Genomic DNA, 72,089 nt, shown 5'->3' with positions numbered 1-72,089 from the left:
CCCTCTAAAGGGGAGTGGCTGCATCATGGAGTGTCCGTACAAGTTATTCACGTCCGTGTGCATGATGTAGCTGGACGGTTGTGAGGGGTCGTAGCCAGTAGCCATGTGATGGTTGTTGGCGCGCGCGTACCGTTGCGACACCTGGACCATGCCACCCCGGATGCCGCGTTCCACAAACAGCACCATGTCATAATCGGAAAGAAGCTCCAGCTCGATCTTCGTCACCAGAAACATGGCTGACCACGCCAGTCCGGGGAGACTATAGTAGTAGGCGGGGTCCAGCTGGTAGATCTTCATTGCGGTCGCACGGAACGTCTGGAACACGTCGGCGAGGAGCGTCACATCAAGTCTGAGGTAGGCGTCGTGGTAGTCCCCGAGAGTTCGACAACCCAGCTCGCGCCACATGGACTGGGCATGGTGATATTCTTCGTCGGTGATGTTCGAGCCTCGTAGCTGACTGTAGAACTTCGCCTGGGGAGGTAGCGACGTCTCCGCGAACTTGGTAGGGTCTGTGATGTATTCGTAGGGATAGACCCCCTTACGCTTGAAGAGGCCGGCGTCCAAGTTCGGAAAGTTTGCTGAGGTGATGAGCATTTGCTCGTCGCTAAGCTTCCCCACGAGAGCATCGAGGCTTGCCGGGAGGAACCTCAGGGAGTCGAGGAAGCGAAGCTCGACGGTAGAGCGTGATCCCGGGATCGACACTCGTTTGCTCACACTGATGTAACGCTCCTCGTTCTGGGCGAGAACGTTGATTCCCTTGTTGTCGTATCCAAGATGCTTGATCAGGTGGTGGAAGTCGTACCCCGAGCCGTTGTGGAAAAAGATCGGGATAAATCGAGAGTCCCGGGCCATGAGGTTGCATCCGTTGCACCATGGACCAACGTACCTACCGTTAAACTGATCGTGGTGTTGGACTTTACGGTTGTTGGCGGTGTACTTCTTGACGCAGACAGGGCAAGCGATGGCCTCGTCGTGTCTACGTTGATCGTCGGGGGACAGTGGGAGCATAGACTTGGGGGCCAACAGTACCTTTCCTATCTCGTTGGCCTCGACAACCATCCTCTCGAGGAAGTGTTTGGCTGCGTCGGGGCCACGGTACACGTAGGGCTCGGGGGCGATGTGCTGGTCACGTCGCACCACAACGTATGCGAAACTGGATGCCTCGTGGAGTTGGTAAGGGGTGGTGGAGGAAACTTCGGGATCTGGATCGCAAGTGGACAGGGGTTTGAGGAAGGCCTCGAAATCCGCGATGATGATAGCGGGATGCTCCACCATGGCACCGTGCATGCGGAAACGCTCCACGGTGCCAGGTTTGGGCAAGACTGCCACCCCAGGCTCGTTGGCATCGCAATAAAGTTTGTGGCGAGCGAGCTTCTCTGCAGCGATGTTGGGACCTCTGATGCGCTGGTAATCTTGCTGTTCTCGATTATCAAAAGTTGACATGCACCTGCGACACACCTCGACGTGGTGACTCTCACTGCTCCGTTGACTCGAAACAAGTCTAGAGAGGGAGCGAATGAGGGTGTAGTGGTGATGAGTTTCATCCTTGATTAGCAGAAGGTGAATTTCCCGCACACCATCGTCGTCTACGTCGCTCACCCGGATAGGGTACACCACATTTTTGTCAGTGAGGCCGTAAACGTTGATGGCCAACCGAGGGTGTAGTGGTGATGAGTTGTGTGTACGGGCCTCGAACTTGCGAATGTCCCGGACCTCCACCGGGTAGTCGATCCCAACCATAGCAACTTCCAGCTCTGACTCGTAGGGTAGGTAGTGGTTAACTCGGCGTGGTTGGTTTTTCCAGTGGACAGGGTGCAACGCTGCCAGAACACACCATACGAAGCACTTGGCGTCACCGTTTTGAATGTTCAGGACAGCCTTCTTTGCCGCGATGGAAGGTGGTAAGGGGACGTAGCTGGAGGCGGAGAGAGGCGTAAACTTGCAAAGTTTGACGCACAGTTCGTGAGGCCCGCCACACAGCGAACCCCCCCGAGCCCTCAGCTTCATGTTCTTCTTGTTTTGCCACCAGCTCCTCGGCAAACTGGTTGTAGATGACCTCGATCGACATCCGCCAGATGCAGCGTCTTCGCCTTGGTGTTGTGGCAGAAGCTGTAAATTTCATCGGACGGCTTCTTGTACTGGCAACGTAGCGATGCGTAGAATTTGGTGGAGTGCGTTGCAAGCGCATCACCGAGGATGGAAATTATCTCTGCTCGCTTCTCCTCTAAAAAGCTACGCACGTCGCATGAGCCCTCCGAAGTGAGGACAAAGTCCTCTAACAACCGCTCGAAAGCAGTCCGGTTCGCTTTCGCCACAGGCTTGACACGTTTGGCGGATGGTGCATTGATGAGTAGGTGAAACCCAACGTTCTGGAGCGGTCCCTCCCCTCTCTCCCCTCCCCTCTCTCCCCTCCCCCTCTTTCTCACCTTAATGGATTTCTCGCGTAAGGCACGAGCAGTGTTGCCAACTCCTCACTTGAAAAATCACCAAGGTTTTTGTTTTACGCACTAAACTAACCTACAATGAGAGAAAAAATGGACAGAAAAAAGCTCTGGCATCATTTTTTAAGCTATTTTTTATGCTAACTTGTTTTTTGACCCACATTTGAAATGACTTACGACATTTTACTATAAGGCTGTCTCCCCTTACGATATTTTTCTGTAAGGCTAGACCGGTCCTTTGACCTACTTTTTGCCTTACGACATTTTACTATAAGGCTGTCTCCCCTTACGATATTTTTCTGTAAGGCTAGACCGGTTCTTTGACCTACTTTTCGCCTTACGACATTTTACTATAAGGCTGTCTCCCCTTACGATATTTTTCTGTAAGGCTAGACCGGTCCTTTGACCTACTTTTCGCCTTACGACATTTTACTATAAGGCTGTCTCCCCTTACGATATTTTTCTGTAAGCTCAGTTCTAGAGCGGTTTTTTGACCTACTTTTCGTGTAGACCCAAATGGAGAATTCAACGCCCGAAAATGGAGCTCGCCTTAATGGTTTGCTCTTGTAAGGCATGAGCTCCATTTTCTCGCAGTGTTACCAACTCCTCACACGAAAAAATCACCAGGGTTTTTGTTTTTGGGTATAACCTAACCTAAAGCAAGGAGGTGGCAACCTTGCTTGAGGTATTTTCTCGCAGTGTTGCCAACTCCTCACTCGAAAAAAATCACCAAGGTTTTTTTTCTTGGTCTAACGTAACCTAAAGCAAGGAGGTGGCAATTTTGCTTGAGGCTTGCCTTACAGTGCATAAAGCAAGGTTGCCAACCCACTGGTACTTTTGCCATAGCCTTTTACAAGAAAAAAAAAGAGAAAGGGAAGAGTTAAACAACCGACAGCTTACCCACAGCCTTTTTTGCTCTAACCTAACCTAAAGCAAGGAGCTGGCAACTTTGCTTGTGCAATCAACCCGGTCGATCGCCCTCAAGTGGAGATAAGCGTTGCCAACTCCTCACTCGAAAAAAAAATCACCAAGGTTTTTTTGGTCTAACCTAACCTAAAGCAAGGAGGTGGCAATTTTGCTTGTGCAATCAACCCGGTTGATCGCCCTCAAGTAAAGATCAGCGTTGCCAACCTACATATACTAAACAAGGAGAGCCGGCACTGCCGTAAAAGAGAGAGAGAGATGGGTGGATGGTAATATAGTATGTGTGTGCGTGTGTGCGTATAATATGTAGCATTATTAACTAGAGAGTGTTGGCAAATCGCCTACAACTAAAAAAATAGAGATGCCAACGTTGCTGTAAGATAAAGAGAGAGAGACCTATAGCTGGCAACAGTAACAAGCGAATGCACCTTATCGTAATTTTCCAAGTCCCCGGGGGGGGGGGGGACCAAATGTTTATATATTGTGATCTTTGTAAACCTCTCTCGGGGGAATGATGTGCCACATGCGTGCGTGCCTCTTATTATTTCTGTATTGTGACGCAAACAAACAAATAATAATTGTTGTTTTTTAGGATACCTGGCCTCTATAACCTTGCCAGGAGTGCGTGGTGGGGTGGGTGAAGTCAGATTCAAAGAGAATGCCAAGTGATTATTTTGATTCAATAGCTCCGTCTAGTTCGCTGCATTTTTTGACTGCACTCACGCGTCTAGTTGGTTACACAGTGCAACCTACCTTGTTGATTTGGTGTCATGTAGTGTATTTGGTGTCTGCACCACGTCTTGGAGAGGTGTAATATGTGGTGTGGTGTATGACCACGTGGTGAGTGGTTAACTAATCAAATGAATGTTTAAAGCAGCAGACAGGTATTTGTTGAATCTTCTGAACTTGAACACTGCTATTCGTCTACTTGGTTGAACGTTATTTTTTTTCACCAGCCTGACACCGGGATACACCTGCACTGCATCTAGTGTCAAAGAAGTGCAGCGTACTAGACGAGGATATTAAATTGCTCTGTTGTAAATGAGATGCATGTTGTTAATATGAATTGATGTTACTGTGAAGAAACTGAAGGTAGAATAACGCCAACGCTATCTGGACTCGCTTAGTTAATTCAAGATAGTCGCGACAAACGTAAACGGGCTGTGCAGGACTTGGAAAATTTTTTCGATTGATGAAAATTTGGTTCTATGATGATGACCTATACTAAATTTTTGGTATGGGAGGACGGAGGATACCGAGACTCGACCAACACACTAAACCCCAGACCTCTCTATGGCTACATGTTCGGAAGTTACGAGTGATTAAAAGTTTTGGGAGGGTGTGTGCAAACATCCCTTACCCTTGAACTCAGGACCACCAAACTTTGGCATACATTGGTCAACCATGATAACCTATGTTTATTTTGTTAGGAGCCAATGCTAGCGCATGTCTCTACGATGATCCTATCGAAAAGAAATTGACAATTGGCCCACCCTTGACCTCCAAATTTCGTACACGTACTCTACATCACCAAAATCGACAAGGGGGTCGACCCTATCTTCTGCACAACTCTGACGTGAACGTACGTCCTGTTTCGCGAAGAGACGACAACCTTCCACAGCTGTTTGTATTATATTACATCAGATATTATATTGCATGAGTGAGTTGGCTGTGTGTATAAAGACTAGTTTCAGACATGGACGCGAATATAATGCCATGATAATTAGCTGCTGTCCAAAGTTATTGCATAACTTAAAATATTTATATATAAAAAAAAGGATATTTATTGTACTGTGCTTTCTAGCGAAGGTATTATTGTAAACGATATTGTTTGTAAATGTGGAAAGTTAGAAGCTCAGTCCCCGGCCTATTAATGATAAAAAATTTCATCACGGACAACAACCAAAAAAAAAAGGGTGTGCACGTCACAAAAGCATTGTCATATGGACTGACGATTATTATTTTTTAAAAAAAAAAAAAAAAAAAAACAGACCTAGTTACGATGGGTTATAATCTGTGCTGTCTTGCAATTGTTTTTGCTTATTTCAATGTCAGCGAGCGTGATATGAAACATGCATGCGAAGAAGGGAGGGAGATCATAACAAAATAATTCACACTTCGATTTCAATACTTTCGCCAGTCATGTTTCACCTCCTATCTAGAAGGATACTGGACGCTATTTTATTTGAAGATGGCTAAAAGCGGTGGAAGGAGAGAAATGTTATTTTTTACTTTTTTGCCTGTGTGTGACGAAAATAGTTTTACATGCATACGGCTGTATCGTGATCTGCTTGAATCATCATCACGTCTGTGAGTTTTCAGTATTGCTGAATATATTTACATATCAACCAACGGTTATGAATTGTGCAGAAATTGGCTTTGTTAACGGTCCAGTGGCGAAGTTGGAAACAGAGAGCGGCCACATCAGACAGGTGCTCCTGCTATCTAAAGAATGCCCCCTCTTACAGAAAAAAAATGGAGTGTTAGAAAGGAAAGATGTTATACCCGAATGAACGGGGAGTCTCGAGCATCTTCCAATCCTCATCTTCGTATTCAGCTAACGAGGAAAAAAAAGAAACTTTACATATGGGGGACTCAACAGCTGCTGTACGGTATTGTCCATGGATGTTAAAACTTTTGTTTTTTTTTCTGAATAGACGGACATATCAGTGTTGCAATCTCCAGATGAGACCGGAGCTTATTATTATTATTATTTTGGACAAGGGGGATCAGATCAATGTATGGACTAAAACTTTTTTTTACATCAAAATAAAACAGAGGATTTTTTACTCCATCGCCTACTTATTATTGTAAAGAATGAGGTGCTGCGTCTTATTGTATAGTCTTCCAACAGCATACCTCGGGGGCGTAAATTTCTGCTTCTTCATGTATGCAAAATGCACTTAACTTCTGTTGTGAAGCGAATGGAGAGTTTTGTTTTGCTGCTGTGATTAAATACTAAACCAAAATCTTATTACATAACTTTGAAGTATATTTGTTAATACGATCTATATTATATGTCCTCCTCCGTAGTCGAGCGGGTTAAGGCGTTTACTCGTCTTGAGATCGTTTGCTGCGGGACGGCGTAGGTTCGAATCCGGCTCTGGTCGGAATTTATTCGGCCTACGTATAGGGCCGGTGGCAACCCACCATCGTGAGGAAATTGGGAAGCTCCGAGTGAGTGAGCGTAACCTGGTCAAGAAGACCTACAATAACGGCTGGGGGTTCGTCGGGCTGATCACTCGTCACCCCAACACTGGTCTGAGACCTCCATGCTATAACAGGTGACGGCGGAACAGTGTGGGAGGGAGACCAGCAGTCGGTAGGTAAGCCAAGGCTCGCCATGGTGCTGTAGAGCTGTAGGGTTATGTTATCTATATTATATCATCGCTATAGGTGGTCCATGTTATGCGCAGGAGAATTTTTAAAAAATGTCTTGTTTCTCGAACCTGTGGCCTGTAGATTTGCTTTGTTGGCAACAGAAACAGAAAATGGCACTATGTTATTCTATACTGATACAGGTGTACTGTAATCATAACAATTTTCTAGTAACAAAACAACAACTATGTCGGAAAGAAATGGTGGGGGGCTTGTCTGTGTGGGGTCTTATTAACTACTTCACATCTGTACCCGCACAACTCATCGACTACAAAGCAACAATGTTAGGAAGTGTGTGCATGGTCCCAAAAATACAAATTTAAAATCACCAATGAGACATGAACTCTTTTTACTGGTGTGTATTTGAATATGCGAAAATAAAATACTTTGAATAACCACAAAAAAGCTTGCAACGGTATAGAGAAGGGTCACAACTTCAAACTTTAGACGATTTTTTGTTAATCTGCAAAGGGGTCAGGGCGTACGGTAAATTGATTTTATTGAAAAGTATGCAGAAGCAGTGTTGGAAGCAGTTTGAAGACTGAAACGGCTATGGAAGGATACTTATTATAATGTTAATATTTCAGTATAATGTTTTCAGAATTGCTTTTCGATAATGTTCGGTACTTAATTTAATCAATTGTTAGACAAAACATACATTCGAATTCAAGGACGGAAAATATGAACAGCGAATGAATGCTTTAGAGTAGATGTGATATTTAAAGGAGGTGATTATTTTTTTTATTTTCTCAATTCAAAACAAAAATTCATGAATATTATTATCATTGAATGGTTGGTTAGGTGCTCGGTTTATCTTGTCTCTCCGAACGAGAGATAGAATGTATACAAGCCTGTACCTCCTAAGTTTATCGCGGCTATGAGGATAAATCGCGAAATAAAACGAACTGGAAATTTTCAATATATATATATTTTTATAACATACTTCACTAAGGAGGTCAAATGACAAGTTGGATTGCTATTTTTTTTATAATTTGTTAAATTTTATTACGAACGAGGAAAGAATGCATGGCACTTAATGCTGTAATGTTATTGATTAGATCATTGTTTATCTTGTTCGCATCGATTAATCTTCTTATGTTTTTTTTTTTTGTTTTTTCGTCGCGTCCATTTCTTCTGTTATCACAATCGAGACTTCTAGATTATTATTTTTTCCCCCTGCAATTTTAGAAATGTAATTTTTCACGATCATCCAGCGAACGCCTGAGACATTTCAGCAAAATGTCGATTATTCAATGCGTGTCATTCTAAAGAATGAAGAGATCTGAACCAGTTAATGGATGGGGTGATGTAAACTACTCATTATTCATCCTCTTGATGAGACCACTCGTCATTGACATGACGAGTTATTGCTTGGCATGCGAAAGGTGCAAATTACACAAAGGAATTAAACTACTGAAAAGACAATGGACACTCGTTGTGTTTTGTGAACCGTTGAACCTGTATCATGGCTGGGTGTAGGATAATTACCTGTCTAACTGAAGTCTCTTAGCTGAATGAAAATAGCGAAGTCCTCTGTAAGCTTCTCTCTTATCCTGACCAAAGCGTGCTTCCACTATCGACCTCCTGCCTTGCTGACCACCTTCCTCTACCAACTCAATTCCCAAAGTCCGGTCTCTTCCCAGCTTGTCTCACCTCTATATTCACTGGCCATCGAGCTCTTCCTCGATGCCGAATCGCCGAATCGTGTTTATTATAATTGCTACCATGCAAACCGCTGACACCATAACCAGAAGTGTTACCTGTTCCTGAAAGCTCAGGAAGTTTGCATGGCACAACACAACGCATTGTAAACATGCCTAAGAGGCTTGAGACAGCTGAGAAAAACAAGTGAATGCCCTGGTCAACATGAAGCGTTCAGAGAGACTTAATAAAATAAACATACAATCTTAGGGATTGATACGAATGGATGTTGTAAGGTTCCATGTTTTTTTTTTTTTCACTATCTCTTGTTTGGTCGATTTTGAATTTGGGAGTTATTTTTTTTATTTTGCTTTTCGCGACATGTTCGACTAATCGTGACAATACGTTTCAACCTTTCTGCATAAACGTTGAAACGTTTCAACGAACGAACGAACGACGGAAAATACAGAAACAAAATCAACGACTTTCTAAACGTTGTAACGTTGTGAGAAACGACGTATATAAATAAACGTTCAAGGGTAAGGGATGTTTGCACACACCCTCCCAAAACTTTTAATCACTCGTAACTTCCGAACATGTAGCCATAGAGAGGTCTGGGGTTTAGTGTGTTGGTCGAGTCTCGGTATCCTCCGTCCTCCCATACCAAAAATTTAGTATAGGTCATCATCATAGAACCAAATTTTCATCAATCGAAAAAATTTTCCAAGTCCTGCACAGCCCGTTTACGTTTGTCGCGACTATCTTGAATTAACTAAGCGAGTCCAGATAGCGTTGGCGTTATTCTACCTTCAGTTTCTTCACAGTAACATCAATTCATATTAACAACATGCATCTCATTTACAACAGAGCAATTTAATATCCTCGTCTAGTACGCTGCACTTCTTTGACACTAGATGCAGTGCAGGTGTATCCCGGTGTCAGGCTGGTGAAAAAAAATAACGTTCAACCAAGTAGACGAATAGCAGTGTTCAAGTTCAGAAGATTCAACAAATACCTGTCTGCTGCTTTAAACATTCATTTGATTAGTTAACCACTCACCACGTGGTCATACACCACACCACATATTACACCTCTCCAAGACGTGGTGCAGACACCAAATACACTACATGACACCAAATCAACAAGGTAGGTTGCACCGTGTAACCAACTAGACGCGTGAGTGCAGTCAAAAAATGCAGCGAACTAGACGGAGCTATTGAATCAAAATAATCACTTGGCATTCTCTTTGAATCTGACTTCACCCACCCCACCACGCACTCCTGGCAAGGTTATAGAGGCCAGGTATCCTAAAAAACAACAATTATTATTTGTTTGTTTGCGTCACAATACAGAAATAATAAGAGGCACGCACGCATGTGGCACATCATTCCCCCGAGAGAGGTTTACAAAGATCACAATATATACACGAAAAGTAGGTCAAAAAACCGCTCTAGAACTGAGCTTACAGAAAAATATCGTAAGGGGGGACAGCCTTATAGTAAAATGTCGTAAGGCGAAAAGTAGGTCAAAGGACCGGTCTAGCCTTACAGAAAAATATCGTAAGGGGAGACAGCCTTATAGTAAAATGTCGTAAGGCGAAAAGTAGGTCAAAGAACCGGTCTAGCCTTACAGAAAAATATCGTAAGGGGAGACAGCCTTATAGTAAAATGTCGTAAGTCATTTCAAATGTGGGTCAAAAAACAAGTTAGCATAAAAAATAGCTTAAAAAATGATGCCAGAGCTTTTTTCTGTCCATTTTTTCTCTCATTGTAGGTTAGTTTAGTGCGTAAAACAAAAACCTTGGTGATTTTTCAAGTGAGGAGTTGGCGACACTGCTCGTGCCTTACGCGAGAAATCCATTAAGGTGAGAAAGAGGGGGAGGGGAGAGAGGGGAGGGGAGAGAGGGGAGGGACCGCTCCAGAACGTTGGGTTTCACCTACTTTGATGGAGGCTGCTTCTGCCTTCCTCTTGGTGGAGGTCGAAGGCTGAGCCCCAGATGTACTTTCGCTTAGACAAGTAAGCTTATGCTTCTTGGCATACGCAATTGTGAAGCGTATATTGCATCCGGAACACAGTTCGGTGGCAGCCAAATGCTTGCCTGGCACGCAGGTGCGACAATGTCTTGCAAAATTTTTGCTTGATATGTTTGTTTTTTTGCACACATGGCAACTTTTCATGGAGCGCATTTTTTTGGGGGGTATGTTTATTTATGTGAGATCTGTTGGTGGTAGAGTGTTAAAAAAAAAATATCTTATAAGAAAAATTTTGTAAGCTAATTCTAATTAGCGTTAGTTTGGGGGGTTTATTTATATATGGGTGGTGCTTATTTTTGCTACAAGTAAGTGTAAGTGGCAAGTAAGCTGGTGTCGCTTGAAGTTGGCAATAGAAATATTTTTCCCACACTTTAGAGCACAGTTTGGTCGCATATATTTGTTTTCCCGGCACACAAGTACGACAGTGTCTTTGAAAATGTTTACTTGACACAGCAGTTTGGTACGTAGGGCAATTTTTTACAGAACGTATAATGCAGAGATTTTTTGTTGGTATGTTATTTAATATCCAATGCTGTGCAATGCAAAATATAATTGTTCACTTTTTTTTTAACTATTCTCTATGACCTTAGTTGGTTTTTTTTTGGTTTTTTTTTTCGCCAAATTATATGCTTCTAGTCTCCTATACAATACAATATACGTACAATATTGTCAACAGTATCATATTTGAGCAGGTCGCTTGTCACCTAAACACTACAGCTCACAGGTCGGTAAAATCTGACATGAAAGCAGATAATACGCTTATGTCTTATTTATATATAATTTTCACGGGCGTACAATATTGTCAACAGTATCATATTTGAGCAGGTCGCTTGTCACCTAAACACTACAGCTCACAGGTCGGGAAAATCTGACATGAAAGCAGATAATACGCTTATGTCTTATTTATATATAATTTTCACGGGCGTACAATATTGTCAACAGTATCATATTTGAGCAGGTCGCTTGTCACCTAAACACTACAGCTCACAGGTCGGTAAAATCTGACATGAAAGCAGATAATACGCTTATGTCTTATTTATATATAATTTTCACGGGCGTACAATATTGTCAACAGTATCATATTTGAGCAGGTCGCTTGTCACTTAAACACTACAGCTCACAGGTCGGTAAAATCTGACATGAAAGCAGATAATACGCTTATGTCTTATTTATATATAATTTTCACGGGCGTACAATATTGTCAACAGTATCATATTTGAGCAGGTCGCTTGTCACCTAAACACTACAGCTCACAGGTCGGTAAAATCTGACATGAAAGCAGATAATACGCTTATGTCTTATTTATATATAATTTTCACGGGCGTACAATATTGTCAACAGTATCATATTTGAGCAGGTCGCTTGTCACCTAAACACTACAGCTCACAGGTCGGTAAAATCTGACATGAAAGCAGATAATACGCTTAAGTCTTATTTATATATAATTTTCACGGGCGTACAATATTGTCAACAGTATCATATTTGAGCAGGTCGCTTGTCACCTAAACACTACAGCTCACAGGTCGGTAAAATCTGACATGAAAGCAGATAATACGCTTATGTCTTATTTATATATAATTTTCACGGGCGTACAATATTGTCAACAGTATCATATTTAAGCAGGTCGCTTGTCACCTAAACACTACAGCTCACAGGTCGACAAAATCTGACATGAAAGCAGATAATACGCTTAAGTCTTATTTATATATAATTTTCACGGGCGTACAATATTGTTAAGAGCGTCAGTTTCCGTAGAGCTCTCTTTTCCATCTTCCCTCTATACAGTGAAGCTGTAGAAGACACAATTAGCTAACCTAGCATACAACATACTTTCCTAATTAATATGGATATTGTCACACATTCCTCTTATTTTATACTGTTGTAAATGGAAAAGATTATGTACGGTAAATATTTTGTACATTATAGGGAAAAATGCAAAATATCCCCCAACTTTAATTCGATCCACCTCTGAATCGAATTTTTACATATTTTCACGCCGGCACATATGTTCTATTTTGCTTCTTTTACTTGCCTTGCTTAATTAACTCTCGCTAATTAGCATTTTTTTGGAAGAAGTCAACTAGAACAACATATGGCGGTATGAGAAATATGCAAATCAAAGAATATTTTAGTAATATAAGGGCCCTAGCAATTAGCTTCGTCGACTAAGAGTACTCTTTTAAACATCTTCAGCTATCGTATTACTACGTGAAGACGTTTAAAATGTTTGGGTGTTGAAAAAGTTTGACCCGACTTTTTATTTCTATTGTTTGCTAATAGATGGCGCTGATAGTACCTCCTCTCTCTCTCCCCCCTCTTCTCCTCTCCCCCTCTTTCCCCTCCTCCTGTGGGTAGGCAACACCGACGAGCATCAAATAATAATTTCGAGCCTCAAATAATAATTCGAGCCTCGTCAGTGTTGCCAATTCCTATTTGTAAACCTTTACTTTTTTTTTTTTGGTTGGGCACCACGCACTCCTGGCGGGGTTATGGAGGCCACAAATCCTAAAAACAACAATTATTATTATTTTGTTTGTTTGTTTGTGTTATAATATAAGTGTGTGTGCGCGCGCGCATGTGTGTGTGTGTGCGTGTGTGTGTGGCACATCGTTCCCCCGAGAGAGGTTTACAAAAATCACGATATACGGAGTTGGAAAATTACGATATGGCGCATTCGCTTATTACTGTTGCCAGCCATAAATCTCTCTCTCTCTCTTCATCTTACAGCAACGTTGGCATCTCTATTTTTTTAGTTGGAAGTAAATTGCCAACACACTCTAGTTAATAATGCTACATATTATACACGCACGCGCACGCGCGCGCGCGCGCTTGTGTTGCCATCCACCCACCTCTCTCTCTTTTACGGCAGTACCAACTCTCCTTGTTTAGTATATGTAGGTTGGCAAAAATTGCTTTATGTACTGTAAGCCAAGCCTCAAGCAAAATTGCCAGCTCCTTGCTTTAGGTTAGGTTAGGTTAGGTTGGGTTGGGTTGGGTTGGGTTGGGTTGGGTTAGGGTGGGTTAGGTTAGGTTAGGTTAGGTTAGGTTAGGTTAGGTTAGGGTGGGTGTTGGCAGCTGTCGGTTGTTTATCTCTTCCCTCTCTTTCTCTCCACTCTCTTTTTTTTTGTAAAAAGCTATGGCAAAACCACCAGGTTGCCAACCTTGCTTTATGCCCCCCCCTGTAAACCAAGCCTCAAGCAAAATTGCCAGCTCCTTGCTTTAGGTGGTTAGACCGAAAAAAAACCTTGGTGATTTTTTCAGGTAAGATGTTGGCCACACTGCGAGAAAATAAGGCTTATGCCTTACGAGAGCAAACCATTAAAGCGAGCCTCAAGCAAAATTGCCAGCTCCTTGCTTGAGGCTAGGTTAGACCCAAAAAAAAACCTTGGTGATTTTTTTCGAGTAAAATATTAGCAACACTGCAAGAAAATAGAGTTTATGCCTTACAAAAACAAACCATTAAGGCAAGCCTCAAGCAAGATTGCCAGCTCCTTGCTTTAGGCTAGGTTAAACCCAAAAAAAAATCTTGGTGATTTTTTTCGAGTGAGGAGTTGGCAACACTGCGAAAAAATGAGGCTCATGCCTTACGAGAGAAATCCATTAAGGCGAGCCTCACCGAGCCTCATTTTCGGTTTGTCAACCGGTCCGCTACCACTACTGAAAATCGTGGGGTAACATGGTTAAATACATGTTAGATAGATATGTAACGTCATTAGGTAGGAATGAATTGCTCCAAGAAGTCGTACTTTGTAAAAAAAAGGAAGATGAGGACGCACTTCAATTTTTGAAGGCCATTTTTTGCTGCCCAACTGTCAATTGGAGTGAGCCGGAATTTGTTAGATTGTGGACAGATTTGTTACTAACATTACTGAAAAATTCTTGTTTACTGAAATTCCAGATTCGTTGAGTAAACTTAAGTTGACATTAGAAAAGTTGCAATGTGAACCAGTATGCGAAACGTGATTTTTTTGGACAAGAAAAACAGAAGAAAGTACAAAATGTTCAGTTTCCCAGTTCAGTGTTCTTTGGTACGACACCAGTTTCGTCAAGATTTAATAAACCCAAGAAAGCAAATGTTTGGCGTAATTACAATAAATCGTCGAATTCAGCATTACCAGTTGTGAAAAGAACTGATGATAATAATCAAGATGTAATTGCAGTATTTGCTGATAGTGAAATCAATAATAAGCGTGTCAGTGCATGTTTAGATAAAGGAAGTACTTACAATTTGATTAACAAACGTTTGTATAATGAACTGCGACAAGGCTGTCATGTAAAAGAGAGATTTCAAGAAGTGACAATAACATTGGGTGCAGGACGTAGCTTAAAATTGAACAATGTAGTTGACTTGAGTTTGAAACTGTGTAACATGTCATGGCCCATTAGTGCATTTGTGTGTGAAGACTTACCTATTGATTTGAATTTAAAATTTTGGGAGCGTCAGCACTTAGGCTAATTTGCTCCCGTCACATTATACGGGGTCCAGCCCCTTACCATTACAAATTACAACTCAAACGTTGCATAACTAAAAACTTTAAAACCTTAAAATGTTCTGACTTGTTAAAAGCTGAGGCTGTAAACGCGCACTCAGCACACACAAGGACATAAAACAGGACAACACACACAAAATTATACTGGCAATAGCGCCAGTCGCCAGAGCCTCGTTAGTCTCTTGTCCAGGGTGCACTACGTGGAAGTGAGGTTGACTTTTGGGTGCACTACGTGGAAGCAGCACCCCTTACACCCCGACTTACCTATTGACTTTATCATAGGAGTCCAGTTCATTAAGGTGCAAATGAAGTGGATTTCGGACAGTTTTATTAATACGAGCCATTCATTTCAGGAAACACGTAAATTTAAAGTAAGTAATGCTTGTGATGTTTCAAGTTCAAGGTCGCATTGTCAATCGAGAACTCCGCAAAGCTGGTCTGGTGGCAGGAACAAAGTTCCGCAAGGAAATAACACCCGAAGACAACCTTGGAATTCTAGAGTAACAGCTGGTACCTACAACATGCTTGCGGCAGAAGATATGTCGATGCCTGACAATCCGTCTGTCTGTCTACATGAATGAGAACAGCAGCAATGTCCAGGAACATCGCATGAATACACGGAAGAACTAGTTAAATAGGTATGCTATTAAATTCATATCCTGAAGTATAAGGTATGCCCAAATGAAAAGGAGACTACGGTTATATATAAAGAATATTATATTATAGAATATTTGCATTACACAATATCTGAAGTAGAATTAATGTGTAACATGATAAATACACATAATTGACTAGAAATTGATGCACTGATCCCAGTGCGTAAATAATAGGACTATTAAATTAACTTAGGGAGTCCGAAGAATAAATTTCGTTGGACTGAATTTCACGAAAATGCCTTCCAAGAAATAAAAGGTAAATTTCTTGAGCATGTATTTCTAGCTCTCCCTTTTTTTTAAAAAAAGAAAATCGTTTTTGAATGTCGATTGATTTAAAATTTCTGGGTGCGTCAGCACTTAAGGCCATGTTGCACCTTCCATGTATACGGGGAATGAAACCTTAAAAAGGGGTGTAAATAGCCCCTTGGAAAAATAACAAAGTGCAACGTTGTAGAAAGACCTGCTGCACGAGACAAACACAACACATTAAAAAGTCAGAACAAACAAACTAAAAACCTCCTTACAGACGGTGGAAGAGTCCAGCTCTTCGTAAAAAACTAAAAACATTTGATAAAATACTGCTGTCATCACCCACGAGGGATGACAAACAGCCGGAAAGGTTAAAAGTCTGCCGGAGGTAAGCAAGATCGGCACATTCAACGAGAATGTATCAAATGCTTAGAACAACATTACAAACACGACACAACGGAGGGTCCAGACCTTACAGCAAGTGACCATGCGTTAGACGGCTGTGTCCTAGACGCATGCGGGTAAGAATAACTTCCTCTCTGCGAGAGGGGCAAGACGATAAACGCCAAGCACCTATGGTGAGCTTAATGGCGTGAAGCTTGTTCCCCGTTTCGGTATTCCACTCGGCCTTCCAAGTATCAAGAATGCAACAACGGAACACATTCTGCAGGTCGCTAGCTGGCAAAAGGTGGACGAGAACGTCGCCATCTGCATCAGCAGACTTGGTGGCAGCATCTGCTGCATCGTTCCCCTGAATGTCCACGTGGCTTGGGATTCAACAGAATTGTACATCGGCACTGCCAGATAAGGACACAAGCCGTCTGAATATGCGTTGCGCTACCGAATGCCGGGAATACGGTGAATCCAGAGTCTCCAACACGCTGGTCGATTCACAGCACACAGCACACGATTCTTCAGACCATTGACGTCTGCAAAGTCCAGTGCTTTTAGAATGGGGTACAACTCTGCCATATAGATGGAACAGGCAGGATGTAGCGAGTAACTGGAACTTTTAGAGTCTAGGACGAAGGCGCAACCTACTGAATCGACTGACTTGGATCCATCCGTGTAAAACACATTAAAATTGAGTTGCTACGCACGAAGTTCTAAAAACCGTTGCTGGTATATTTTGATTTTGATTTTGAATTTAAAATTTTGGGAGCGTCAGCACTTAGGCTATTTTGCTCCCGTCACATTATACGGGGGCCAGCCCCTTACCATTACAAAGAACAACTCGAACGTTGCATAATTAAAAATCTTAAAATGTTCTGACTTCTGTTAAAAGCTGAGGCTGTATACGGGCACTCAACACACATAAGGACAAAAACAGGACAACACACACAAAATTATACTGGCCATAGTGCCAGTCGCCAGAGCCTCGTTAGTCTTCGGTCCAGGGTGCACTAACGTGGAAGTGAGGTTGACATTTGGGTGTACTACGTGGAAGGTCACCCCTTACACCCCCGTTGCTGGTATACAACCATTGGTGTTTCTGCCTTTGGAAGGGCAGTCAGATAAAAATCGATAGAAGGTGCAGGAAACTCCCAGGTCGGGAGAGGCGGAATGAGTGGAGAGACGCCAGGAAAATCACTGTCAACACCAAGTGCTGACAGGATGTCTAGTTGCTCTAGGGTGGAGCCGATACTTTCCAGCCTACTCTCATCTGAGACGGTATGATAAGATGAATGTGAGGCCATCGAGCGAAGATGGAGGAAGTAGTTCACTACCAGCCGCTGTCCTCCCAGAGACAGCGACGGCTCAGATGCCTCGACATACAAACTGGCGATAGGACTGGTGCGGAAAGCACCAGAGCACACACGAATACCAGCATGGTGAACGGTGTCTAGGGTGTGAAGCCTAGATAGGCTGGCAGACGAATACACAACACATCCGTAGACGAGCTTTGACCTCATGAGTGAGGGGTATCGGTGGAGCAGTGCCGTCCTATCAGCACCCCAAGAAGTATGAGATAAAACGCGTGAAAGGCAAACAGAGTCACACTAAGTACGCTGCCTTGCGGGACACCGTTCTCTTGTTCATGAAGATCCGAAATGGGGTTTCCAACACGTACGCGGAAAAAACGATCTAAAAGAATGATTAGAAATCTGAAACAAGCTTTAAGATATTTTTGTTCCACCAACCAATCGACGTGGTCAAAATATTTGTATTATTTACAGTATTGTTTCAATAACACTTACCATCAATCAATAAATTGTACCACTACAAAACTCTTCTTAGGAAGGAAACTTTTTGATCCATTGTTGCAAAATTGGCAATTGACTGATAATGAAATGTGAGATTTGACCCAATATATTCAAATAAAATGGTCTCGTGCATTAAAAAAATAAAGAGCGAATGGCATAAACGTGAAAGAAGTTACAAGAAAAAATACAGTAATGTGACGTATTAAATTAATAATAAAGTAGTTGTAAGGATTTATTCTAGAGAATCATTGCTGGATGGTATTATAAAGCCATTAAGTATGTTTAATGGGTAATCAAGAAGTTTTTAACCCGTTTCTGTATTTTTACACAAGATTGAAAATCCATCTATTGAAAAACTTTGTCATATTGATCAGATAAAACTGTATGGAGTGTCCAGAAAGTGAGTCAGTTTTAAACAATAGTGCTATTTCATCCTCCTCATCATATATATATACGTATATATATTTGAAAATGTGGTAAAATGTGAGTTGAGATATTGTTGCTTGTTTTGTATTAACATGTATTCCTCAATGGTACAGAAATGTCGACAATACACATCTAATGAAAAAGGAATGCTAGGAAAATTGATGGATACTTGTGAGAAGAAACTATAGTATCTGTGTTATTTTCCATATTGTAAGTGGTCTATATTGTAGGTATATATACTAATGTCCAAAATTAAAGCAACAAACGGAAATTCTTTCCCAGTGCCCATTTGACCACATAATACGTACGATCAGGTGATAGTAATATTTATGTTATAGACAAATGGTTTAAGATAGAAAATAAACTAACCTTAATGTGCCAGGATTCAGGGGTGCCCATCCCCCAAAATTTAATGGCGCACCCCCCCAAAATAATGTCATGAGTTTCCCCCAAATCATATTATTCGCGCCCTTAAACCATATCGTAATCCCCACAAAATATTTAATTACGACAGCGTGTCTACCGAAAGTAACTTATTTCTTAGCTTTACTGAACATTATAAATGATCTGCCCCCTTCTCCCTAAACAGGGGTGCCATCACTCAAGACCCCCTAAAATCTTTCATCATAATCGAGAATATCGCGTGGATCCCACTTTAAACTGTAGGTTCAGTCCCGATTAGCCGATCTTCGTTGTCCGTACAGAATGATGAACATGGTGCCTTGAAGTGCTGATGATGTGTTACGGAAGAAAGCAACGATGGATTGATTCATTGATGGAATTTAAATTTTGGGTGTATCAGCAATTAAGATCATTTCGAACCTGTCACATGATACGGGGTTCAGCCCCTTAGCTGATATAAAATATAACTAATATAACAACACAACATAATGTCGGAGACTAAAATATTCTGACTTCAGTTAAAAGCTGAGGCTGTAAAGGGGCACTCAGCACAAACAAGAACAAGACACAGGACAACACACGCACAGTCTTAGTAAAGACTATTCTGGCCATTCGTGACAAGCCAGAGCCTCGTCTTGTCCTGACACCGCACCATCTGGGACAAAAAGCTGGTAGGCTGTGTACAATGTAAAATGGACGTATACGATCGAGGGGTAAGAAATCAACGGAACATATTCAGAAAAGCGAAGCAGTCCGAAAAAGTGACTACATGATTTTGTATTATTGCTATATTTTATTTTTCAAATAGTAGAACTTCAGTTGCATATGTAATTCTTTCATTTACCCAACGCGCACAAACTAAACACTCTGCGTTTGTTGTCGCCTGTATAACCATTAACTGATTTAGCAGGAGGGTCAAGGAGGACTACGACCTCTACTGAAATTTGTTTGAATACTAAACTAAAATTTTAGGTGCGGCAGCACTTAGGCCATTTTGCAACCGTCACTTTATACGGGGTCCAGCCCCTTACCTGAACTAAAATAACATAACTGTAACGTCGTGTTGTAACTAAAATATTTTGACTTCGGTTAAAAGCTGAGGTTGTGAAGAGGCACTCAGGACACACAAGAACAAAACACAGAACAGAAAAATTATACTGGCCATGGGGCCAGTCGCCAGAGCCTCGTTAGTCTGAAAAATGCAGTCCAGGGTGTACTACGTGGAAGTGAGGTTGACAATTGGGTGTACTACGTGGAAGTGAGGTTGACAATTGGGTGTACTACGTGGAAGGTCACCCCTTACACCCTCTCCTGGAAAATGGATTAATATAAAATTAGACATTTTACAGTCATTTATGTTAATTATTACAATAGCTTTGCAAAAACATAACTTCAAAATTAAGGTTTTCTTTTTTTTAAAAAAAAAAAGAGAGAAAGAGAGAGAGCAACACTATATTAGGGGAAAATTTGCCTCGTTTTCCCTCTTACCCCGTGAAAAAATCTTGCTTGCCTCTCGATGAAAAAAGGACATCCAAGTTTAGGAGCTGGAATCTCGGCTTGGGCATGGTTTAGTGGCACATCAATTTCTTCTAATCAGCGTTCATTCTCGTCGTTGCAACTTGACAAAGGTGTCAGAAGAGCGACAGAAAGTAAAGTAAATACAAATGTAAGCAAAGAATGGCTGGGAATAGAGAAAGAGAATATGGACAGTGAAGTGGCTTCATGTACGACTTCCCTTGATTATCAACCGATTAAGAGAAAAAGGCAAGAGAATGCTGCATCTGATACTGTTCCTTGAAAACATTCAATCTACACTCAATAATGCGTCACAACGCTAATAGCTTTCTAATTGCCTCTTGGGATGTCATGTCAGAGATAATGTCTAAAGGACACCAGATACCGCCAACAGCAACATTGTTCAGCCTATTTCTGATCTACTACACCTCTGCCAGCTTCCACTGGGTCCACATATGTAAGAACAATTGAGTTCTTGGATCTTTCTTCAACTATTTGTCGAGAAGGTAAGTTGTATGTTGTTTTTTTATTATTATTTTAACGCGACACATTAATGCTCTACAAGAGACAGTTCTCAAGTTAGAACCGTAGGAAAGGCATGGATGTATCCTTGTTGGTTTGCTTTATTTCACTTAGCTTTTTTGTCAGTTTTGGCTAATCGCGAAGATGAGGATGAAAGGTGATGAATTGGGTGAAAGGACAAACACAAACGCACATGGAGATGACACAGCACAAACCGCACAGAGGATTATACTGCCTGTGAGTCCAGACGCCGGAGCCTAGTTCGTCTGCAAGAATGCGGTCCAGGTATACTACGTGGAACGTAGGTTGACATTCATTAGTTCCTTCTTAATAAGTTTGTCAGCAGCCCCGTAGCGACGGTTATGCTACGAGAGCTAAAGCTTAGTGCGCCATTCGAAACTTTTTTTTAAAGACAAAGTCAGACATGCAAAGTCAGAATTTTTAAATATAACCTATATTACTTAGAATGAGCTTTCCTTCGTTTCATCATTTCAAAATTTGTAGGTTGTAAATATGACAAACCATGGTGTAAGAAGAAAATACTGAAAGAAACATAAAATGTTGGTGCTTGGTAGTGCGGGGTGAAGACGCCAAACCACAATCCTGCATCGGGTGCTAAAATATATATCAGTCTGTCTATCAGTAAATCTTGGATCATTATGTAAAATCTTATGCAAATCGTATATCATAGAAAATATCTAAGTATTACAAGACACATCCGATAATACTCTGGACTAAACACACGTTTTACTGAATACATATCCCTCACTTCAAAAGCAAATAAGTAGAAGAAATTAAATGAACATTTTGCTTTTAAACAAACTACACAGTTTGCATTACGATGAAGTGAATGATCAAAAACATACTAATTTCATTTCGGCCAGGGATACGTTAGTGCTGGAGGATATTATAGCATATTAATTTTCATTCGTTTTAGAGCCAATCAGAGAACTTAGGCTAGAAATTGTGAAATACGTAAATATTATTATTTTCGATACTTTCTTCAATTAAACCGTGATTCCTAATTGCAGGATACTGGAGAAGAAAATGAGGTTTATCCAAGTCTGCTACTTCATTGTGACGTTTGCATTAGCAACACTTGGTAAGTATTTTTTGTTAAAATGCACTGTAAGATTGAAACGTAATTTTGCAAAATAACACCGAGATTTTCCACATACTATATTTCTACCTTGAACTATTTGTCAAACTTGTTATCTCCCCACCAATATTTATCACCTGTTTATTGTATCTTTAATATGTTTCTAGGTGGAGCTTTTTATCTTTCCCATTTCCAAACGTGATCATTACAGAATATTTGTTGGGAACATCTAGTGGCGAGGTGCAATTAGGAAGGCCAAAACGAAGATGGATTTAGATTGGTTGATTTGATCATTTTACGTTTCTTATCTTCCACTTTTGACTAATCGCGAAGATGAGACTGAACACTGAATAGATGTTTCTTCTTTTAATTGATTTGCCGCTATAAGTTCACTATATGCACAGATAGGCTAGGAATAGACCTAAAGTTTAAGTTGGATCTGAACCATTCTATCTCTCCACTGGGCATCGAACCTGGAACCCCTTGATTACAATGGAGGACGATACCCATACGTCATCGGGGGTGTAGATAAAATTACAAAAGGACAATCACAAACACGCATGAATACAGGGTGTGCTCATTCGTATGCGCGGTCATCCGTGGATGGATTACGTCATCGTGGAGAAGCTCGGCAAGAAGCAACGAGCAAACAATTTGATTGTGTTTTATAGCATGGGCACGGCACATCAGCGCATAGGCTATTTTTGCCTGTTACGCAATAAGCAGACAAGCGCCTTAAACAACAGCTGAGGACAGGTCCGATTGATTGATTGATTTAGTTTATTTTACTTCGCGTTTTGTGCCTCTTGGCTAATTTGCGAAGATGGGGATGAGTGATGAAATTGATGAATGGACATTCACAACCAACCAAACCCGAGCGGGATTCGAACCCGGGACCCTTGGCGTCGTAGCGCGATGTGCTAACCACTCGGCCACAGTGTCCGGCAGAGACAGGTCCGGAGAAGAAAATAAAAAGATGTCTGCTAAAATCTTTTGAATTTGAATTTAAAATTTTGGGAGCGTGAGCACCTAGGCTATTTTGCTCCCGTCACATTATACGGGGGCCAGCTCCTTACCATTACAAATAACAACTCTAACGTTGCATAACTAAAATCTTAAACTATTCTGCCTTGTTAAAAGCTGATGCTGTAAACGGGCACTCAGCATACACAAGGACAAAAAAACAAAACACACACAAAATTATACTGGCCATGGGGCCAGACGCCAGAGCCTCGTTAGTCTTTAGTCCAGGGTGCACTACGTGGAAGTGAGGTTGACTTTTGGGCGCCTACGTGGAAGGTACCCCTTACACCCCTGCTAAAATCTTCCTATCTTATTGAGAAAATAAACGAAACAACTTCAACTTACGTCTAATAGAATGGGAGTTTTCAACTTTTCCGACAACAAATAAAATCTTCACTCTGCCCTCCTTCCGTTCAAGTGTTTTTCTACGGCATCGGAAATTTGATATATCCAAGGGAACAAGTAAAATAATACTCCCACAAGCGTAATATTAGGTTCTCTACCCACTCTACAACCATCCAGTGCACATACCTCTCTATCTCCAGCTCGCCGCAGGGAAAGGTCGGTGGGAAATGGGCGGCTTAGGGTCTTTCCACTGAAACTGTTCGTCCTGGCCTTAACAACGACAATACTGGTTTCATGACAATAGTTATGTATTTAATCCTATTTATTGGAAGATTCTCCCCGCCAGGTAATCTGCGGGAGCTCCCCGAAGGTCAGCGCTTTGGGAAATACATTTTCTACAAGGATCTAGTCACGTGGGACGAGGCATGCGCCATCTGCGCCACCCAGGGGAGCCACCTGGCAGTCATCAACTCCAAGGCAGAGGAGGCGGCCCTTTCCAACATGCTCAAGCTATTCGGGATTACGCCAGGGAGTTCATATCCTGCCACGATGGTTGGTTTCCATGACAGGCTGAAGGACGACATATTTCAAACAGTACTAGGTAAGTCATACTTTTGCATCTACTTGTAGGTTCGTAAAAGGCAAGGTGGTGATTATTCATATTCTCATCATTAGACTGGAATGCTTAAGTATTACCAAGCAAATTGTCCATCACCATGTTAATTCTCTTTGTTTTTACGCAGTGAGAGATTAGTTAATACAAATCATCATGAAGTTAATCTACGAATGCATTTTAACGTCACCCTATTGAATTCAAGAATTGAAATAAAATGCCAAACAAGCTACTGACAACATCAGCACCAGCATATGTAAAAGAGGAAAATAAATAGCCATGAACAATTTGACGACTTATATTTATGCACCACTACAATGTTAGTATGGCTCTTCATGGATATTAAACAAACATGAACATCAATTAATGTATACTACAACATAGACAACTCACACTACACTGTGCGTATATCAAATATATTTAAAGCTTAGTTCACAAGGTAAGCAAAGACACATTTGATTGATTTGTTTCATTCTACTTTGCATTTCTACCACTTTTGGCACCACGTTTTATCACCGATCACGATAGTTTTCAGGAAAGTGGAAACAGTGTCCGCAGTCCTCATCACGTCTAGGTAATGTTGAACACCTTTGGTTTTTCTTGTCATTTCCGACATAGTGACCTAGGGTGGTGTCGCATATGTTACTGTAACTTTTAAGAGGATCCTTCCCCATTGTTCAAATTTACACTCAAGAGAAAGAAAACATCAGGGTAATTGAATAAGGGATGTTTCCAAAAGCACGCAATATATAAATGCACTACGACATCAGTCCGGAAAATTATGGAACACACTGTGTATTAGAATTTGAATTTGATTTTAAAATTGTGGGAGCGTCAGCACTTAGGATATTTTGCTCCGTCACATTATACGGGGGCCAGCCCCTTATCATTACAAAGAACAACTCTCCCGTTGCATAATTAAAAATCTTAAAATGTTCTGACTTCTGTTAAAAGCTGAGGCTGTAAACGGGCACTCAGCACACATAAGGACAACAGGACAATACAAACAAAATTATACTGGCTATGGGGCCAGTCGCCAGAGCCTCGTTAGTCTTCAGTCCAGGGTGTACTAACGTGGAAGTGAGGTTGACATTTGGGTGTACTACGTGGAAGGTCACCGCTACACACTGTGTATAATGGATAATATATGCACGAAGATAAAAAAGGAAATAAGGTTATAAAGATGGACACTATACTAGTGTAAAATATCTTGCAACGCTGTTAATATCTTCATGCTTGCTCTCTCTAAAGGTGATGACCTGTATGCTATCTACAATTCCTTCGCTGCTGGGCAACCTGATAACTATGGCAACAGGGAGTCGTGTGGTGCCATGGGTCTGAATGGAAAGCTGCACGACATAGGGTGTTCCGAGAAATATTCGTTCATTTGCGAAAGATACAATTACGATTCTTAGTGTATTGTTTGAAATCATTTCCAAAATAAATAAATTTAGCAAATCTGGGCACGGCACTTCAACCTCTGTGTTATTATTTCTTGCCCGCACAGAATGATGAATATGGCGGCATAAAGTGTTTATGGAAATTATGATGTGTTATGGAACTGGAAGATAGAAATGGAGTTGGCAAAAAAAAAAAAAAAGCATGAAATATTACATTTAAACATAAGTAGCAAGCCAAGATTATAGTAAAAGGTATGACCTGAGCACAAATTCAAACCTGCGACGTAAATTATGAATATCTTATATGCACGTTAAACAGGCTTGTTTAATGCATACAAACCTTTAGAAAGTTGCGAGTTTATTCATATTCACATAATGTGCAAGCACCATTAGTCTACATAAAGAAAGATTTTCGATGTTAAACTCGATGAAATAAACAATTTTCGTGTCGTACCACTTGTGCCAGTTGGATGGATATTAATTGAACTAAATAATTAATAATGATGAACTAAATCTATTCCTTTACAGTCAAGTCAATTCTCCACGTAGTTTAACGGACGAGAAAGATGAACAAAATATAATTTGGGTGTGTGAGTGCCAATTCGAAACTTAAAGTACTTTTCCTTCTCCTCCCATGTCGTGGTTTCTCGGACACCTTCCTAAGGTGTCTGTCTAGAGGAAAAACTACTTCCTCTCCCTGGGCCAGAATCCAAAATGCGCTGCCTGAAGGGCTGCGAGTTCACACCAAGGCTTCCTTGTTACGTCATTGCATAACCGATTCTATTGCCCTCTGGTGGCAAAATGAAGAATGATTCCATCCATCTGGCACACAAATAAATAAAATGACGGCTCCGCGCGCAGTACGGTCCATACTTAGTTAAATCATTAATCTACAACGTAAATATTATACAAGGTTTGTCTATTAATATCCAGGACTGACGTCACAGCACGAAACCGATCACTCACCCGAGAGGGGCGCTGCTGGTATCCGGTAGGTAGTACATCTGCACATGCACCCCGAAGCGCACGCCAGTTGGAGACAAGAGCTTGGCTGGGAAAGACGCGTCGAAACGTATCTGGTGAAGTGTTGTTGTCCAAGTGGTAAAGTGGTGTTGTGGAAGTGCAGAAATGGAGCAAAGGGTGAACATCAAATTCTGCCTCAAACTGGGCAAAAGTGCGACAAAAACACATGCAATTATTTATTTATTTCCCTTCAACAGAGACAAATCTCCAATTACAGAAAGGTAATATAAAATATTACATTTTCATTTACAAGTTGTATGTACACACGTACACATTCTCCCTCCTTCCTCCTTTACACACACACACACATATTCACAAACATAGACAGATAATACATAATATATATATATATATATATATATATATATATATAGACATCTTGGTGACAGATCAGGTTTACTGCTTAACTGTGACAACAGAAATTATCATATATTTACACATTTCATCTGAATTACACAAAACAAGTATCACAAACACTGGTACAATATATCATTACAACAAACTTCAATATGACAAATCCAATTCTCATAATAAATGCATTATTAAGAGAGATACCCCTTTAACATATTCATAAATTTGGTCCGTGTCATGCCGAAATCCAAGTCCACCAAATGATTTGAGATCTTGTTATATTGAAGTATCATTTTTTGTATTGGCGAACCTTTATACATTTCTGTTCTTGGGATTTTGTATGAGAGTAAACGTCTATTACGTAAATGACCCTGTCTTACATTAAACCATATTCTCTCTAGTATAGAACTACTATCAATATGTCCATTTATTATTTTATACAGAAACATTTGTTGAGAAATTTCACGTCTATTTGACAGGCTTACAAAATCAAATTCATTTAATAAATCATTGTATGGTATTTTAAGAATTATTGGCGATATTCGATACTTCTTATAATATAAAAATCTGAGAAATTTCTTCTGTATACGTTCAATCATATTTTTCTGGGACTCACAGTTTGGCGCCCATACGGAACAAGCATATTCTAATTTGCTTCTAACTAAACATTTGTAGAGCATACACAAAGAGCATATATCATTTAAACTTTTAGCATTTCTTATTAGAAATCCAAGATTCCTGTAGGCATTCTGGGTAATGCAAGAAATATGCTCAGTAAAAGTCATATTATGGATAATAATTACTCCTAGGTCTTTAATTGAATACACTCTTTTTACAAATTCGCCGTTAATAACATACTTATCATTTCGCACATTATTTCGTGCTCTAGTAAATATCATGTATGAACATTTCTTAATATTAAACTTGATATCATTCTCTACACTCCACCTATGAACCATGTTTATATCAGTCTGTAATTTCCTAGTATCCGTAATATCCCTAATTTCTCTATATATTTTAACATCATCTGCGTACACTAAACACTTTGAAAATTTGATTGTACCTGGTAAATCATTAATATAAATTGCAAAGAATAGAGGACCCAGATTTGAACCTTGTGGAACCCCAGATTTAACATCATAAACAAAAGACTTCGCTTGTTTATAAGTTACATATTGTTTTCGATTAATAATGTAAGATTTGAAAAGATTTACATATTGTGTTGAGAACCCAAAACTTGCAAGTTTTCTTAAAAGAATATTATGATTAATTCTGTCAAAAGCTTTTGCGAAATCTATATATATTGCATGTACACTAAGTCTCTCGTGGAACGCATCATGTATATCTTGGACAAAATTTATCAGATTTGTTTGTGTTGATCTACTTGGAAAGAAACCATGTTGATTGTCACTTAAGAAACATTTTACATGATTAAATATGCGATTGTATAGGATAGACTCGAATACTTTCGCCGGTGCACAGAGAATCGATATGGGCCTGTAATTTTCTATTTTTGAACTTTCACCAGATTTTAAGATGGGGCATACACGCGTTTCCTTCCAGATATCAGGGAACATTTGTGTTTTCATTATTAAGTTGTAAATTCTAAGTAGAGGATACATCAATACCCCAGAGCATCCTTTCAAAATGTAAGGTGGTATTTCATCTGGGCCGCTAGATCGTTTGCCTTTTAACTGTTTTGTAGCACTTTCATATTCTTTCTGACTAACTGGCGAAATTGCTAATGTGTATGATATAATGGACTCAGTGCGTTCGTCTATTATACATGGTTCAGATGTTTCAGCATATACGGACCTAAAATATTTAGCAAAACCATCAGAAATATCTTTTGCAGATTTGAGAGAATTTTCTTCAAAATTCATTGTGCTGTTACAAGCACCATTATTACTTTTCTTATTTCTAATAAAACTCCAAAACTCTTTAGTATTTGATTTCAAATTGCTTTCCAATTCCTTTATGTAGTTGTAATAGGCACTACTTATCATTGTTTTTACCTGCTTTCTAGTTTGCCGAAACAATGACTTATATCCTATTCTAAATTTTATATTTTTTCTGTAATACTCTTTTAACTTTATCAATTTAATGATATCATTATTAAACCAACATGGGTATTTATTTGTTGTCTTTCGTCTTCTTTTTGGGACTGTGGCAAGAAATACTTCATGAACTCTATTACAAAAAAAATTAACCGCCTGATTTACATCAGTCATATTATCTAATGCAGACCAATCTACCACTCCAAGCAAATGATACATCTGCATGAAATTGGCTTTTTTAAAATTGTAAGAATAATAAGCTTCATTTGTTATTACATCAGTAGATTCCCTTATAGTTAGGTGTACAGTCAATGCAGGATGATGGTTATCTTCTTTTACAAGTGGCATTTCTTCCCTACATATGTTCACATTCTTTGGAATGTTAGTAAGAATAAGATCCAAAGTTCTATCGAGGCAATTTTTAATATTGTTTACAGAATGAAGGTTATAAAAATTCAAAAAATTTAACAAAGCTCTACAAGAGGGTCCACCATTCTGTAACTCATAACCTGAACTGGTAATCATGGGTAAATTGAAATCTCCAATTATAAATATATTCGAGCCATGAAATTCCACGAAAGAATCAAACATATTATAAAATGTCAAATATTTTTCTATACCGCATGCAGGCGTAAAATACGCTGTGGTAATGTAATAAATCTTATTACGTGTACTTATTTTAACAACCAATGTATCTACCTCACAATTCAAATTTATTACTTCCGATTTCAGTGATTCCTTTATTGCTATCATAACTCCCCCTCCCCTCTTATTTCCAGGTCTATCGCGACGGTACACTTTGTAATTGCCATTAAATAATTCATTACTATTTACACTCTCATGCAGCCAGGTTTCAGTAACAATTATAATATCAAAATTATTACTCAAAACATTAATATAAAATTCCATAATCTTAGTATTTAGACCACGGGCATTTTGATAATAAATACATATTTCATTTATACGACCCTCGAAAGTTACATTAATTGGGTGACGTCTTCAAGTGATTTTAATAATATGATGTTAAGCCCCGCGACAGGTTAACTTTGCAGCAGGTTTTACGTATCAATCCACTCTAGAGAGGCACTCAGCATCCCCGTGCCAGTCTCACCTTAACCGCTGAGCTGTTCATATCACAGACAGTGAGAAAATCCGCAGTATTGCAGCGGAACTATTTTCTGCGCGCACGCTTGGGTCTATATATGCGAAATGTTGCTGCAAGGTTAACCTGTCACGGGGCTTAGTATCATCCCTTTTTTTCCTTAACTTAATTAATCCCGCATGGTCTACCCATAAATAAGCATAGTTTTTCTCGTATTTCATCTTCCTAGCCTGACTAAGAATGCGCTTTCGGTAAGGTGTGAGACTTTGGTTAATATAAATGATTTCATTTTTGGTATAACCGAGATGTACAGCATTTAAGTTCCTTTTCACTTTCCTCTTCTGTATAAAGGCATCCTTGTCCACTCGCCTGACAAATTTCACAATGATTCCACTTGAAGATTGATTAGAGGGTTTGCGCAACCTGTGACAACAGTCTATCATCTCATCCTTGATTTCTATGTCCAATGCTCGCCCAATAGTTTTTACTACATCCGTCGTATTTTCATTCGGCTCTTCAGGAACACCGTATATTTCTAACGTATTGCGGCGACCATACTGATCTAATTCATCTAGTTGCTCCTGATTATCCTTCAGTTGTTTTTTTAGAGTTACATTTTCTCCTTTCAACTGCTCAATTTGTACCATACAAGTATTTATTGACTCTGCCTGCTTTTTGATCAATGATGCATTTTCATCCAGCTTTTGATGAGCTAACTCAAGTGATTTACTTAGTTCGCGTTCACAGTTTATATTTGCTTTCTTCAAATTTTCCATTTCATGCTTTACAACTTGAAGTAGTTTATACATATCAACAATAGTTGGCACTTCCGTTTCACTTACACTTTCGTCCTGTAAACTACTACGTCTAATCTTCGCACATTCTTTGCATCTCCAAATTTGTCCCGCACTCCGCATATATTCTGCATCTTCCTCTTTCAAACGTGCACATTTCAAATGACATAGCTTCAAACAATCTGAACACTGTAGTTTTGAGGAAATGTCCTTCCGAGCCACAGGTTCGTGACATTCGATGCAACTACTCATCTTATTAGATATATCGAACAATTCTATAATGACAGTTCAACTGTACTCCGCGGTTTTTTTAACACTGAGGTGGCAACACTGTTTGTTTACATACGGGAAGTAGAAATGACAGTGACAGTATTTAACGTATTTATCGTTTCATTTACCAGATATTGAACTATTTGTTACACAAAAGTAATCTTTAGTACTTACTGCACATTCCTGCAATATCGTTTTCACCACCTCGCATCAGAAATACATAAAATAAGACAAAAAACACGGAGCACATTCACACTGTTGTCCTACAGATCCATGTGACGTGATATCCAGATATCCAATGCTACCAATACGACCCTGAAACCAAGAGACAGAGTGAGGAATGGCGTTCTCCCAGCTCCTCTAAACAGAAAAAGTTTCGATTTCAAAAATCAAAGGTCAAAGTCATGTTAATCGCTTTCTTCGATAGTGAAGGACTGATTCAACATGAATTTGTTCCACCTGGCACGACTGTTACAGGACAGTATTACGCAGAAGTTCTTGCCCGACTCCGACAAAGAATTCGCAGAGTACGTCCCCGTTTTCGACAGAATGGGAGTTTGTGTCTGTTGCACGACAACGCCCGCCCCCACATTGCGTTGCCAGTGAAGCGGTTTTTGGCCAAGCATGAAGTCGTAGAACTGCATCATCCGCGATACTCTCCTTACTTGGCCCCCGCAGACTTCTTTTTGTTCCCAAAACTCAAAACTGTGCTGAAAGGAACACGGTTTGTGGATGTTGAAGACATCAAGAAGTACGTGACGTCGACATTGAAGAGGCTTCCAAAAGAGGACTTTAAAAGTTGTTTCCGCAACTTATACAGCCGAGCACAGAAGTGTATTACGGCAGGTGGGGATTACTTCGAAACATATTAAAAGGGTATGTTTTTCACATCATCTGTTCTGGTGTTATTAGAGCAGTCCTGGAAATTAATAGCCACACCTTGTAATTAACAAAGATAACACTCTTGTCATATCATGACTTGTGCATCTTTAAATGTACATACATTATGAACAGATTCTTCTTTGTGGCTGATCAGTGGTAATTCATTCATTTCTAGTTTTGGACTTTTAACCACTGTGTTATACCAACGTTTCGGAGCCAGATTCTGCCTCCGTCTTCAGGGTAGTGTGTAATCTACTAAATCATATTTCAATCCCTGAACACATGATATGTTTGGGGACCATGAAAAACTAAATATGCTGACCAAGGCAGTAATTTATTTTATTAAAAAACATAAACTAACGTAACGTTTCAACCTTCTAGCAAGGTCTTCTTCAGACTCTGTATCAAGTACAAAAGTAACCAGATACAACAAGAAGGGTAATATATATACACAAACATTACTCCCTCCAGACTATTTAGAAAGTTGTTTGGAACTTTCTAGCAGATGACTTTCACTTTCCAACTTTACTTTCACCTAAAAGGATAAACACTTCCATATAGAATGTGGTTGGACTTTTTAATCTCACGCTCTTTTCCCTTCATTTTTCTTCCTTCTCCTCTCCTCTTTTTCTCTTGTCCTTTCCACTCTTTCCAACATCTTCTTCCATTCTTTGTTTAACTTCAGTCCCAAAGAATGGAAGAAGATGTTGGAAAGAGTGGAAAGGACAAGAGAAAAAGAGGAGAGGAGAAGGAAGAAAAATGAAGGGAAAAGAGCGTGAGATTAAAAAGTCCAACCACATTCTATATGGAAGTGTTTATCCTTTTAGGTGAAAGTAAAGTTGGAAAGTGAAAGTCATCTGCTAGAAAGTTCCAAACAACTTTCTAAATAGTCTGGAGGGAGTAATGTTTGTGTATATATATTACCCTTCTTGTTGTATCTGGTTACTTTTGTACTTGATACAGAGTCTGAAGAAGACCTTGCTAGAAGGTTGAAACGTTACGTTAGTTTATGTTTTTTAATAAAATAAATTACTGCCTTGGTCAGCATATTTAGTTTTTCATAATCATGGAAACAAGGCTTAATGGAGTTATAATTGGGGACCATGTCTATATGGAGAGTGAGAATAAATCGTTGCCTTGGAGGATTATTCTCCGTGGCCAAAGCTTTACCTCGTCTGCCGGCCACAAAGACCTCTTGTACAGTCACGGACACTTCTGGATTCAAATGATTTCATTGAACGTCAATGAGGTTGTTACAACCCAGAAGTGTCCGTGACTGCACATGAAGTTGCCAGGAATAATTTTCAGTGGACCAGGCTCCACTTCGTCCGATGGCCACGTCAAGACCTATATTTTCTATGTAGGCTGCCAGGGAGGATTATATGGCGGTGGCCGAGGCCCCACCTTGTCAAAGGATTGATACTGCTGGAAATCAACCCCAGAAATCAACATTCAGTGCCGATTATTATGTCCGCCTGCCGAAGAGTCAAATTTTCCTCCTCCTATCACATAGCAAGTCAGCGAGTAAGAACTGTGGACCTGGATTTTGAAGCTCCAAGCATCGAAAGCCCGTGGGTATCTATCAGTCCTTGCAAGCTTCCAAATACTCCAGCTAGCTTATCAACACCGAAATCCAATTCCGGTTATGCACCGTCTGCAGATACATGAGTCACGCAATCAGTGTTGATAACTTCTAGATTCTTCATTGATTTATTTTACTTTGCTCTTCTGCCACTTTTGGCTAATTGCAAAGAGGATGTACGTTATAGGATGAGATGGATCAAGGAGCATCACAAACATATGTGGTCGACACAAGTTCCACAGAGGATTACACAGGCTGTGAGTCCAGACACCAGGACCTTGCTAGCCTGCTTAATGCAGTCCACAATGTACTACGTGGAAGGGAGATTTACATGTTGGAGGGTTATCCATTACACCTCTTGAGTCAAGACATCATTTCTCCTATTAAGAAATGTTTGTCATTTCGCCAGGGCAGCCAGGTTCAAATTCCAGCCTGAGCATGGGTGTCCTTTGCGAGTGTCCCTTCATCAATTTCACCAATCATAATCATCGTCGCCAGTGGAAGAAAAATGACGCTAAATAAAAAGAAATACAAATACAATTAATAAATTGGAAAAGCAGATTAAAGTTAGATTTCTTCCATGATAGAAAACTAACAGCTGTAACGGAATATGAACCAAGTTACAACAAATGGAATATGCCCTTGGACAACTGGAGATCTCTGGCAATGGCCGTCGTGGACGTTCTGGAGTTCCCAGATACCCTTGTACCAGCTGCACGAACTGTTGTTTGAATTTGAATTTAAAAATTTTGGGTGCGTCAGCACTAAGGCTATTTTGCACCCGTCACATTATACGGGGTCCAGCCCCTTATCGTTAAACATAACTCTAACGTTGCGTAACTAAAATCATAAAATATTAAAATGTTCTGACTTTCGTTAAAAGCTGAGGCTGTAAAGGAGCACTCAGCACAAATAAGGACAAACACAGGACAACACAAACAAAATTATACTGGCTATGGGGCCAGTCGCCAGAGCCTCGTTAGTCTATAGTCCAGGGTGTACTACGTGGAAGTGAGGTTGACTATTGGGTGCACTACATGGAAGGAGCACCCCTTACACCCCGCACGAACTGTTGTGTCCTTGTCAGTGAAACTCAACACAAAGAGGTTCCTCCGAAAAGTATCTATGACTATAACAAAACAAATTGGGAATGTTGCCTAGAAGATATATCTCTCCACTATCTTTCAAAATCTAGCATCTCCAAAAAAAAAAAAAAAAAAAAAAAAAAAAGTCTGACGAACTAAATGCAAATATCCTCTGCTGGGGCTACAAGTCCATCAAACAGAATCAAATTCAAGTCAACCAGACCAACTAGGTTAACAATAACATACTCATCTAAATACACCGTCGGCTACGCTTTTACAAAACATTCAGACGAGTGAGAAACCACCAACATAAAATGTTACCACCAGTACCGACAACAGATAACTCATTTGACCTGAAGAAAGTATTAGAATTCTTTAAAGCAATGAATTTACAAAAGTTCTTGCAATACCTTAGTAAAGGCATAGATCGGTTCAAAGCAACAACTAATACTGCAACTGAAATTACAGTAGTCGTTCAAACACTGATAGAAATGATGGATGATGGTTGCTTCTAGAGAAACCAGAATACATCATACACTTAACATCCTAGCTTGGAATGTGGATGGATTAAAAAATCAAAAGGACATGCTAAACCGATATCTCACATATCATAGGATTGATGTAGGGATACGAAGGTGGGATCCTCTGCCTCCACTCTCCACTCGCTCTTTATTCACCCTCTCACTCAGTATCTCGTTTGCTTAGATCTTCTTTCCTCAAAAACTGAGTGCAGTTTTGACGTTCGTGTCCTGGTAAGAAATGATATTACTTAAGGATGGGTTAGAAGGATTCCACTGTTGTCTCCTCTTGAAATATGATTGAGAATAGAATAAGATGAGTATAAGTGAAACTTGAGTCTCGGTACCTTTATGAAAACCAAGACGTATTAAATTTCGTTGCTGGTTCTTTATAAGTTTGTTGAGTATATATAATATATAATATAATAAGAGAAAGAATATATATAAAATACAATTAGATGATCACCGAGCATAAGAAAAAGATATATTTGATTTCATTTTAAAATAGTGGGAGCGTCAGCACTACGGCTATTTTGCTCCCGTCACATTATACGGGGGCCAGCCCATTATAATTACAAATAACAACTGTAACGTTGCATAACTAAAAATGTTAAAATCTTCTGACTTCTGTTAAAAGCTGAGGCTGTAAAGGGGCACTCAGCACACATATGGACAACAGGACAATACAAACAAAATTATACTGGCCATGGGGCCAGTCGCCAGAGCCTCGTTAGTTTTCAGTCCAGGGTGTTGACATTTGGGTGTACTACGTGGAAGTCACCCCTTACACCCCAAGAAAAAGATATATTATATATTTATGTAGGAATATAATAATAGGTTATATGGGGTACTGGGATGGTGAACTATCGAGTATAATTGAGTGTTGCGTATTTGGTATCTTCTTCTTTCTTCAACTTGGAGGTGACGGTGTCTGACAGCTTGGATTCATTCCATTCCAGTCGGCCTCTTTCTGAGTGTAGTTATGTAGTATCTTCTTCTATTTATGGAAGTAGGTCCAATCTCATAGAACTTGATATGACCATCAGGATCCTCCTCTTCTGTGTTCTTGTAGATCTTCTTAGATCAGCTCTGTAATTGATTTCCCAGGATTTGTTTTGCCATTTCCGGGTACCCGTCTTGAGGTTCTGTATTCAAGCTCTTCATTGCGTGAAATTATATCAGCCAAGTTATTTACCATGCAAAATATTGTTCGATGAATCATTGTTAGATGCAATGCATCCTGACGGAAATTAACACTCAATTTCCTGATCCAGGTATCCTGAAATTTAGTGCAATGAATCAAGGCACGTTCAGGTGTATCTAATGTGTTGCAAGTTGGACACTGGTCGTCCGTGCCAAGGCCGAATTTCTCTAAATAAGTTCTGTAAGGACTGTGTCCCGTAATGTAGTGTGTTAGTCCGTTTGTGGTTTTTTATAAGATTTGGATGATCGGACTTTGGCCTCTGGTATGTATTCCTTGGTGTGTTGAGATCCCTGATGTTCTCTCCACTCTGGAGACCAGGCACTTTGGAGGTGTTGATCAATATGTTGCAAGGAATACATGTTGATTTCTAGAAGTTGCTCTGCCGATATTCCCCTTTCTTTCACCAATACCTGGCTGCAATTCTTTGGATTTCCATATCAAGGGGTAAAACTCCAGCTATGACTATGACTGCTAAGATGGCTATTGTTCTGAAAGCTCCCAAGATACGCAAAAGTACATTTCGTTGAGCTGCCCGAAATCGTTGTCTTATTTGCTTGTTGATAGTGAGCATTACCCATGCCGACGCGGCATAACTTACAGTAGGTACGAATACTGATTTGTAATAATTCATCCCCCATCTTCTATGCGGAATTTCCCTTACTCAAATATGGTATGCATAACAGTCTTTGCCTTGGACAGAGCCTTAGTTATGTGAGATCTTAGACGTAGCTGTGCTTTCATTGTAACGCCCAGGTACTTAATTTCCTTTACAAACCTTATTGAGTGTTGAAAAAGCCCGACAATTGGATGTATTTGATTTGATGTTAAAATTTTGGGTGCGTCAGCACTTAGGCTATTTTGCACCCGTCACATTATACGGGGTCCAGCCCCTTATATTTACAAAGAACAACTCTAACGTTACAAAAGTAAAATCTTAAAAGCTTAAAATGTTCTGACTTCCATTAAAAACTGAGGCTGTAAAGGGCCCTCAGCACACACAAGGACAAAAACAGGACAACAAACACAAAATTATACTGGCCAGAGTGCCAGAGCCTCGTTCGTCTGCAAAACGCAGTCCAGGGTGTACTAACGTGGAAGTGAGGTTGACAGTTGGGTGTACTACGTGGAAAATCACCCCTTACATCCCAATTGGATGTATTTGTAATTTCCCTTTGAGTAGGATCTGATACGTCTTTTCCTTCGCTATTTCAAGCTTAGATTCCAATGTCCAGTCGCACTGTGGGATAAAATTCGAAAAAGGTGGTAATCATCAAATAACTCGAGACAGAATTGAAAAATCGTGACAATAATCGTTACTCGGGGGTTTTTGGGGTCGCTGATTACGAATCTGACAATATTTTTACCAAAAACAAAATGGCGGATCCAATATGGCGGCCAAAAATTCACAAATATTGATAAATATTAACGAAAATCGTTACCCGGAGGTTTTCGGGACCGCTGATTACGAATCTGACAATATTTTTGCGAAAAACAAAATGGCGGATCTAATGTGGCGGCCGAAAGCACATAAATATTAACGAAAATCGTTACCCGGGAGTTTTCGGGACCACTGATTACGAATCTGACAATATTTTCCCCAAAAACAAAATGGCGGATCCAATATGGCGGTCGAAAATACATAAATATTGATAAATATTAATGAAAATCGTTACTCGTGGGTTTTAAAAGTATAAATTTAAAAATAAATTTTTAAACCAATTTTTATTGCAGTATACAGTTTCTACCGTGAAAATTTATTTAAGCGAAAGGTTTTATTACATATATATATAATTTTAAAATGACAAAGGAATGTTTTTTATTTCTATTACTAAATGATTTAAAGTAAAGAAATTATTAATACATTTAATCCCTTTCAATTTCGTAATTGCTGCACCTCCAACATCTGATGACTCTACTTCACTTTCGGTGTCGGTATCATTAATTATCATTTGACGTGCTTCTAGTGACAGTGATCTTTTATTTTTTGGGAGGATTTTCCGAACACTTGAAACAAATGGATCGGAGCTAAGTAATAATCGATGAAATAAATCGCTCATTGTCGCTTCTCGGCTATGTTTTCTGGAGAAATCTTGTCTATATTTTTTTATTAGCTTGTTACTCGCTTCTTGCGCTTCCTCAGATAATTATAATCAAAATTAATATTTATCAATATTTGTGAATTTTTGGCCGCCATATTGGATCCGCCATTTTGTTTTTCGGAAAAATATTGTCAGATTCGAAATCAGCGGTCGCGAAAACCCCCGGGTAACAATTTCCGTTAATATTTATCAACATTTGTGAATTTTTGGCCGCCATATTGGATCCGCCATTTTGTTTTTGGGGAAAATATTGTCAGATTCGTAATCAGCGACCTCAAAAACCCCCCGAGTATCCATTTTAAACAACATTCATTAATATCTAACCGATTTTCCACCCACGTACGTTCTATTTATATTTTGTTTATGACTGCACATTGTTTAAACAATTAGTCTTAATACTAGGGTAGCAGGTTGTAGCAGCCAATTCTTTGAAATATCGAAAGTTAAGGGTTCAACAAACATTTTCCAGTGAGAATCATCGATCGAGTGAAGTCGAGTGGTTAACTTTTTGCTCAATGTTTATAAAAATGTTTTCAATAAAATGAAAAAAACATGAGTGTCTTTAATTATTAATAACTAATTTACAGTTAATTATGAATAAACTTGGATTTAATTATCGTATTACACATACCTTGCAGAAAAGAATCCGAAACAATTTATAATAATATCATATATTATGCCGATAATAGCGCACTATTTCTCCGGCAATTTATATACACGCTGTATTTTTGTTAGACGCGTCCGCTTGCACGTTGAACTTTGAAATGACTTGACTCACTGCTGAGTGGCATCAAACACTTGAAAACCGGTTTTCCTTGTGTTTTGGGGTTCCAACTAACGGTCGGTACACAAGGCAACGTTAAACTGGGACTTTCGATTTTTCCCCAATGGCCAGCTTTTTTCGATTCTATCCCACTGTGAGTCGGTGAGAATATATTGATTTTTTTTTTATTTTAAAATTTTTGGGTGCGTCAGCACTAAGGCTATTTTGCACCCGTCACACTATACGGGGTCCAACCCCTTACCGTTACACGTAACAACTCTAACGTTGCTTAATTAAAATCATAAAAGATTAAAATGTTCTGACTGTTGTTAAAAGCCGAGGCTGCAAAGAACACTCAGCACAAATAAGGACAAAACACAAAACAACACAAACAAAATAATACTGGCCATGGGGCCAGTCGCCAGAGCCTCGTAGGTGAGAATATTAATTGCACCGTTAGCCTTGGATTCGGGCTTCCTACGGCTGTAGGCAGCGATCAGCATTAGAAGGTCGTCAGCCTAAGCTATGTCATATAATATTTGTGTACTTTCCTTCAAGTTAATGAAGAGAGATTCCAGCACAAATATCAGAAACTCACATCAGTAGTGGTATTTGTGATATTACTGGGGCGAGAAAGTACGAGGTATTGCCTGTACTAAAATTAGGCTGATTGCTTAAGTATACTACTCTATCTAATTTAAAATTTTTGTACAAAAAAAGTTTTTGAGAAAGTACGACCCCCGCTCTTAGATTGATTTGGCTACACTTACAAAAGCTGTATCTGTCTGATTGTTATTCATAAGCTTGTTAAAAATATGTCCCTCTTGATACTGTTTTGGCTTCAGTTAAAACTAATCCAATAAGCTCATAAGAGCTTTTTGATTACACAGTAGTACACTGTAAAGTATAATTTTATTAGCTACACACACACACACACATACACACAAGTTTACTTCTGGTCTATTTCTGGTCTACTTTTATTGCATCATGTTGTGTTTTCTGATTGGTTGGTTATGAAATAATGTGCTGATGTGGTGTTTTCTGATTGGTTTACCTAAGTAAGCAAGATTTCTATTGATTTTATAAATCTATATAAGTCAGAGCACAGTGCTAATTTCTCACCTCTGCTGGATCGGCAGAGGTGCCCACATTGCGGGGGATTGAACCTGAACGGGCTTTGCCAAATTATATGCTTCTAGTCTCCTATAATTTGGCGAAAAAATCCAAGTAAGGTCATAGAGTTTTTTATAGGAAATAGGTTGAATTTACATATCAGTTAGTATTGTGAGAGTGGTTGAAGAGTATGGACATGTTGTTGCAGTACTCTGTTTGGTTTAATATATATTTTTATTTGTTGAGTCTTTTAGTTTGGTAGACACAGCGTGTGGGCATTTTTATTTGTTGAGTCTTTTAGTTTGGTAGATACAGCGTGTGGGTATTCTTATTTGTTGAGTCTTTTAATTTGGTAGATACAGAGTGTGGGTATTTTTATTTGTTGAGTCTTTTAGTTTGGTACAGTGGCGTACGCAAGGGGGGGGTTACGGGGTTTAAACCCCCCCCTTGAGCTTGTGAAATATTATGAAAAATGCTGTGGAAAAAATTTTAAATGGCCAATTTACCACAGTCAAAGATCTGGGACAATACTATTACTACATCTACTACTACTACTACTACTACCACTAATAATAATAATAATTTGAATTATTATTTCCATGTAGCATGGAGAAAAGCACAGCATTCGAAGCACACGCGTCTTTCAGAGTGATGCCTTGAAAATAAGCACAAGTTCTTGAAAGTGAAATATGAGGGTAACTATGATTTAAAAGAGAAATAAGATGTTTTGTATTTCAGTTGCAACAATATTCAATAATCTGGCGTACGCAGTTTTTTTTTGGGGGGGGGAGGGGCCGGAATAGTAAATGTGGATAACACATGGCTTCGTTTTGGAGGGCAGGATGCATAATAAAATATTTCGTATTTTTGGAGCTTTTCAGTCTATTAACATTGTATTCAAAGACAAAAATGGTAATCGGGACTCACTTTAAAAGAGGTTTCGTATTTACACATTTTGATTTTTTAAAGTTCTTAACGGATTTTTATTTGAAAATTCTGATTTTCTCAAAATTTTGGTAGGGACTGTAGCATCATCGGTAGAGGCATGCATATTTCGTTTTTGACAAAAAGAAAACGAAATTTGAAATAACACATTGCAATGTTAAATTTTAAGGTTTCTGAAAGGTGCGAGGTGCATTTTTCTACCCTGTCTTGTCACGAAATGATGCGAAATGAACTGCAAAATGCGAAATAGACTCTTAAACACGAAATTTACCGTTTATATACCGACGCGACACTTTCTGAAGTCTGAAGTATCCTGTGTGTTATGCAATTCACGGAAAATTGATTAATTTTGCTGTAAATATTTGAAAAGCAAAAATGGACTCCTCTATACAGGAATAAACTTAATATTCTGGTAATGATTTAATGTGCAATTAGAAGGGATATGTTTATTTTGTGTCATAGTGCAGTTTTTAAATCATTCACATTTTTAAAAACAAAATGTAATTTTATATACCGCTTTTTCACCGCTATAACAGCGAAATTTCATTTTATTTACAGCTTTTGAACCCGAAATTGACTCTGTTTTTATACTGAAATTTTGCTTTTTTATTTACCAAAAGTATGTGCCTCTAACCATCGGCCATGCCTCTACGTACGCCAGTGTTCAACGAACATGCATTTTTTTTGTGTGAACAATGAGAATTAACTAAAGAAAGTTCTTGGTTCGTTGTTAGAGGCTAATGTATAGACAAAGGCTAGGCGGACAAGAATACAGTCACCAGTCTGCCTTCCCATTGTATTATTTACCGCAGCACGTTTGAATGTCTCTATTTAAAATGTCTCACCTTGTTGACTAGACAATTATTCAAACGACAATAAGCTTAACTATTGGAAAATGTTCTGTTGGTAAGAACAGTGAGACAATCCAGATGTGAATTATCGGGGACATTTATGCGGGGAAGAAGCCGGAAAAATTCCAACCAATTTCGGGAATCGAATCTGGATCTCCCGCGTGATTGTCAGATGCTCTACCGACCAGACCACCGCAGCTTCTTGGATGAGTTCCATACTTTAATTATTTCAATTTATTTTAATATATTTTCTTGTTTTATGGATTTTCTTCACCCTTAAAATGTCTCACCTCGTTGACCAGACAAAAAACAAAAACAAAAACAAAAAAATGCCCCCAGGATTTGATAAAAATTGAATGATTAGAAAGTAATTTCTTTCTATTGTTTTCATAAATGGTATATTTATGTAGATCTCTACTACATAATAGTAGTAGTGGTATTAGTAGTATTATTAGTAGTAATTCAGCTAATTAATTAATTATAAGTATTATTAATTAATTGTGATTATTATTATTTAATTAAAGTATAATAAATCAAAGGTAATGTGAATTTGGAGAAAGTTTTAGAAATAACCCCCCCTTGACGAAATCCTGCGTACGCTACTGGTTTGGTAGATACAGCGTGTGGGTATTTTTATTTGTTGAGTCTTTTAGTTTGGTAGATACAGCGTGTGGGTATTTTTATTTGTTATTATTCATATTAAACATAAGTAGTAGTAGAGGTCTACGCCAAGGCCTGCCCTCGGGCGATTAATATTCGCAATTCATTTGCACGGGTGTTAATTAATTTCCACTGGTTTTAATTAATTCGTATGTACTTAGAATTTATTAGCAAGTATTTAGAGTACTTTACATTTATGTATTTGCATGTTTATAACTTTTTATGAATATATAATTATTTATTTTATGAAAAATATGTATATAAAAGGTAATTAGAGGTACTAAACGTTATGCATATGTTTTTATATTCATTACTGCAAAGTATGTAATGTATAAATCGATAATAATTAATGTTTATAGTATTGAAAATAAGAGTTTATGGTTTATGAACCGCTATGAACGGTGGTAATGGGTGTAGGTACAGGTCCAATTACGAAAGAAGACGGTCCTGGTATTCGAACCCGCGATATGTAATATTATTAATTAGTACTATGTAATAATTGCATTATATTATGAAACACGGTGGTGCAACACGCTAGACAGAATACTGTCTCCGAATCTCAACTCCGCTCTGATCCCAGACAGAGAGAATGAATTAATATTCCGCGCAGGTATCAAGAATGAAGCCTCTGTTAATGTAGGTCAAGGCGAAAGGGTTTGCTGACGAGACGGGTTGTTGTTGTGATGGGAGAAATATACAACAAGTCATTTTGGGTAAAATAAATTGGTTAGAGAAACGAACCGCTTCGATTTCAGGTGGAAAAAGAAAATGTATCACGGGGTGATTGTGTCCCTTGAAAAAATACAAAATATTGTAAAATGCTAATTTTAAAAGTCTCCCGCTAAGCGGAAACTCCCTCTCTGTGTGGGTGTGGTGGGGCGATACGGACTTTAAAATAGTAATCGCCAAACCAGGTAGAGATTTTGGACGAAAAAGGATTTTAAGTTAAAAGGACATGAGGTGAAGGTGATATAATTCAAGGCGGGTGGACGTAAGGAATTTATCTAATGGAAAAAAGAGGCTGTGGGTTTAAAATTTGGACTCGTAGAGTTAGTTAACGAGGCAGCGAGAATTTAAAGGGAATGTTAGTTTTCAAGTATTGAAAATAAGGGTGGGTAGAAAAGGCTTTGATTTTTCGCCCTTGAACCTTTGGGGTATTTAAACTTGGGAATCCGAATTTGACAGCACATTTCTACTTTTTCTATTGAGTTTGTTGGTGTGTTTGTTTTCTGAGTTTTTCTTCACCATGATGATCCATATTGTAAGTATTGCATTTTTTATCTAAGTACAAGTGTTATACGAGAATGGAATTTGACCAGTGTTTTATTGTAAATACAAACTAACTTGTCAAGTTCTATCTCGGTTGTGTTTTTTTTGTTTAGCGGCAAATTGTTTAGCGTGGCGAGACGGAATAAAAGTGAATTGTAGTAACACTCGCGATTAATGTATTTGAGATTTGTGCAAGATCCCTAACAAGGATCGAACCTAGGAGCGTTTGCACGAACAATATTAGCTTTTTTTACTCTACATATAACTATAAACCTTTTATTATTTAAAAGAAATAAAACGCACAAGTCTACTACATACAAGTTTATTGTTCTAAAACTAATCTACTACAAAATAAATACAGAGTCAAATTAATTTTACAAATTATTTATACATAGCGTCAGGTTATACATATACAGAATACATAGCGTTAACACAACGCTTTACAGTTTTTTATAAGTCATTTTGTACACATGTTGTAATACATAGCGTTCACACAACGCTTTTATTTTCTCATTCATTTTGTTATGTACCCGCACATGTAAACCATATTCAAATGACAGTGTTACTTTTATAGAAAGTTTTTTCTATGGCGTGTCAACCTTGACACGCCAGAAGTTTTTCATTTTTCTCACACCAAGTTCACATTTAGAACATGTAGGCTTGGGATAATTTTCTACTATTGCTTGTGCAATAGAGAAAATAAGACACTGGTCTTTGATGTACTATTCACTGCAGGCACACTGTAAATTAATTAAAGGCACTTGAGAATTTTGTCCATACAATTCTGTCATTTCTTTTTAAGTTTGTTCCAAACAATGACAGAAAATAGGTTAGGGGTAACTCACGGCACATATAATGTAAAAACATAATACAATAAATTCCACACATTGATGAGTTTGGGTATTGAACCACCGTTTCACTGATGCACCATGATATACAGTTCTTTTTTATAAATTTTAGTACATTTGCACTAGGAGACTGACCAAAACTATCAAAGTACATGGCCTCCTTATCACTGTTTATAAACAAACTTGTCCAGTGTATCCCTGGTCCAGATTCATTGTCGGTGTTAATAATCAATGCAGCAGGCAATTGCACATTTTTTGGCAATGTGTTATTAGCAAAAACACCTCGAAAAATAAAAGACAGACATTTGTCTGATTGAACAGTTTTTTCAATTTCAATGTTATTCATTGTTCACTATCCGAAAATGCACTATTTTCGGAAGAGCAACCTTGCTCGGATAAGTAATACACACTTGAAACGTCGTTGTAAAACGAAGCTAAAGAGGAATATCCACTGTCTGATGTTGAGGTGTTCTGTTTAGGTGCAGTCCTTGTGGCTTCTCCTATAATATGCTGTTGAAGCATGAAGCTACGGAGATAAGATGCGTATAAATGTGCGTCTCTAAGAGCACATTTGATTGTCCTTAATCTGTGATAATTGCGACAGCAATTTTGTGCAGGGAAGGCTAACAGTGACGCTTTAGGGCATCCTAGGTCCTCGAGGTTAACCACAGTGCGGTGAAGTATTGTAATCAGAAACTTGTATTTATCAGCTCCAAAAGAATAAATAACTGATGCGTTTTTGGTGTACTGGGAAAGTACGGAAACCAATTTTGAATAGCAAAGTTCACCGATAGGCCATTCGAGAGAATGCTTGTTTTGTGTTTGCCACATATTTTCGTTTTTTGCTCCAATATCTAAAGTATCCCATTCGTAAGGTGGTAGAAATATCCATGATTGCATACTATCTGAGTCTGCATCGACTATAGCTAGTTCTTTAGGAATAAAATTGCCAGAATTGTCTCGGAATCCTTGAAAATCAACGACAGCCCTCATATTGTGATCCGTACTCCTTCCTGGCTGGTACTCAACTGATTATTATTTTGTATTATCTGGGAAAATACCTCTATGCTTGTCTATTTGGAGCAGAGAATCGAACTCTCCATAAATAATGCACGTGACCGCCGTAGGCAACGGCGCAGAGAATGACAGTTTAGCACTTACACTCCCATCGCGTAATATGTCCCAAGTAGAGTCAATTTCCATTGTGGGTGAAAGAATAAAGGGATACAAAGCAAATCCATTATCAAAATCTTCTCGGGAGAGACTATTTCCTGTATCCTGGTAATGTATTCCCGTTCCAGAGAATAAATTGTAATATGCTTGGATAATATTTTTGTCTGTGAAGCTGGGGCAGAGAGGTTGGTTTGGAATGGTTCTAGTTCCAACTTGGAGTTGAATTTTATTCCATCCGAAATGATGGAAATTAAAGGGGTTTTTATGTATTTGACCATTGAAAGCTGAATTTTCAACAAAACCTAATATTACACGTTTAGGAACAGTACCTAAAAATATATTATCTAGATTATAAGAAGTAATATTTTGAGGGATAGTTATTGATTTTACTTCCACGCGTGTAATTGGGTATTTAGCTGTAGTAGTTTCAAGAGCATTTGCATGAGCAAGACCTATATCTGGAGATACAGTAACTCTTTTTACATAAAGAGAAATGTCCTGTATTTCTACACGATAAGAAGAATTCTCGGCGGCCATCAATGAAAATGCATCGTTTGATCTATGTAATTTAATTCTCATGGACACATTGTTCAAGAGAAGACGAGGTTGGCACATAAAATCAGAATACAGTCGCCCATACATGTCGAATGACCGACTTTGCGCAGCAAGACTCATTCGTTTTTCAATTCCTTTATTTTCAGTTAGATTTTCTAATTTCCCAGGCGTATCGCGATACCAGAGAGCAGCAGTGAGATGAGATTTTTTAGCCTCATTAGAATAGTTGAGTAATGTTTCAATGTATGCCCTGTAAGCGTAACACCCTGCAGAGGACGAAATCAATTTGTCATTTAACGAAACGTCGACCTGACTGAATGCTGTATGTAGAAAATTGTTTCCGGGGGCAACCAGGTTATCGGCAGCTAAGGCCGTACCATCTGGTTTAGTTATTTTACATTTTAGGTACAGATAAATGTGTGCTGGATCAATGTATTCCCCACTGTCTCCAGTAATGGCAAACTCGACTGGACTTTTACTAGTTAAAGATGAAATGGGACGATACTCCACTAAACAAGAATTTTCAATGCTAGTTTGAGTTAATGGCAGAGAAAACAAATCCAATTCTGTATTTGTGCATTCCGATGAGTTACAGTTTACTAACGACATGGTAGTTAATTAGCGAATATATCTATGTGTACCCTTCGCCTCTTTTTGCGTGACTGGCAGGTAATAAAGGGTGGTTCGAATTTTATAGTTTTACCCTTTCTTTTTTGTCTCCCCTTTCCTGAAAGAATCTGAGAAATTTTTCTCTCGCCTTTTTCACGAAGAGCTTCTCCCGCCTGATTTACACGATCTCTGAAAGATTGTTTGAGAGGCCTGTTTTGTAGAACATCCCCAACAAATTCCATTCCCGATTGTAATGCTTGATGGCCAATTGCTTTAGCACCCTGTTTTAATAAAGGGGCCGCAAAACGAAACAAGCTTTTAAATATTGAACCGAGGGCTCCGTGGCCTTTTTGATAGGGAGGACCAGAAAAATAAGGTAAACCTGTTCCCGCCTGGTTGAGATAATAATCTCGATACAACTGACGTCTATCGTATCTCATTGTCGCTTGAAATGTAGTTTAACACTCAGATCTCCGAAGGCAAATGAGAGTTTACGACCTGTGTTGTCTCTTAAAACTATTTCTATTGTATCAAATAAATATTTCGATACAGGCATATAATGAACGGGGTTAAATATTATAGATTGTGACCGACCATACGGAACCTTAGAAAATGTAAACATTCTTAAAAGAGGTGCCTTTGTATCTCCTACAAACTGATAACTGAGTACATTAGTGTATACTAAAACCTGCTGGGGATAACCAATATTTAGGTTGGTCTGTTTCGAACTATGCTGTTGTTTAACAAGATTGCTATTTGGTTCGAATCCTAACTGCAGAGCCAAAATAACAGAGAAGTTCAGTGTAGATAATTGTGCATTGTATTTTCCCTCAACAATATTGCTGGACGGGTTATAACCGAATCGAAATAGCCCTTCTCCAATATGATCTTGATTTAAAACTTGTAAAACAGACTCCACATTTGAATAATATCCAGGGGGAACGATTGTTTTACCGCTCTGTTTACTTGACTGATCCGACTCTTGGTTATAATAAGTCCACATAATTTCATTTTGTCCTTTTTGAATATTAAACAGACTGTTTGTGAAATGAATTTCAGACAGACCCACTAACCAGCCTCCAGACTCGAGCTTAACAGCATTAGAAAGTTTAGTTAAAAAATGAGAAGGTGTATTAGTCGGAAAAATATTTTTGGATGCATTTGAAACCAAAGTTACATAGTAATCATTATCACTGCCTTCAGAAATCATTATTCCACTTTTTTAAAATGTAATGTAACGCTTGACGCTCCAAACTCAAATGGAAGCAAAGTTCCATGCTCTGTTTTTAATATAATTTCAATTGTTTCAAAGTAACGCTTCTCTACTTTTAGATACTGCCTGGGCTCAAATATATAACTTTTTATTGCTCCATATTCATAATCAACCACACTAACCGTTCGTATTACGGGACCTATATTTGCTTGATATTTGACAATATCTGTGCATATGTTGATTTCACGGGGGATATGATAATCTAAATTACAAGGATAAATAGAACTTGATCTTGCCGTACCTGGACCAATAAACGAATGTATAGATATTTCTGACTTGGGAGTATCCAACGAAAAACCAAACACTGGAGCTAATTGTGGAGATATATACAATTTCATAATTTCATCTTCCTCTAGCGTTGTTTGTGTATACATACTATGCGTGGACAAAGTATAACCAAATCGGACATGTTGAGCAAGCAGTTTTCTTTTTGAAGGGGGAATATTGTTTAATAATAATTGAATATTGGAGTAGTAACCTTTAGGAACTATACTTTCACTATAAAAAATCTGGTCCTTCTTTTTCGGTTTAAATTGATATGAAATGCTATTTGTATCGGAAACAATATTATAAAAACTCCAAGTTAAATGAAGCTCTGTGGCCGCCACCACCCATTGTTCATTTAATTCTATTGGTTCGCTCAGCTTAATACGGTAATGTGCTATTTTATTATCAGGAAACAAGTTCAAGTTTACATTGGAAGGTAATGTAACATAGAATTCGTCCAGCGGCATAATGGCAACTAACCTAAACACGCGTAATATCTGATTTATGTACATAACTTGCACATGCGAGGGGGTAGTTTTTCCATTTTACTAGGACAAAGTCTCCCTTTCGTTTTAGAATTTTCTCGATAGTAAATGGCTTGTCTGGATCAAGTGTAATTTTTTGTAATTCTGGTTCATAGAAAATGCCTTTGACAGGATAGTTACTCCAGTCTTTTATACGATATGTAGGGGGATCAGTACTCATACGATCACTAATTATAAAAATTTCCTCTGTCCAACTAGGTAGATATCCTTTCTCGAATTTCATTTTGGCTTTACTTATCCTTACGTAGTTACCGATATTAAATTTAAATTTGATATTATTGGTTTTTTGACTTGTATTGTTTCTAGACTGAGACCAGACCTGCAGCGCATTATTTTCGCTCACCTCAACAGGAGCCATTTTTATAGAACGGTGATACGAGTGATTATATGATTTTACTACAAGGGGGAGAATATCTACATAACGATATGTATTATTGGCTGAGAAGTGTTTATACAATTTTGATTTTAAAGTACGAATAAATCGTTCCACTACTGCTGCCTTTAGTTCTGCATAAACGCTATAATGAATAATATTGTACTTGTCAAACACTTTTTTCACTTGGGCGTTATAAAACTCTTTTCCTTGATCTGTCTGGGAGTAAACAGGAGGATATTCTAACATGTTTATAATCTTAGTGATTGCTTTTGCCATAATTTCACCCGTTTTGCTTTTCACTGGTATACAGAACGCTTGCTTTGAAAACACGTCAATTGCACAAAGTATATAGCGCATACCGTCATTGTACTTGGCGATATTCTGCATATCTGCCAAATCCATTTGCATAAGTTCCAGGGGAAAAGTGGTTTCGTAACGTTTACGTGGGAATTTTTTTCTAACTGGAACATGTAAAGTATATGCATCTTGTTTTGATAGCCACTCAGAAATATTCTTTCGTGATTGCGTAGAATGTTTGGATAATTTTTCAGTATTGGAAAATGAAGTCGGTAGTTCATGTGTATAATACAATGTTTTAAGATCCATACTTTATATATCTTCCCATATAAACTCAGCTTTCCTATTTCTTGAAGGGGGTGGGGGCGTGCGTGTAACTATATATTCTTTGGGTATGTTTAGAGAATGAAGGATAGATTGGAACTGATCTCTCCCGACAGGATCTCTACTTTTCTTACGGGGGCGAACAGAATCATTAATCAGATCGATGATATTTGAACCCTGAATTCTTTTTCCATTTATGTACACTGTTCCATATGCATCCCAATTTATATATTGAGAAGAGAATAGTCTTTTAAGTAAAAGTTCTGTTTTCTTCTGAACAGTTTTCGGTACTGAAGCAAGAATTTCTTCCCTGAGAGTAACACTAGGAGGGGGGTCGTCTTGTTGCACTGGTTCACTTATTTGTGGCAGCTTATTTTCTTCTTCGATCAATGGTAGGTGTGTGGGAATAGGCTTAGTAAAATTAACAAATTGTCGAAGTGCCTGTTGGTAAAGTTTCCATTTTTCACTTTCCCCTATATCTTCACGTGCTAATATTGTACGAATATTAGAATCTAATCTTGATTCGTGTCTCTGAGCTTTCTCAACGGAGGCATGCATATTAGTGGCAAAGTCCTCGGGAACAAGAATCATTTTTCTCACGCTCATTGTGAAAACAATGCACTACCTAATGCTGATATAATAGGACCGATTAAAAATGGCAAAAACCCGGCGCCTTTTTGAATTAATATTTTCTTTTTATTTTTGAGCGAAGTGCCCTTCGCCGCTAGTTTACGCAAACTGACCTTATACTTTTGAAGCTTAGTTTTTTGTACCCCTGAAAGTGGAATATTACCACGTACTGTATTGGCTGCACATTGTCCTAGTACACGAACAAGTCCTGGTGTTGCTCGTTGCAAAAGGCGTTTCCGTTGAATAGGTTTTAATTTACACAATAATTTAAGTGCCGGAGCATGTTCTTTTAGTTGTGATGTCATTCTGACGTTCGCACAAGAAATGGTTTGTTGACATGCTTTCCAGTGGCATAAATAGCCATTTGTTCATCGGGGAAAATATGTGCCCTCATACATAAAATTTCAGGTGTATTTTGTGTTAAATCGAACATTAAATAACTGTGTGGTGTTTCAGTTGCATCTTGAAAAGCTTCCAAAACACTTTTACTATTGTCGGGTTTGAATTGTCGTGCTAAATGGTATATTTGGTGTTTGTCACGTGGATTTTTGAATATCACAAGATAGTGTGAGTTGAGGCTTATGTCTCTCATTTTAGCACCTTTGTGAAATAAATTTTGTACTATAAAAATAACACTTATATTTTTGTGATGAGAATATTTCGTAAATATATCTGCGACTGCGGAATCTTTGCTGCTTTCATTCATTAGATCATCAATGACTATTAATCCAGGAGTTTCAATATCCATATTTGCTACATCAGGGATTCCTTCAATAAAGTGAATATTTGTATTTTGGCTTAATTTTAATCTGGGAGGAACCGCACCATACGCCCATATTACTGTTTTTGGAACTTGTGTAAACATTTTATGTTTATAAAATAGAAGCTTATCCACAAAAGTGTTTTTTCCACTTTGTGAGGGCCCGCAAACCATCATTGCAAACGGGTGTGTAAAACGCAATTCCATGTTGAACAACACACGTTCTCTGTTTGAAGCGCAGACACACAATGGCCCAAATATATACCACAAATTAATTTTATCTTTTCTTTTCAGGATGAAATCAAAAGAGAATGCGATATCTGCTGGGAGGTGGGATTTAGGGGCAAAAAGGCCCTTATGGACCATATAAGGGCAGAACACCGCCTGCGCCTGGTGTCCCCTCCCTCGTCGCGTCAGAGGCGGCGAAGAACATCTGACAGATGTAGTGTCTGTGGAAGACAAAGAATTGAGGGGGAGTGCCCATGGATAAAGACCCAAATTGAGATTTTGCAGATGGCCCTTGGACTGTAAAAAAAAAAACAATAAAAAAAAAAACACTCGTTTTTTATTTAGATTCCATATGGAACCGTTTCAAAATTTTCAATTTTTCTTCGTTTCGTGTGGACTGCTTGGTGAGTTTTCTGCTCAGATTCAGAAACAATTTCAAAATTGGCTTTTCGTTTAATTTTACGGGGGTTCTCAACAACTCGCTTTTCAATTTCCCCTTTGACCAGTTGCTTAAAATAATCAAAATTAATCTGGAGTCGAGTTCTGTAATTCATGGTAATGCCCCTACTTTAATAACATGTTTCTCATCCTGAGGATCATGTTTGTTCACCATTTTATATGCATAGTTTTTGGGACCACCACCCAAAAAGCATGTAATTTGGTAGGGCTCTTTAATCTCATCCGTCATTTCACCAAGAAATGAGCCTGTAGGAATAAGTTTTTCATGTTCTCTTTCTACATAGAACACAGAGTCCGTATCCACGTAGTGAATACTTTCCTTGACTTTGTCCATAAAAGAATATAAGTGCATTCTTCCATAAGCAGTAATAAACGCAGAGACAAGTACATTTGAGAGTACTAACGGTTCATTTTTGCTTTCCAGATCAATATAATTCACTAATAAACAAGATTCGGAAATAGGGACAACATTACTGATTTCATACTGCGGATTAAACACTATATCATGGAATTTCTGTTCAGTATTTACAAAAATAGACTTAGTTTTTAAAGGATTTTGGGCAAATTTCCCGTACAAAGAATTCAGCAGAATTTTGGAAATAAAACGAAGTCCCGGGTTAAATGCAATTTCATCTTTTACAAGTTGAATTCCCTCACGATCGAAATAATCTTGAATATACTTGTCTTTGTCATTTTCTGAACTGCAGCCGGAAGGATATCCTGAAGACTGTTGTTTCAGTCTAAGAAATGTGTCTACATAGTCTTTGAACACATTATCATTCTGGTCAGCCGAAGGAAAATCCCAAATTTCATATATTTTGAGTATTTTGTACCCTTTTTTTACAGCCAGTTTCAGTTCTTCCGATACCCAGGTGCCATGTAAGTATCTTTCTTTATCTGCGTGTGAACATTGTTCTTGATTCTCGCTTTGTGCACAAGTTCTGCATAAAGCAAACATTAATTTGTTGTTGCATGACATGCCCAGTACTGGTAAATATAAATCTTTAGGGGGGAGAATATCACATTTTACAACCCCAAACACATTATCCAAGGTAGGAAACTCTGACGTGTAAATCACTGGTTTCCCGGTAGGCATTTTTCTTTGCTTCATCATTGCAGGGTAAAGGGAAACTACATCTAGCAGTTTCATGCTCGTATTTTCATTCTCTTGTTTTTCATAAACTGCCCTCAAAAGTTCAGTGCGTCCCCCATTAAAAGCTTCTTTTGGGATAAGTGGGTTATTCAGTGAATAATAATTCTCAGCAATAAATTTGCGTAATTCTGGATCTTTTTTAATTTCCTCATTGAATTCACATTCCCATTTTTCTACAACTTTGTACCCCATTTGCTCTAATATTTCTTTACGGGTAACAGTACGTTCGTACCTATGGTCTAGGGTCTCGCCAGTCTCGTTAAGAGGCTTATCTCTGTTGTCAGGAAGACAAATCCGGCAAGCATGGTAGTAGCACCCTTGGAAACTATAAACAGTTTTGCTTTCTTCATGGAGCCCGTCCAACTTATAACGTCCTATTTTAGCCTCCCCCAGATTCCCTGCGTGTCTTAGAGTGATCTTTTCAGTATTTTCTACCCACTTTAACCACTTTAAGGCAATTAGAGACTGTTGGTCTTGTTCCCGAAATCCAAATGGCGGAACTTTAATAAGAGTGTTTTCTTTAAGATATTTACTTCTAAATATCAAAGACGCTAACGACGCAAGAGTCGGGCAGCGAACAAAGCACTGTATTCCAGTCAGATCTTCGATCAGATTAGAGAATTTAATACATGCAGCAGCAAGAATTTCCACATCTTTAATACAGTATTCGCGCAACTCTTTTTGAAAATCAAAAATTTTCCCTGCTTGGACAGTTTCCTCGTGCCATTTTAGCATCTCTTCTCTTTCTTTGGAGACTTGGAATCTATATCATAATACTGAATATCAGGGAATGGACCTACATAATTCTGATTTGCAGGGGTTGAAAACAAATACGGAAAATCGCCTTTCTGCAAATCTTCCGCTAGTCCCAGACTTGCTGGCAAATCCTTCAATTTCATGAGCATGAAATTCAAGGAGTCCCTGAACACTATTTTCTTGGTAATAGACATCTCTATTATTTTCCTACCCTGCATAATTACGGAGGGGGTAATATTCTCTTTAGTAATCAGATAATTTAAAACAAAATGTGAATCATATCGTCCTGCATTATGTGCAATACACACAATTTTATCAAACCCTTCCCTCGGAGTTTGTATATATTGCATAAATTCTTGAATATTAGGGAAAATATAAACACGAGGACCGCACGTCTCGCAGAAATCAGCATCAGTGTCTTTACAGACATGACAGGCTTGCTTAGCAACAGCCAGATTGACTTCGTGTTTCTGGTCATTTTCTCTTTCTACCAGCATACACTCGAAATCATAAAAAATATAAAGAAACTTTGCACTTGGTTCGGGCTTAACGGGCTGAATATAGCATTTGTGTGCTGGGTCAACAAAAGCATTACAGAACGGCGTTGACCGAATAACTTCATACAACCTGTCATAGTTTTATTAAGTATAGAATTTTGATTTGAATCCCAAGAAATTGTATATAATAAACCAACAACAAAAAAATATTAACACACTAAATATATACACTTAGTATACAAAGCATATTGCTAAACCCAACTGATATTTTATTGATTGACTGATTTAAAATTGTTTGGGTGCGTCGGCACTTAAGGCCATTTTGCACCCTTCTATGTATACGGGGAAATATCCCCTTATCTAAAATTCTGACTCAAAATTAAAAAAGGGGTGTAAATAGCCCCTTAAGAAAAAATAAAAGTGCAGGTTGTAAAAAGACCTGCACGATACAAACACAACACATTAAAAAGTCAGAACAAACAAACTAAAAACCTCCTTACAGACGGTGGAAGAGTCCAGCTCTTCGTAAAAAACTAAAAACATTTGATAAAATATTGCTGTCATCATCCAAGAGGGATGACAAACAGCCGGAAAGGTTAAAAGTCTGCCGGAGGTAAGCAAGATCGACACATTCAACGAGAATGTGTTGAATGCTTAAAATAAAATTACAAACACGACATAACGGAGGGTCCAGCCCTTGTAGCAAGTGACTATGCGTAAGACGGCTGTGTCCTAGACGCATGCGGGTTAGAATGACTTCTCGCCAAGAGGTAGGGGACGAGGAACGGCAAGCACCTGTGGTGGGCTTAATAGCGTAAAGCTTGTTCCCCGTTTCCGTATCCCATTCGGCCTGCCAAGTGTCAAGAAGGCGAGAACGGAACATGTTCTGCAGGTCGCTAGCTGGCAAAATTTGATTTAATTGATTTAAAAATTGTTTGGGTGCGTCGGCACTAAAGGCCATTTTGCACCCTTCAATGTATACGGGGAAGTAGCCCCTTATCTAAAATTCTGACTAAAATCATAAAAAGGGGTGTAAATAGCCCCTTGGGAAAACATTAAAAGTGCAAGGTTGTAAAAAGACCTGCACGAGACAAACAAAACACATTAAAAAGTCAGAACAACCAAACTAAAAACCTCCTTACAGACGGTGGAAGAGTCCAGCTCTTCGTAAAAAACTAAAAACATTTGATAAAATGCTGCTGTCATCACCCAAGAGGGATGACAAACAGCCGGAAAGGTTAAAAGTCTGCCGGAGGTAAGCAAGATCGACACATTCAACGAGAATGTGTCGAATGCTTAATAAAACATTACAAACACGACATAACGGAGGGTCCAGCCCTTGCAGCAAGTGACTATGCGTAAGACGGCTGTGTCCTAGACGCATGCGAGTTAGAGTGACTTCTTCTCGCCGAGAGGGACGGGACGAGGAACGCCAAGCACCTATGGTGGGCTTAATAGCGTGAAGCTTGTTCCCCGTTTCCGTATCCCACTCGGCCTGCCAAATTTCGAGAAGGCGACAGCGGAACATGTTCTGCAGGTCGCTAGCTGGCAAAAGTTGGACGAGAACATCGCCGTCCGCATCAGCAGACTTGGCGGCAGCATCAGCTGCTTCGTTCCCCTGAATGCCTACGTGGCTAGGGACCCAACAGAAGTGTACATCGGCACGGGCAGATAGGGACACAAGCCGTCTGAATATGCGTTGCGCTACGGGATGCCGGGAATACGGCGAATTCAGGGTCTGCAACACGCAGGTCAAATCACTGCACACAAGGACTTTCTTCAGACCATTGACGTCTGCAAAGTCCAGTGCCTTTAGAATGGCGTACAACTCTGCCGTATAGATGGAACAGGCAGGGTGTAGCAAGTAACTGGAACTTTTGAGAGTCTAGGACGAAGGCGCAACCAACTGATTCGAATGTCGCACGAAGTTCTAAAAACCGTTGCTGGTATACAACCATTGGTGTCTCTGACTTTGGAAGGGCAGTCAGAGAAAAATCGATAGAAGGTGCACGAAACTCCCAGGTAGGGAGAGGCGAAATGAGTGGAGAGACGCGAGGAAGATCACTGTCAACACCAAGTGCTGACAGGATCTCACTAGGGTGGAGCCGATACCTTGCCAGCCTATCCTCGTCTGAGATGGTGTCAAATGAAGGATGTGAAGGCATCGAGCGAAGATGGAGGAAGTAGTTCACTAAAAGCCGCTGACTTCGCAGAGACAGCGACGGCTCAGATGCCTCTACGTACAAACTGGCGACTGGACTGGTACGAAAGGCACCAGAGCACATACGTATACCAGCATGGTGGACGGTGTCTAGGATGCGAAGTCTAGATGGGCGGGCAGAAGAATACACAGCGCATCCATAATCAAGTTTCGACCAGATCAATGCACGGTACAGGCGAAGCAGTACTGTCCTGTCAGCACCGCAGGCAGTGTGAGATAAAACACGTAGAAGGTTGAGAACTCGAAGACAAGAGAACTTTAACTGGCAAAGGTGAGGTAGCCATGTCAATTTCTTATCGAAAATGACGCCCAGGAAGCGGACCTCATTCACGAAGCACACGGGAGATTTCCCCATGTACAGGTCAGGATCGAAATGACATGTACGTTGACGACAAAAGTGAACACACACGGATTTCTCGGATGAGAAGGTGAAACCTGTTTGGGAGGACCACTCAACCAAACGGTTTATCGTCAGTTGGAGTTGACGAGAAGCTGACGCGAGATTCCGTGAGCGACAAAAGATCGTGAGGTCGTCTACATACAGAAGACCATGTACAGGGGCAACAATGCTTGCCATAACACTGTTCACTGCTATGGCAAACAGAGTCACACTTAATACGCTGCCCTGCGGGACACCGTTCTCTTGTTCGTGAAGATCCGAAAAGGAGTTCCCAACACGTACGCGGAAAAAACGATCTGATAAAAAGTTTTGAATAAAGTACGCCATATGGCCACGCACGCCCCAAGAATGGAGCTGCTTGATGATGCAAAAGCGCCACGTTGTGTCATATGCTTTTTGGAGGTCAAAGAAAACTGCAACTAAAAGTTCCTTGTTGAGGAATGCATCCTGAATGTGTGTTTCCAGCTGAACCAGATGGTCCAGTGTGGAATGGTTGGAGCGAAAACCACATTGAAAATTACTTATCAATGAGTTTTCCTCCAAAAAACCAGGTGAGACGCTTGTTGATCATGCGTTCCATCAACTTGCACACACAGCTAGTTAAGGCAATAGGCCTATAAGTCGAGGCTGCGGTGCGTTGTTTACCTCGTTTCAGGATGGCAACAATAATAGCTTCTTTCCAGGAAGTGGGGAAAGAGTCCTCCAACCAAAGCCTGTTGAATACCGTCAAAAGGAAATTTCTTGCGCCAATGAGCAGATGACGAGGCATCTCATAGTGGATCATGTCCACTCCAGGAGCTGTATTCTTAGAATTTCGAAAAACTAGACGGCGTCGTTCCTGACGGTCCTTCTCGCGGCGGAAACGTGGTTCATAATTTTCAGAGCTAGATGCATCAGAAAACTGCGTGGCCAAGATATTAGCTATGTCTCCGGAATCTGTGTACAACGTCCCATCGTGCTCCAGAGCGCTCAGAGGAGTAGATGCACCCCCCTGGATGCGACGTACTTTGGTCCAAACGGCTTTCGACGAAGCCTGCTTCGTCAGAGAAGACACGTATTGGACCCAGCACGCCTTCTTACTGGCTCGAATGAGCTGACGGGCACGGGCACGTTTAATGCGGAACTGCTCGAGGTTTGCGGCAGTGTGGTTACTATTAAATCGATCGAGAGCATGATTGCGGTCCTTGATGGCTGCACCTATCTCCGCAGTCCACCAGGGGACTGGGCGTCGCCTCGCAGGTCCACTGGGATGTGGAATGGAGGTGCGTGCAGCATCATGCACTCCTGACACAAAGACATCTAAGGCGTCGATTGGTGGTAAAGTCTACGCAAGATCGACTTCAAGGTCCACTGCACGCTCGAAGGCTTCCCAGTCGGCCCGACTGAGATTCCAGTGAGGGGGGTGTTCACGTGATTGCTGAAGATGTTCGAAGGTAAGAATGAGAGGGAAGTGATCACTCCCACAGAGATCAGGATGAACGCTCCAAGATGTGGTAGGAGCAAGGCTGGGACTGCAGAAGGACAAGTCCAACGCAGAATATGTGCCAGAGGAAGGGCTGAAATATGTGGGAGTCCCATCATTCAGCAACGTTAAATCTGATGCCTCACGGAATTGATCTACAATTTGATCCCGGGGTTCTGTACGAACGGAGCCCCACAAACGATGGTAGGAATTAAAATCGCCCAAAAGAACTACAGGAGACGGAAGTTGCTCGAATATAGAAAGGAGGTCCTCAAAAGAGAATCGCTCCTCCCTTGTGATGTAGACACAGCACACAGATATTGGCTGTGGTAGATGGACCCGCACGGCGACAGCTTGGAGGGGGGTGGTGAGAAAGATTGGCGTTGAGTGGATGTTATCTCGAACACCGATTGCAACACCACCGTGTGCACGACGACCCTCAGGAAGCTTGTCGGTGCGGTAAAACTTGTATCCGTTGAGAATCACCGATTCATTTGGGCGAAAATGTGTCTCTTGGAGACATATGATGGCAGGGTCAAATTCAGATATTAAGATTTGCAGTTCCTCGAGATGCATACGGAAACCGTTAAGGTTCCATTGGAGACAATAAGCCATAGCGGGAGGTATTATAGTTACCTTTTGAGGCGTACTCTGTTTCTAGGCCCTGTCACCTTGATAAATTCTTCATCCGCGGCTTCGTCCTGTATCATGTCCTCGGGTAAGGACACAGAGGGCGAAGGGGATGAAGAAGGGGGAGTGGGGGCGAGTGCTTTGAGCGCCCGCCGGGCAACCTTCAGCTGCGCCTTAAGTTTCAGGGTGGTGGCTGCCACCCTGACTGGTGAGCTAGTAACTTCAGAAAATATTCCCTTGTATGCACCTGCTTGAACTTCCTCTCCGTGGAGCGAGAAGTGGTTGCTGGTTTCCTCGAAGCAGGGCGGGCTACTACAGGAATCGTTGGTGTTTGAGTTGACACGTCGCTGGTTTTTACCCCTACACTGCGACGGGTAAGAGCAGCTGCAGCAACTGTAGCGAATGGCACAGGTAAAGTGGTGCGTATACTTTCGCGGAGACGTTGTTTTGCTTCGCCAGCAGAGATTTTCTCTGTTACGACCAACTCTGATTTTCTTCTCTTGTTGAAAAGAGGGGCAGTCACGATGCCAGACTGGGTGTTCGCCTTGGGACCAGAAGAACATGGTTCGGGCCCATGATCAGGCAGACTACACTTACCACAAAGGGCGGTAGTGGCCTTGCAGTGTTATCTCGAACATCGATTGCAAAACCACCGTGTGCACGACGACCCTCAGGAAGCTTGTCGGTGCGGTAAAGCGTGTATCCGTTTAGAATCATCGATTCATTTGGACGAAAATGTGTCTCTTGGAGACATATGATGGCTAGGTCAAATTCAGATATTAAGATTTGCAGTTCCTCGAAATATGTACGGAAACCGTTAAGGTTCCATTGGAGACAATAAGCCATAGCTGGAGGTATTATAGTTACTTTTAAAGGCGTACTCTGTTTCTAGGCCCTGTCACCTTGATAAATTCTTCATCCGCGGCTTCGTCCTGTATCATGTCCTCGGGTAAGGACACAGAGGGCGAAGGGGATGAAGGAGGAGTGGGGGCGGGTGCTTTGAGCCCCCGCCGGGCAGCTTTCAGCTGCGCTTTAAGTTTCAGGGTGGTCGATGACGCCCTGACTGGAGAGCTACTGGATTTCAGAAAGTATTCTTTTCTGTAGACCTGCTTCGTCTTCTTCTCTGTGGAGCGAGGCGTGGTTGCTGGTTTCCTCGAAGCAGGGCGAGCCTCTACGGGAAGCGTTGTAGTTTGAGTGGACACGTCGCTGGTTTGTACACCCACACTGCGACGGGTAAGAGCAGCTGCAGCAACTGTAGCGAATGGCACAGGTAAAGTGGTGCGTATACTTTCGCGGAGACGTTGTTTTGCTTCACCAGCGGAGATTTTCTCTATAACGACCAACTCTCTGATTTTCTTCTCTTGTTGGAAAGAGGGACAGTCACGATGCCAGCCTGGGTGCTCGGCTTGGCAATTAATGCATTTGGGACCAGAGGAACAAGGTTCGGTCCCATGATCATTCTTACTACTAATGTTAGTATAATCGAAGCAGTTGGCACAAGTTCTACGGATTTTCCCGTCTTGATACGCTGCACTGCGATGACATGTTGGTCTGAGAGTGCTTCAAGGATCTCTTCCTCCTCAGCATTTAGCAGATCCCAGTGTCGAATCACACCTTTACTACTGTTAAGTTGACGATGGGGTTCAACATTAACAGTGAAGTGGCCCAAAGATCGTAACTTTAAAAGGTTGTTGGTCTGGCGATCTGTGCTGGTCTGGATAAGTAGACTCCCGTTTCTCAGCTTCTTTATTTCTGGAACATCGGAACCAGCGGCGTAGTCTAGCTGTTTCTTGATAAGGAATGGTGACATGTCCTTCAATGTAGCAGCTCCGTGTTTCTTTGTTGTTGCAGAAACATCGTTACTATCGGTCTTCTCAACAATACTGATAACAAGGTAACGTGGAACGTTACTTGTCTTTTCCACTAATTGGAGCGGGCTCGAAGGCCGCGCTCGTTTTGGGGGTTTCCCCCCGTGTGAGTTGTTTTTGAACCCATATACAAAATTATTTTATGGTGGAGGGTCCATAAATTGTCGCCTCGACATGCCCTCTATAAGTACTCTTCCATTGTATTTATTAGGGCCTCCCCGATGGCGCAGTGGTAGCGTCGTCGCCTTGTAATCAAGGGGTCCCGGGTTCGATACCTGGTGGAGGCACAAGTGGTTCGGATCCCACTTGAAACTGTAGGTCCAGTCCCGATTAGCCTTACTGTGCATAAAGTGGACTTAAAAAACACCAACTCAACAACAATCGTATTTATTTTTATAATTTTTATTCCCTGTTCGATGATCGCGACGATAAGTACGAATGACCATTACATGAAATTGATGACGAAATAGTCAAACACCCGCGACAAGGACGGTACTCAAACCCGGGAACTTTGGCGACGATATCGAATGTCAATCACTTAATGAGCTTGACCACCGAGCCTGCTTAATGTTGTTTCTGTCAGGTAATTCGTAATAATATCCCACATTCACTATCATTTGCTTCATAATTTATCTTATTGTTGTGATTAACCTGAATTCAAAGAATTAGTTGAAAGGCAAAAATGCAAGATTGAATGTCTCTGATGTTACTTCGTGCCGAATAATATGACGTGGTATTATGATATGAATGTATTAATCATATAATATGCCTATTCATTCCATTGATTGATCCCAATTGAGCACACAAAATATGGTATAATGTCCACTCCATGGAGGAGTGGTTAGCACAGCGCGCTACGATGCCATGGGTCCCTGCTTAGAATCTCGACTTGGGCGTGGGTGTTCTTGGTAAGTGTCCCTTCATCAATTTCATCATAGCATCACTCATCTTCATCGGCGCTATTTGCCAAAAGTGAAAGAATAGCAAATCTAAATAACAAACATCCAATCAAATCGAACATCTCTATCGATTTAATTCTATACGGTACCGAATTCCCACTTTATTACTGCATCTTAAGTCATTTTACAGCATCTCAATTGTTTTCCAATTCGAAAACATTTGGAATGTTGTTTTGTGCAGTTGATTGTGCATTGTTTCGTTGTTTGGATTGTTTAATTAACGTCGCATTAATTAGTTTTAGACCAATCGTGACGGGGGAAGCACACAAAGGAAGCGAAAAAGACAAGGAAGAGACCACGGCTTTCTTTAAAGATAGCATCCCGTGAATACAACTCAAGTGACTGCAGAATATTATGAATAAAATTTATTTCGCTCTTTCCTTTTATTTCTGTTTCAGTTATTTTACTTCGCTTTTCTTCTACCACTCGCGTTACTCGTGTCGGTGAGGAAGAATTATAAACTCGTGAAATGGACGATGGTACAAAAAAATATAAGCCTCTTTCACCGTTCGAAACTGTCAGTACAAAATATTGTCTTATTTTTAAAATTTACGGGCAAATATGGTTTGTCACGTAGCAATTTTCGCTTATCTCTTTCTCAAGGGGTTCCATTGCCTCTCTGATGTCGTAGTGGTAACGTCTTCGCCATGTAATGAAAGGCTTCCGAATTCAATACCAAATAGAGAGGCATTTGGTTCGGATCCCATTTTAATCTGTAGGTCCAGTGCATGAACTGGACTTAAACAATTAACGTGTGGCATGTGGTCTGTGATGAGAACCATCATTTCAGCGAACCTTCTTGACAATGACTCTAATATCACTTGAAAGAATAGTATTTCCTTACGAGTAGCTCTTGTCAAGAAACCAGTTCCTGAAATTTTCTTCTGGAGGCATCGTAACACCCAGCTGTTTGTTGTGGCTGGGGCACGAGTCATGTGACTCATGCTATCAAAGCTCAATCCTTCCCGAGAACTCAGAATCACCAGGCAAACTTAAGCGAATATTTCGTTATTTGGGTTGCATAAACAATAGGCTTTAAGAAGTTACGAAATTCTACGTCCCGTGGCCCAGGTATTTTTTTTTAAGATTGTACACCCTGGGAGTACGCGAAGACTTTTTAGGGGGTACGCACAATTTAAAATAATTACAAATAATGAAAACTGTTTCTGACAGAGATAACTTGAAAATAGACATTTCTTTGTCAACATTTTCCTCAAAGTAAATATAAAAAGGGATCGATTGAGGATGTCATGTTACTCCCCTCACCGACAACTAGACTAAAGGATTCTAACTCTTGATTTATTATTATGCTCAGAACTTGTATTATCCTCTATTTCCAAGAATCGCGTTAGTTTACTCTTTGCAACAATGAAATCTTGCTGCTGCGCTCATTGCTAACCGTGCTCCGAATGGTATTTGCATTGTTTGTTTCAAACGCTGACAATAATGGGAGTGTTTGTGAATGTACGTTACGAACTGGAGAAAGAAAGAAAGAGAGGGAGGCGAGAGGGGAGAGAAAGGGGAGTTCAGTGTTATTTCGTGACTGTTGTGTGAAGGTGCGGTTTCTTCTCGTGCCTCCCTCTTTATACAGGGTGGCTCAAAAAGTCACTTAACACCCTCGGTAAAAGGTGACTGCAGCGTCCAACGTGGAAATGGTGATGACCAATCGTTGCCAGGCCAAGGGAGAACCACATTGACGACACCCGCACGGTCGGTGGCCATCTTTATGTCCACCATCTTGAATTAACTTCAGAATTTTAAATGGGAAGGGGTTGATATATCAAATCAGGCTAGAATTTCACCAGAAACGCAATGGTGAAGGTGTTTTTGATGTATCTTTAACCAGTAAAACGTTATGACTTAATTCTTGTACGAATTTGCTCCTTTTCGAGGTGTTAGAAAAATTTCTTAAAATTTGTTTAGCACATCGGCAATGCATCGAGATCAAAGTGATGTCAACGGAGAGAAGTTCGGATGCCATTGCACAAGATTTTAATCGGATACATCCACGAAGAGCTGCGCATTATGAATGGTTGTCGCGAACAATTTACAGTGTGACGCTTCCATTGAATTCAAAATCCTTCACAGTGAAGAAGAAGATCCTGAAGGATTCCGCACCCCACGTTTCCATCACGGAAAACCTCACCCGGCAAAACCTGCAGCTGTTTCACCAGGTAAGAAATAGTGGAACTTTTCAACGCGTGTGGACTTCGGATGGCAACATCCTGGCACTACACAACAACGCCACAGTTAAAATAGACAGCCTGGATGACCTAAACAAGTATGGAAAATGACAAACTCTGCCCTCGGTTGGCACTCGTTGCATATATTAACCACCGTAATCATTCACTCACTTCAATCATGTGCTTCTGAATCTTATATTTTTTAGTTTTACCTTTCTTCTTTAAATAATTTAATTTTTGTCTCACATATATTATATTTTTTTCAGTCATTTTATTAATAATGAGTTTCGTTGTTTCAAATGTAGGAAGGCAAGAGGTCAATGTGCAGTGTCAGTGCCAGATAGTTCGTTGGACACCCCTGAAAGATGTTCCCTGATATTTGCAAGAATGGTCACTCTCTCCCTTCCCCCCGAGGCCAAGGTCGAGACCACAATGCTGGGGCTGTAAATAGTTTTCCTCCCTCCCCGCCTGGCAATGAGCCGCCACCCCCCGGGACGTTACACAGGCTGAGCGTGGCAAACCGGAGATTCCTTGCAAACTTGTATCCGCACGTAGAAGACCTTGCTTTCCCCGAAAACGCAGAAAATATCACGGTGGGCCACGTCAATATTAACCGCATAAAGAACAAAATAGATGAAATCGCAGCTTCCCATATAATAAACTTCACTTGCGTTGCAATCACCGAGACTTGGCTCGATGATTCCATTTCAGACAAACACGTTGAAATTGAAGGGTTCAAAATGTACAGACTTGATCGAGACTATCCTAAGCAAGGGGGAGGTATTATTGTTTACGTAAAAACAGCTGTAATATCGGAACTTATATATTCTGTGTCAGATGTAGACATTGAAGGATTGTGGGTGTCTTTAAAACTCAAACAGAATGACAAACCTTTAATTCTAGGATGCGTATATAGACATCCCAAGGCCCCCGTCACTTTTAATGAAAAACTAGAAAATATTTTGCAGTCATTTCCGGCTTGCCACGCTTCGGTTCTCGTTGGGGATACAAATCATGACGTCATGAAACCAACTGCAGCGGACAATGCATTTTTCGATACGATGGAATCAGCGGGGTACAAGCAGCTCGTTCGCCTGCCGACACGCGTCACCGACACGAGTGAGAGTCTCATAGATCACATTTTTACCAACAAGAAAGAATTGCATGATAAATCCGCCGTAGTAATGCATGATTTAAGCGATCATTTTCTGATATACACCTCAATTAACCTAAGGCCACAAAGATCTCCAAGAATACTCGTAACTAAGCGTTCTTTTAAAAATTTCCCTGAACAACAGTTCGTTGATCATTGTTCTTATCTACCCTTTCACAAAACAACAATGATGTCGGATATAAACGATAAGGTGACATATTTGCAGTCATTAATAACCGAAGCTCTGGATGTCTATGCGCCAATAAAAACGTTTCGTGTTAGGGGCAACAAGCGTCCCTGGATCACTGGCGGTCTTCTTAGATTGATATCACTCAAGAACCGGATGTTTAAGCGCGCACGTAGTCCAAATAATAATAATTACACGTGGGAACAATATAAGACCATAAGGAACTATGTAACAAAAACAGTAAAAGATGCGAAAAGAAATTATATCCTTACGCAGATCTATTCCGATAAATATTCAGGCAATAACAAATTCAAGATTTTCAGGTTCTTAACTGGAAATGATAGCAAAAGCCAATCCATCGCATCTATTGAACATAACAATGAAACAATTACGGAAGATGCGAGGGTGTCGAACGTCCTCAATGACCACTTTGCTAACGTCGGTAAGTCAATATTCAACACATTCACTAACAATTTAAGGGCGAAGAAAAATGAAAGTAGCAAACAAAATGAAAAAGACGCTAAATATCAAGAAACCAGCTTCAGTTTTAAGCCCGTCTCAAGTGATGACGTTATGAAATTTCTTCAAAAACTTAACCTCAGAAAAGGTCCAGATTTCAATGAAATAAGTAATCGCATAATATATCTACTCGCCCCATGGATTGTCGAACCTCTCACAGATATAATTAATTCATCCTTAAAAAGCGGAATCTTTCCTAACACTTGGAAACACGCAAGGGTCACACCTATATTTAAAGGGGGGTCCCCGACGCAAGTTAATAATTATCGCCCCATATCAATTACTTCCTCATTAAGCAGGATTCTTGAAAAGGTAATAGACAAGCAATTAGAACAATACTTACATTCTAACAATCTACTGACAGATAGACAGTTTGCTTTTAGAAAAAATCGCTCGACAGAATTACTCGTGCACGAACTGATACATAACTGGAGAAATATATTAGATCGTAAAGGGAAGCAATACATTGGCATTATTTCTCTAGATATCAGTAAAGCATTCGACAGTGTTCAACCAAATTTATTAATACAGAAATTACATCAGCAATTTAATTTCTCTGCCCTTGCATGCAACTGGATCGAAAGTTATTTATGGAATAGGAGTATCGACACAAAAGTAGGCAACTCGATTTCAAACCGTGTAAATGTATCTTTCGGTGTACCACAGGGATCTATTCTAGGTCCTAAACTGTTTAACATGTTTGTGAATGACATCGCAGACAGGGAATTTGGGTTTAAATTATATTTGTACGCAGATGACTGCCTCCTGTACTGCGCGTCAAGCAAATTAGAAAAAGTAATTGCAAATATTGAGGAAAATATGCCCGAAGTTCTTGAGTGGTATCAATCTAACATGTTGAAAGTGAACGAGTCTAAGACGCAAGTATTAATACTATCCAGTGAAAATAATAACAATACGCTAATTGACAACATTAAAATAGGAAATTTCAATATAAAACCATGTGAATCTCTAAAATATCTCGGTATGCACCTAGATAAAAGTTTATCCTTTTCACAACATGTAAAAAGAATGTGTTCACGCGCAGCACCTAAAATCAAGCAGTTTCAATTTGTCTGCAAATATGTACACCTTGCCCACAAATTAGCGTTCTACAAAGCATTTATTAGGCCGTTACTTGAATACTGTTCCTCTGTACTTTATGGGATTAATAGAAATAACACCACGAAACTAGAGAAAATGCAAATTTGGCCTATTCGTAACATAAGAAATACAGCGCACACGACCTCACGTGCAAGCAGAGAAGAAATCAAATTACCCACGCTGGAATCCAGACGAAAATATGCATTTCTACTAAAAATTCACCAGGCAATTAACAAGCACCACCACTTATTAAAGGACAAAGTAATGATATCTAGTAATAGAAATTATCCCAATCTGCGATCCAACAACACCAACAGTATCCGAGTACCAAAATGTAACAAGGCAAGATACGGATCAAAATCCCTGTCATCTCTGGCAAGTAAAGCGTGGAATCAACTGCCTGTAAATTGCAGAAAGGAGAGAAATTTGGCCACATTTAAACAACAGATTAGGACATTAATTTATGAATACTGACACTGTGCCTATTCTACCTCATTTCTTCCTTCATAAAACGTAGCTGCAAAAAATGTTTATTTTAGTCTATTTCTTATATTTTTCAATTATATAAATTTATAATATTCCATTGTATGTATACTTATAAACAAATAGCATAACTGTATATTAATTCATGTAGGGCAAAAAGCTGTTTTTGTTGTTCGGAATCAATGTAAAAAAAATGTAAGCTTAATTGTAACCCTACTTTAATAATAATAAATAATAATAATAATAATAATAAGGAAGTTCATAAACAGAATAATCAATGCTTTTTATCTGATAACCCATTTTGAATTTGAATTTAAAATTTTGGGAGCGTCAGCACTTAAGCTATTTTGCTCCTGTCACATTATACGGGGGCCAGCCCCTTACCACTACAAATAACAACTCTAACGTTGTATAACTAAAAATCTTCTGACTTCTGTTAAAAGCTGAGGCTGTAAACGGGCACTCAGCACACACAAGGACAAAAAAACAAAACAAGACACACAAAATTATACTGGCCATAGTGCCAGTGGCCAGAGCCTCGTTAGCCTTTAGGCCAGGGTGCACTACGTGGAAGTGAGGTTGACTTCTGTTAAAAGCTGAGGCTGCAAATGGGCACTCAGCACACACAGGGACAAAAAACGGGACAACACACACAAATTTATACTGGCCATAATGCCAGTCGCCAGAGCCTCGTTAGTCTTTAGTTCAGGGTGCACTACGGGGAAGAGAGGTTGACTTTTGGGCGCCTACGCGGAAGGTACCCCTTACACCCCTTTAAATAGGATCTGAAATACACCAACGGTTGTGGTCTTCTGAGACAGATGTATGATGATCTTCCTGCAACGCTGCAGCGACAGCGAGTAGGGGTGATTTTTTTTATGATTTTTTTTAAATAAAATTTTGGGAGCGTCAGCACTTAGGCTATTTTGCTCCCATCACATTATACGGGGGCCAGCCCCTTACCATTACAAATAACAACTCTAACGTTGCATAACTAAAAATCTTAAAATCTTCTGACTTCTGTTAAAAGCTGAGGCTGCAAATGGGCACTCAGCACACACAAGGATAAAAAACACGACAACACACACAAAATTATACTGGCCATAGTGCCAGTCGCCAGAGTCTCGTTAGTCTTTAGTCCAGGGTGCACTACGTGGAAGTGAGGTTGACTTTTGGGCACCTACGTGGGGGGTGAAAAACGTCATTGGAGTAACTAAACGGACTGATCCAATGGAAACGTCCACCTATTCAAACGAGCACCAACGTCGAAATTCTGAAGAAGGATTGCTTTGAGAACGATCTGTATCCCCTATACAGCGAGATTATCCTAATCCAGCATTACACATAGAACAGCCAAATCAACTATACTCCAAATACCAAGAAGAACCAAACTACTTGAATAACTTCTTGCTTGCCAACTTTGAATGGCATAGCCACAGCGACGCGAGTGCCGTCGGGACGCCGCGAAGAGAACCATTGTCATCAGCGGGAACCACACCTCCATTCAGTCTGTATAGTATTGGCCAGTTATCTCATTGAGTGTGAGAATGAACTTTGTCCACCCACGTCGCCACTGTTCGTCAAAAGACAAAGTGAAATGAAATTGAACAGTAACTATTTACTTGGGCTAATCTAATCAAAAGTTCGATAAATCTTCCAAATTTAAGGAGAACATATTTCGCTCACCCTTCGAAATATTCTATAAATGTAAAAGAACTACGGCTTGTTATTGTTTTTCCTATCCTCGCGCCGAGTATTTCTTTTCTTTGCAGGTATGAAACAGTATGGAGCAGTGGACAGTTGAACATCGCGTGTTTGCACATGAAACGTATGTGCGAAATAATGACTATTATTGTAGCCAAACGAGTAGCATTACAAAATAACAAAGTACATAGTTTCAAAGAGTAAAGTTGTAAGTTTTTTTGCAGGTGTTACGTATAGTCCCATAATCAAGATGGCGCTTTCTGGAGCTGCGTGCTAGAATTTGAATTTGAATTTAAAATTTTGGGTTGTTCAGCACTTAGGCTATTTTGCACCCTTCACATTATACGGGGGCCAGCCCCTTATCATTAAAAATAACAAAATCTAACGTTGCATAACTAAAAATCTTCTGACTTCTATTAAAAGCTCAGGCTGTAAACGGGCACTCAGCACACACAAGGACAAAAAAACAGGACAACACAAGAAATTATACTGGCAATAGTGCCAGTTGCCAGAGCCTCGTTAGTCTGTCCAGGGTGTACTACGTGGAAGTGAGGTTGACTCTTTGGGCGCCTACGTGCTAGAATTTGACAAAACGCAGAGTGCAACGGATGGTTTTTTTTATGGGATTATGTAAAGCACCATGTATAGGTCCCTCCTCTTCCACGTGATGTTGTGGAAATCAAAAGGAGAATTGGACAAGTAACAGCCACAGCCGTGTGTGGGAAGAGTTTGATTATCGCGTCAATATTTGTCGGGTCACACATGGTTCCCACATAGAGTGTTTGCAAAGTGAGTGTTGTTGAAGAAAACTTACAACTTTACTCTTTGAAATGATGTACTTTGTTACTTTGTAATGCTAGTCGTTTGGCTACAATAATTTCTTTAGAGTGTTCCCGGACTTTTGTTACACAGTATAACCATTTCTTTTTCAAATTCTAGTTTGTATTACCGTAGCTATCATTATCAGTAATCGTGTATTTGTAGTCAAGTTAATTCATTTCCTTCATTTAGTGTATACTTGATTCTCTTTGCATAGTAGTGCCTCGACAAATGTAATTTGAATTATTGATTATTTCTGGGAACTATAACGTCAACTACCTAATCGCGTCTCATAAGTGACAGCGCGGTATGTCCGCATATTTACATCGAACCATAAGCAAGCCCAAGGGGCTAGTAGAAATCCCAAATGTTGAAAGTAGGCGGAAGATAAACAAAAGAGGCGATTTGCTATATTGTCATGCAAAGGTACCATGTTTTGAATTTTTTTGAATTTGAATTTAAAATTTTGGGTGCGTCTGCACTAAGGCTATTTTGCACCCGTCACATTATACGGGGTCCAGCCCCTTATCGTTACAAACAACAACTCTAACGTTGCAGAACTAAAATCATAAAATATTAAAATATTCTGACTTTTGTTAAAAGCTGAGGCTGTAAAGGGGCACTCAGCACACATAAGGACAAAAGAACAGGACAATACAAACAAAATTATACTGGCCATGGAGCCAGTCGCCAGAGCCTCGTTAGTCTTCAGTCCAGGGTGTACTACGTGGAAGTAAGGTTGACATTTGGGTGTACTACGTGGAAGGTCACCCCTTACACCCCACCTTTTCCTCGAGAACGGGAGATCATACCAAGTTGAAACAAAAAAATGCACCACTAAGTTGGTCACAAAGAATCCGTAGAAAGTATTTACAACAACCCGAAAGCCACCCTTTGTGGTTTTAATGGGGGGCACATGCCCCGTTCGTGCGATTTTCAAATGTAATTTGACGTAATTTGAATTTAAAATTTTGGGAGCGTCAGCACTTAGGCTATTTTGCTCCCGTCACATTATACGGGGGCCAGCCCCTTATCATTACAAATAACAACTCTAGCGTTGCATAAATAAAAATGTTAAAATGTTCTGACTTCTGTTAAAAGCTGAGGCCGTAAACGGGCACTCAGCACACACAAGGACAACAAACAGGACAACACACACAAAATTATACTGGCCATAGTGCCAGTCGCCAGAGCCTCGTTAGCCTTTAGTCCAGGGTGCACTACGTGGAAGTGAGGTTGACTCTTGGGCGGATTTTCAAATGGGAATGGTATGTTTGGAATGCAGATTCGGAAAGGCGGGAAAAAAATACGATTGTCATATGAAACATTTGTCTGTACCATCTACCGTTTTCCGTGTATTTGAATTTGAATTTAAAATTTTGGGAGCGTCAGCCCCTTACCATGACATATAACAACTCTAACGTTGCATAAATAAAAATCTTAAAATGTTCTGACTTATGTTAAAAGCTGAGGCTGTAAACGGGCACTCTGCACATACAAAGACAAAAAAACAGGACAACACACACAAGATTATACTGGCCATAGTGCCAGTCGCCAGAGCCTCGTTAGTCTTTAGTCCAGGGTGCACTACGTGGAAGTGAGCGTTTTCCGTGTAGAAAATGGTTTTGCATAAAAAAGGAAGGTGAGCCAAATCAAGTATACCGAGCTTAACAATTAAGATTCTGCCCTCGAAACTTACTGTACATCGTGCGTCGTACCTA

The 72,089-nt window shown here is 39.8% G+C and overlaps 2 protein-coding genes across 2 annotated transcripts; both read left to right on the top strand.

The window, feature by feature from the left end:
• Window positions 1-20,782: 20,782 nt before the first annotated feature.
• On the top strand, window positions 20,783-25,376 carry LOC145996253 (hemolymph lipopolysaccharide-binding protein-like). Its single transcript, XM_083132677.1, has 4 exons — window positions 20,783-20,865; window positions 21,913-21,983; window positions 23,695-23,949; window positions 25,213-25,376. Exons 2-4 carry the CDS (start codon window positions 21,929-21,931, stop codon window positions 25,374-25,376), a joined length of 474 nt encoding a protein of 157 aa, XP_082988803.1. The 5' UTR covers window positions 20,783-20,865; window positions 21,913-21,928.
• Window positions 25,377-31,362: 5,986 nt separating this feature from the next.
• LOC145996252 (histone-lysine N-methyltransferase SETMAR-like) lies at window positions 31,363-33,508 on the top strand. Its single transcript, XM_083132676.1, has 2 exons — window positions 31,363-31,804; window positions 33,354-33,508. Exons 1-2 carry the CDS (start codon window positions 31,363-31,365, stop codon window positions 33,506-33,508), a joined length of 597 nt encoding a protein of 198 aa, XP_082988802.1.
• The last annotated feature ends 38,581 nt before the right edge of the window (window positions 33,509-72,089 follow it).

The sequence above is a fragment of the Lepisma saccharinum genome, chromosome 12 (assembly GCF_977018435.1).
Source record: "Lepisma saccharinum chromosome 12, izLepSacc3.1, whole genome shotgun sequence".
Lineage (NCBI taxonomy): Eukaryota > Metazoa > Arthropoda > Insecta > Zygentoma > Lepismatidae > Lepisma > Lepisma saccharinum.
This window is presented reverse-complemented; position numbering and strand designations above follow the sequence as displayed.

Bases quoted from the DNA above. Each gene is read 5' to 3' on its own strand.
- LOC145996252 (XM_083132676.1), top strand. From the start codon at position 31,363: ATGTTAATCGCTTTCTTCGATAGTGAAGGACTGATTCAACATGAATTT. The intron at 31,805-33,353 runs GTGGGGATTACT...CCTATCACATAG, and splicing joins ACAGAAGTGTATTACGGCAG to CAAGTCAGCGAGTAAGAACT.
- LOC145996253 (XM_083132677.1), top strand. From the start codon at position 21,929: ATGAGGTTTATCCAAGTCTGCTACTTCATTGTGACGTTTGCATTAGCA. The intron at 21,984-23,694 runs GTAAGTATTTTT...TCTCCCCGCCAG, and splicing joins GTTTGCATTAGCAACACTTG to GTAATCTGCGGGAGCTCCCC. The intron at 23,950-25,212 runs GTAAGTCATACT...CTCTCTCTAAAG, and splicing joins CATATTTCAAACAGTACTAG to GTGATGACCTGTATGCTATC.